Source organism: Notolepis coatsorum (assembly GCF_963971535.1).
Source record: "Notolepis coatsorum genome assembly, chromosome: 1".
Taxonomy (NCBI): Eukaryota; Metazoa; Chordata; class Actinopteri; order Aulopiformes; family Paralepididae; genus Notolepis; species Notolepis coatsorum.
This window is the reverse complement of record NC_140165.1, coordinates 273,436,144-273,508,232: the sequence shown is the minus strand read 5'-3', so window position 1 is coordinate 273,508,232 and position 72,089 is coordinate 273,436,144. Positions and strand designations below refer to the sequence as shown.

The window sequence follows — 72,089 nt, the reverse complement described above, 5'->3', positions numbered from 1 at the left end:
CTATTTGTATTAAGATGAAATATGTGAAGTCCATTTTTGCTGGTAATCAGATTGACGTCGTCACTGATTGATTGATTGATTGAAAACTTTATTAACAGATTGCAGAATGGGTACAGTACAGTACAGCTCAATACATACAATTGTTAAGGGGATGCAGACCAGAGAAAGACTTTCATCTTGTTTACATCAGGGTCCCCCATTTTCAATTAATCGTAACATATGTGACATACATTTGTTTGTTTGTTTGTTTGTTTATTTACACATATAAAAACAGTTACATATATAATACAATATAGTCCACAAGGGATGTGTAGGAGAATTGCCTAAAAACCCTCAAGGGGCTTGCATGTGGCATTCACCAGGAAGCAAAATTACATTATATCAAGATAAATATAAAATATAAAATAAAATCCCCCCCCCCCCCCCCCTCTGAACAAACAAACACACACAAGCAGGCCTACATAGACACCGAAGTAGGCACCCCATGCCATACGATTTCTGGTATAGAGAAAACAATCAATGACAGTAAGAATATATAATAAAACGAAAATACAATAACACAATACATCAAGCCATCAGACTACAGTTTGTAAAGGAAGTCCATATGGGAAATATTAGTGATCTAGGACAGGGGTTCCCAAACTTTTCAGGCCGGGGCCCAGAAAATAAGGCATCAGAGAGCCGCGGCCCAATGCACATCGTCTGGCTTCTTTTTTTTTTTTTTTTTGCCAGGCGACCGATTTTTAAGCCAAATATCACTTCAATCCTATTAAGTTAGTTCAAGTTAGTTATTCATTTATATGTGCTATTTATGAGAGGGCTAACTTGTTGCAAAATAATAATGATAATAATAATAGCCTCATTAAAATACTATTGTTGCTTCGGTTGTTTTCAGCATTTTATGTGCATAATCTGTTATTTGGTTTGAAATGTTCGTTGAAATAAGTAGATTTTTCGTTTTTGTTTATTTATTAAGTTAATATAAAACCATATAGTCACATTTTAGAATACAATAGAAAATAATTTTAGAATACAACTAGAAACACTGTCCTGGCCTGCTTCTAAGTTCAGTGGCCTGACAAAAAAAATAAAAATAAAAAAATAAAAAATAAAAAAATAAAATGTTTTTTTTTTTTTTTTTTTTTTAAATCATCTCGCGGCCCATCCGTGGCTGCTCGCGGCCCACCTTTGGGTCGCGACCCCGACTTTGGGAACCACTGATCTAGGAGATGAGATTTCAGTGCTCTTTTGAATTTCAGAAAAGAAAATTCCAAAATATGTGGAGGCAAAGAGTTCCACAACTTTGACCCTCGGTAGAGCAAACAAAACTGAGATTGGGAAGTGCGGGAAAAGGGTGGTCTAAGCAAACAGGAACTACGTGTGGGGTAATTATGAATTTGGTGATTGTGGGCAAACATGTCATGAAAAAAAGGGGGAAGGGCTCTGTTTAAAGAACTATGCACAAATAAACCAGTCTGAAGATGATTCACTTGATAAACACTGAGGATACCTAACTTATGGAATAGAGGCTGAGAAGAATGACTTCGATGTACACAGCTGATTATTTTTAGAGCTTGTTTCTGCAGACGGTATATGGGCTCAAGTTTGGTCTGATGCGTACTACCCCAAACTAAATTACAGTAATTGATATATGGGTAAACCATAGAGTAATATAACATTGTGGCAACCTCGGTGCTCAGCAAGTGACGTGTTTTTCCAAGAATACCAATACTCTTGGCCATTTTTGTAGTTATGGCTGTTATATGAGGTTTCCATTATAGGGATTCATCAAGCAGAACACCAAGGAATCGTGTAAAACACACCCTAGCTATGGGGATGTCATTGATCACTACTTTAGATGAAGAGTTAAAAATCACAGATTTGAGACCAAAAAAAATGAAATTCGTTTTTTTAATGTTTAGTGATAATTTGTTGCATTTAAACCAAATTGATAGTTTGTTAAGTTCTTCATTTATGACCCTAATGATGGTATCAGGATCTTTATGTGAATAGAATACACACGTGTCATCTGCAAATAAAATTTTCGACAGCCTGTCTGAGACGTTAGGGAGGTCATTGATATATAGCAAAAATAACAGTGGGTGGGGGGGGGGGGGGGGGTTGGGTAGGAGGGGTGGGTGGGGGACACTGTACAACTGTACAAACAACACTGTACATTGGATTATTGACAAGACCATACTTGGTAATTTCCTGTACATTGGAGGGGGTTGTGTTCGGACATTTACAGGGGCCAGTTTCGAGTTGCAGTCTCCCTTAGGTGTTTTTTGAGTGTTTTTGAAAGTGGGTAGTGATTCACATTCCTTTACAGCTTTGGGTAGGGCGTTCCACATTGATGTGGCATAATTGCGAAACGTGTTTAGTCCCTTGTTTGAGCCGAATCTGGGTTTAACATGATTTGTGGAGCTCCCTCTGGTGTTGTGATCGTGGTATTCACTAACCTTTGGGAAGTATTTTGTCATGTACATGGGTACCTTGGTCGTGTAGTGTATCTTGTAGACCAGGCCCATTGCAAGTTGCTGTACTCTGTCGTCTACTCTAAGCCATCCTAGGTTGTCAAAGTGGGCAGGGGTGAGGTGGGTTCTAGGAGTAAGGTCAAGCAGTAGTCTGACCAGTTTGTTTTGAGATGTTTGTAATTTTGTTTTTAGCGCCTTTGAGGTGCTTTGGTACCATGAGGTGCAAGCATAGTCGTAGTACCCTTGAATGAGTGCTCCTGCTAGAGTCTTCAGGGTATTCTTGTTTACCAGTGAGGAGATCCGGTACAAGAATCGAGTTCGTTGGTTGACTTTTTTTATTACATTGGATGCCATTTTGTCACAGGAAAGATTTGCCTCTAGGATGGAACCCAGGTAGGTAATATCTTCTTTCCTTGTGACAATATTGTCACCCACTGTAACTGAGAAGCCGTCGGTCTTGCTGAGTTTGTTATTTGAACCGAAGAGAATGGACTCTGTTTTGCCCATGTGTAATGATAGTTTGTTATCAGCGAGCCATATGCAGATTTTGCCTACACTGTAAAATTTTTCACCCTAAAGTTACAATAAATTACTGGCAATATTTTGCATGACTTTTACAGTAAGATTCACAATAATTTACTGTGAATGGCTTCACAGCAATGTGTTGTAATTTCACAGTAATGGTAGTACAATACATTGTTGTAATTTCACAACTTCATACTGTAAGAAATTACTGTGATATTACAATAAATTACTGGCAATATTTTGCATGACTTTTACAGTAAGATTCACAATAATTTACTGTGAATGGCTTCACAGCAATGTGTTGTAATTTCACAGTAATGGTAGTACAATACATTGTTGTAATTTCACAACTTCTAACAGTAAGAAATTACTGTGATATCACATTATTTTGTTGTATATATATTACAACAATGTATTGTGACTTCACAACATCAAATTGTAAGAAATTACTGTAATATCACATTATTTTGTTGTATATATATTACAACAATGTATTGTGACTTCACAACATCAAATTGTAAGAAATTACTGTAATATCACATTATTTTGTTGTATATATATTACAACAATGTATTGTGACTTCACAACATCAAATTGTAAGAAATTACTGTAATATCACATTATTTTGTTGTATATATATTACAACAATGTATTGTGACTTCACAACATCAAATTGTAAGAAATTACTGTAATATCACATTATTTTGTTGTATATATATTACAACAATGTATTGTGTATTTACAATAGCCTACATGTATTTTTGTAGTCCAGCTCCAGTACACTTCCTGAAGGTCACACTTTGGTTTCCTGTTGTGTTTAATCACGTCATCCTATTGTATCTTGACATGAAACTATTGTATGAGCTTCCTCCAGAAGTATACTGGAGCTGGGGACTATAGAGTTATGCATGTCTATCATTGTAAATTGACTGTTATTTTGCCAAATTATATAATATAATAATTATTATTTTTCAATTATTTTGTTGGCAAGTCTTTTGCATTACTTTTCAGACTTGCCAACAAAATAATTGAATAATAATAATTATTATATTATATAATTTGGCAAAATAACAGTCAATTTACAATGGTATGCATAACTGTATAGTCCCCAGCTCCAGTATACTTCTGGAGGAAGCTCATACAATAGTTTCCTGTCAAATACTATTGGATGACGTGATTAATCATGACAGAAAACCAAAGTGTGAGCTTCTGCCAGGAAGTATACTGCGCTGGACTTCAAAAATGCACGTAGGCTATTGTACATTAAAAACAACAGTCCAAACGCACAAATGAGGTAAGCCAGCATTTATTGTCAAAAGACATAGAATTATTACAAATAATTACACGAGGTAAGCCGGCATTTATTGTCAAAAGACAGAATTATTACAAATAATTACATGAGGTAAGCCAGCATTTATTGTCAAAAGACAGAATTATTACAAATAATTACACGAGGTAAGCCGGCATTTATTGTCAAAAGACAGAATTATTACAAGTAATTATATACAAAGAATTATATTCTTATTCTTGAAATGGTAAATGGCTGTTTTCTTTTTTACAATTTGTGCACATTTTACCCATAGGAAAATCCTGCTCGTTGTACAAGTATCGCAGAGAAAATTCAAAGGTACTCAGTTGCACAAGAGTTTCGGACAGAGAAACGCAATGGTTTGAAAGCTCGGCGTTGCTAATAAACATTTTAAATATTATTTTATAAACTGTTGGTCAACACTGCTCAAAACGGCTTTAGCTGACTGATGCGCCTTGCACATCGAGCGTTTCGCCAGTTCTTCAGAGTTAATTATGGGATTTTATTGTCAAAAGACAGAATTATATTACAAAGAATTATATTCTTATTCTTGAAATGTTAAATGGCTGTTTTCTTTCTTCTTTTATATACAATTTGTGCACATTTTACCCATAGGAAAATCCCATATTAACTCTGAAGAACTGGTCCTCTGCGAAACGCTCGTTGTACAAGTATTGCAGAGAAAATTCAAAGGTACTCACAGTTGCACGAGAGTTTCGAACAGAGAAATGCAATGGTTTGAAAGCTCGACGTTGCTAATAAACATTTTAAATATAATTTTATAAACTGCTGGTCAACACTGCTCAAAACGGCAAAACTAAGACAAAGTAATCATATTCGTAAGTAAAATGGTAAATGGCTGCTTTTTTTTCTTCTTTTTTTACATATTTGTGCACATTTTACCCATAGGAAAATCCCATATTAACTGTGAAGAACTGGTCCTCTGCGAAACGCTTGTTGTACAAGTATTGCAGAGAAAATTCAAAGGTACTCACAGTTGCATGAGGGTTTCGGACAGAGAAACGCAATGGTTTGAAAGCTCGGCATTGCTAATAAACATTTTAAATATTATTTTATAAACTTCTGGTCAACACTGCTCAAAACGGCTTTAGCTGACTGATGCACCTTGTACGACGAGCATTTCGCCAGTTCTTCAGAGTTAATTATGGGATTTTATTGTCAAAAGACAGAATTATTACAAAGAATTATATTCTTATTCTTGAAATGGTAAATGGCTGTTTTCTTTTTTACAATTTGTGCACATTTTACCCATAGGAAAATCCCGCTCGTTGTACAAGTATCGCAGAGAAAATTCAAAGGTACTCACAGTTGCATGAGGGTTTCAGACAGAGAAACGCAATGGTTTGAAAGCTCGGCATTGCTAATAAACATTTTAAATATTATTTTATAAACTTCTGGTCAACACTGCTCAAAACGGCTTTAGCTGACTGATGCACCTTGTACGACAAGCGTTTCGCCAGTTCTTCAGAGTTAATTATGGGATTTTATTGTCAAAAGACAGAATTATTACAAAGAATTATATTCTTATTCTTGAAATGGTAAATGGCTGTTTTCTTTTTTACAATTTGTGCACATTTTACCCATAGGAAAATCCCGCTCGTTGTACAAGTATCGCAGAGAAAATTCAAAGGTACTCACAGTTGCATGAGGGTTTCAGACAGAGAAACGCAATGGTTTGAAAGCTCGGCATTGCTAATAAACATTTTAAATATTATTTTATAAACTTCTGGTCAACACTGCTCAAAACGGCTTTAGCTGACTGATGCACCTTGTACGACGAGCGTTTCGCCAGTTCTTCAGAGTTAATTATGGGATTTTATTGTCAAAAGACAGAATTATTACAAAGAATTATATTCTTATTCTTGAAATGGTAAATGGCTGTTTTCTTTTTTACAATTTGTGCACATTTTACCCATAGGAAAATCCCGCTCGTTGTACAAGTATCGCAGAGAAAATTCAAAGGTACTCACAGTTGCATGAGGGTTTCAGACAGAGAAACGCAATGGTTTGAAAGCTCGGCATTGCTAATAAACATTTTAAATATTATTTTATAAACTTCTGGTCAACACTGCTCAAAACGGCTTTAGCTGACTGATGCACCTTGTACGACAAGCGTTTCGCCAGTTCTTCAGAGTTAATTATGGGATTTTATTGTCAAAAGACAGAATTATTACAAAGAATTATATTCTTATTCTTGAAATGGTAAATGGCTGTTTTCTTTTTTACAATTTGTGCACATTTTACCCATAGGAAAATCCCGCTCGTTGTACAAGTATCGCAGAGAAAATTCAAAGGTACTCACAGTTGCATGAGGGTTTCAGACAGAGAAACGCAATGGTTTGAAAGCTCGGCATTGCTAATAAACATTTTAAATATTATTTTATAAACTTCTGGTCAACACTGCTCAAAACGGCTTTAGCTGACTGATGCACCTTGTACGACGAGCGTTTCGCCAGTTCTTCAGAGTTAATTATGGGATTTTATTGTCAAAAGACAGAATTATTACAAAGAATTATATTCTTATTCTTGAAATGGTAAATGGCTGTTTTCTTTTTTACAATTTGTGCACATTTTACCCATAGGAAAATCCCGCTCGTTGTACAAGTATCGCAGAGAAAATTCAAAGGTACTCACAGTTGCATGAGGGTTTCAGACAGAGAAACGCAATGGTTTGAAAGCTCGGCATTGCTAATAAACATTTTAAATATTATTTTATAAACTTCTGGTCAACACTGCTCAAAACGGCTTTAGCTGACTGATGCACCTTGTATGACGAGCGTTTCGCCAGTTCTTCAGAGTTAATTATGGGATTTTATTGTCAAAAGACAGAATTATTACAAAGAATTATATTACAAAGAATTATATTCTTATTCTTGAAATGGTAAATGCTGTTTTCTTTTTTACAATTTGTGCACATTTGACCCATAGGAAAATCCCATATTAACTCTGAAGAACTGGTCCTCTGCGAAACGCTCGTTGTACAAGTATCACAGAGAAAATTCAAAGGTACACAGTTGCACGAGAGTTTCGTACAGAGAAACGCAATGGTTTGAAAGCTCGGCGTTGCTAATAAACATTTTAAATATTATTTTATAAACTGCTGGTCAACACTGCTCAAAACGGCAAAACTAAGACAAAGTAATAATATTCGTAAGTAAAATGGTAAATGGCTGTTTTTTTTCTTTTTTTTACAATTTGTGCACATTTTACCCATTCACACACCGACGGGAGCATGTAGGGGTTAAGTGTCTTGCTCAAGGACACATCGACACGCTGCCCGGGGAGGAGCGGGAATCTCCGGATTGCCAGACGACTGCTCTACCTCCCGAGCCACTGTCGCCATGAAACTAGTACTTCCAGGTCTTACCCGAAAATGGAACTAATGAATACATTTTATGCACTCACTCAAAAGAACAAAAGAGGCACTCAAAATAACAAAAGAGGCGCAGGGACGACAGGAGCATGACAATTGTCTTTGCAAACCATTCAAAGTCTATGAGCTTCCGAAGAAGGGTGTTCACGTCAGGGGACGACAGGAGAAGGACGATTGTCTATACAGATGCAGACCATTCAAAGTCTATGAGCTTCCGAAGAAGGGTGTTCACGTCAGGGGACGACAGGAGAAGGACAATTGTCTTTGCAAACCATTCAAAGTCTGAGCTTCCGAAGAAGGGTGTTCACGTCAGGGGACGACAGGAGAAGGACAATTGTCTTTGCAGACCAAAGTTTATGAGCTTACTTACGAAGAAGGGTGTTCACGTCAGGGGACGACAGGAGAAGGACGATTGTCTATGCAGATGCAGACCATTCAAAGTCTATGAGCTTACGAAAAAGGGTGGTCACTTGAGGGTTGATGGCGCTTCGCTTCTTTGCCCTGGAGCCTTTCTCCGGGTTGATGCCCAAGAAGAACCTGTTAATAAGCAAAGATACGTTTCAGTTTTAAATAGACTCAGCATTTATCAAGGTGCTCACCTGTGTTTTTTCATGGTACCTCTAACATAATGTTTACTCATCCGAATTTTGAAGCCATACTATAATGTGAATTAAACCATTATGTCAATTTCTTAACAAGATAGCAGCAACATCAAGTGATGGTGTGGTCCCAATTCACATAGTTGGTTCCAGGCTTCATACTCAAAGCATTTAATCTACTTTATGGCCTCTGTAGAAAGGCATGGACTTAATAGCCAGATAGTCTTTGCATGATAAGTCTTACTGATGACATTGATCATGTGTTCAGAGTGTTAAAATACCTTTGGATGAACTCAAGTGTGGATGATCCAACGGAAGGATACTCCAGGTTGAAGACATAGTAGCTGGTGAATAAAGCAGCTACCCCATGCAAAAATAATGGGTGTGGGCCCATCACAACTTCTCCCTCGATGGATAGCATCCATCCAGAAGGCTGCATTGCGTCACCTGAAATGAACAGATACCCCGTCATGCGTTGTTGTGGATAGGTATACATTCCTGCAAGGACATGACACAGAACTAAGGCTGTCTTAAATACTTCAAAGCTTCGTTCGATGGGCATGGGATTTGAATATGAAAATAAAATTCGATTATTAAAAAGAAAAAGAAAAATGCATATATATATATATATATTTTTGCCAAATCAACTCTGCCTCTCTTACAACAAGCAATGCTGTCTCTTATTTAAGATGAGGTCGCACTGACAGATTTGTGTTCATTGTGCTGCTTTTATAAAGCCTCAAATGACGGCTTACAATATTTCATGAAAGCAAAGTGTTTTGTTTGTCTAAGATTTAAAAAGGTTTCAACTTTACAGCACTGACAAAGTTGAACATGAGACATGCCAGCTCAGGATATTATTTATAAGCGTCATATGTGTGCCGTATCACAAACTGCCTTCGGTCAGATTTTCCCCCTCGATGCAAAGGAACACAAGCTCATCCCTGAACATTATTACCTTGAATTATCAAACAGGGGGTGCTTGGGAGTGCTGCAGTATTCACATCAGCAACAGTGGCACAGGTCTGCAACAAAGTAACACACAATAGCAGATTTAACATTATGAAAGGATGAAGATAAGCTAATCCACGCACTACAGCTCACCACACATCAGCTCGGCCCATTTGGAGCAACTTGGGGGTTAAGTGTCTTGCTCAAGGACACTTCCGACATGCGGACAGTCAGAGCCAGGATTCGAACCACCAACCCTACGGTCGATGAACGACCATCTCTACCAACTGAGCTTCAGTCGCCCCTAATGTAATCACTCGCATTTCAAATATTTTAATATTTAAATAAACGTACATCAACTTCGAGCAGTAGTTTCTCCGTAGGCTCCTTGAAGTACACCATAAGGAGCAGGACGATGCAGGCACTGATCTCCGAAACCTCTGGATGATATCTGGCCAGAACATCCCTGATCTTCGGGTTGTCCAGTTTCTGGCAGAACTGCAGGATGGTCCGTCCTCGATGACACAGGGCATCTTTGATCTTTTGAAGGACATCGGTGTCTGTCAGGAGGCCAAAGTGGGAGAAAAGCCCCGTCTGAGAGAAGAGAAAAGGCCATTCTTCTTTGACCGCCACCATCGTTGGTGGAGGCATTTTATTCAAGTAACGCCGCAGGATGACGTAGGTCCTCTCCATCAGAAGTTCTGCTCTCGCTGTCCCACCCATCCCTTCCTCTGTGTACAGACATACAAACCAAGTAACAACAATTAGATTTGATGTTGCCACATCTGGGAAATTGAGTGGCAAACCTTTAATTGTATTACTCATTCTGAATATTAAAGTGGCCTTTTTGCTTAATGTGGGATATTTATTCATGGTGTCAATTCACCAAAAGTAAAGTAGATTGCATGCCTGAGTAGATGTTCCGCAGATCCCTTTTCAAAGCCGCCATGGTTTCCTCTGTCTCCCCGTCCGGTAAGCTTGCTGGGCCCCACCTCACACACCTAGGGATAGGAAGGAATCATAGGCAACCTCTTAGTGGAATACATAAAAAAAGAAAAATTATAATATATATATTTTTTTATCATTCTTTCCAAAAGAAAAAAGGCCTCTAACGCTAATGGCACGCATACCAGAGGCTAACTGCCTACGAAAACAGGCACAGAAGCACTGAAAGAGGATTTCACCCATCTAATGAACACACTAGACTAGACAAATATCAAGATGTATCCATCAGTGGACCAATTGCATGCTTTTGCAGAGGACAAGAAGCCTTCAGACATTAAGCACCCCCCACAGCCCAAATGGAATGATAAAAAAAATATATATATAAATATATATATATATTCTACTTTTTATTTTATTTTTGTCGACTAACTGCACATTTTGGCCAATCATAGTCGACTATCCAAATCCTTAGTCAGGGACAGCCCTAGAAATTATATTAAAAAAAAACTACACATAATTTAAACATTCAATCCAAATAACCTAAGTTAGTCGAGCATTGGCAGTGCCACTTTAACCCCTAATTGCTGCGAGCGTGAATGGAGAGGACACTGGCGCCGTTTGTTTTGCCACCCCTACCCGTATTGGTCAACAGGACCTCTCGTCAGCCTGGACTCTCCTGCCACGCCAGTGGGCCGTCTTTCCTCTCTGCCTCTGCGGCGTCTAGCCAGAGTGTTGTTCCTGCTTTTATACTCCACTCTTGTTTTTACTTGTTGGAGAAGAGAGTGGCATCGGTCTCCAACCATTTCACCTCGCCTGCTAATGTCAGCAAAGGTGTCAGGATGGCTCCTGACAATTGTTCGGACGATACTGAGGCACGTGGTTCTGGTTGGGTTGTGCTCGTGCTCCATCATCTGATCCACCAAAGCGTTCACAAAGGCCCTTCTCTCATCTGGCTTTGGTCTCTGTTCTTTTTCCACTGCACGTTGAATGGCTGTTGACATCCGGTTCCAGTTGACACAAAAGTCTACATGCCATGCGCTGCCAGGCTGTGAAGAGTTTGGAGTGCTTGGGGGGCTGCACAACAGAGATTGCATAGAGGTGTTCGGAGAGGACAGAGTGTTCACAGAGCTCGTTGTTGGGGAACTTGAAGCAATTGGATGTGTTGGGGAACTTGAAGCAATTGGATGGGGAGGGAGCACCTCCATATTAAGGGTTACTAACCCTAGAAGGGACAAAAACAGTTATGCCAATGTTCCAAGGGCATAGTTCCAAGTGTCACGCAAGTCTAAATATGAATTTACCTTTCTTAAGACCATCCATCAGCTTCCGACACTGGATTGGTTTGAGGTGTCGGACCAGATCCACCCTCTCCATTAAGGCCAGATCTTCGACACTCTCCACTCCAAGATCCTCAAGTAGGGTGGTCAGTAAGTCATCAGGGAGGCCCGGTAAATATGACCAAACTGCTTCCTTTATATCTTCCATTACCTAGTCTCATTGATTAGGGTCAATCATGAATCAGTTTGTGCATATTCCCTACTTGTCTGTTTGCAGTGCACTATATGCGGTTAACTGCCAACATGTGCTCGCTATACAATCAACAATACAAAATCAACTATCTTAAGGTTACTTGATATCCTGCTCCACTTACGTCTGTCCTCACGTCTGTCATATCCTCCCTTTCCTGTTTAAACTGCTCCTGGAAAAGAATGGTGGAGCGCAATAAGCATCTGATCGTGCACGTTGTATGCTGGAAGAGGATAGTAGTCCAGTAAATCTTTGTGCTTAATGCACACGTAATCCTCTTGGGCCACTCCTAAGTCACAGTACACACCCATGTCAATCAACTTCACACAAATGTGTTTCTCTGAGACAAAGTGGACAGAGTTTTGGGCAACAATGACCAGCATAATCTTCCCCATGTGAAGTCCTTCATCACTGTTCCCAAACAAGATGAACATCCCCTTTCTGTAGTCTGTGCCTTTGACTGTAACATTGTTACAAGCCACTGCAGACTGAGACTCAAATTGACAACTGGCTACAGATGCCCTGATCTTGTTGTTGTAATCATCCAAATAAAAGGCAGTCCCCTTCTCTACCTGTATAACAGGAGGAAACAAGTTTCCCGCACTCAGGTAGGCCTGGAGGAGTTGGTGTCTCTCTGCTAGTGTTTTGCACAGATTTTTGAAATTGTGCAATTTTCTGGCACACTGTTTGAAAAAAGTGTGTTTGCTTTCAAACCGCAGAGTCCACAGGCGAATAAGTGGGCCAAAGTGGATGATTAGATCTGGATAATGGCCAATATAGTGATGCTTTGGCCTCAGGGGGGCATTGGGGAAGAGCCTTTTCCTGTTGCATATGTACTCCTCTGTGATGACTTTCAGATATGCTACCTGGCCTTCTGTAATGACTGGTGCACAGATAAGCTCAACCATCTCTCTCAGCTGCAAAATGAGCTGCCACACCTCATTGTCACAGGGATCTTTAATCCTGCCACCCACCAAGAGAGGGAGTAATCTAAGGAAACACCAGTTTTGAACTGCATGCCCACTTAGTTTGTCACTGCTGGGAGAGAGGTCTGCTGGTTTGTCCCTACCATCGTTCCCTTCATATCGGAACTTGTTTTTGCACCGATTTAACTGCAGGTAAGTAAAATGATTCTCCTGGACTAAATGGCGAATATATAAAGGAAGGTCATAAGCCATGACTCCCTCAAATAAATCATGGCCTAGACATGGTGGGAGGCCAGGCTGGCAAACATGGAAATGAGAAAGCTGGTTGAAAGGAGAGTCAAACTTGATACCGCATACAGAGTCTGTGGTACTAGTTTCCAGGTCTTGCAAATTACTTGTGTATGATTGGACCGTTCTTGTGGCACCACACAACACTGGATTCTTCACAAAATCCTCTCTCTGTACCTGACAGTAGCGACAAAAATATTTAGATCGACTGAAGTTTTCTAAAAATCCCCCAATAGAATGGGATCCTAAGTTGTCTCCTGCAATGGCAACCAAAGAGCCCTTTAGTACAGTGCCATCAGATATGACTACACCTCTCTCCTCCAGGATTTTGAGGTCCTCAATCAGATGTGCAAAAACCTTTTTTAGCCCAAAATACTTAAAGTCCTGCTCCCTACATAAGAGAACAAGTTGCATTTGATCTATAGAAGATCTATTGTGAGGCAAGATGTCAGTCAGGGTTAGGTAAACAGCTAAGACCTTGTGCTTTTTCTTCCCTGAGCCCAGTGGATTAACAACCTCGAAGGCATCTTGGTACAGTATCAAACCAAGTGAGGAAGGGTCAGCTTTCAACATTGGATTACTTTGAAATCCTTCTCCATCCTTGACATCCTGATAGACAGCATCAGTAGATTGCTGCAAACGTGTCATGTTATACTGTTCTCGTAGAGACTCGTTTTTGAACAGTGTCACCAATGTCTCATGTATAGGTACATACTGAGCAAAGCATTCTTTGTCATTTTCATCATTGCCCAAGAGCAAAGGCACGGGATGAACATGGTTGAAACACTCTTTAAAAGCAGACTTCCTCTTTGTATCTGTACTGAGTCTTCCCTTGTTAAAAAGTGTGAGTAGATCATCTCTGTTCACTTCATCAACCATGCTGCTTATAGTGGCCTGAGGGATTCCAAGTTTCTTCAATTTCTCACTCAGAACGTTAAGTGTATGAGACAGGCCAAGTTCATGAGCAATTTGAAAGTCCTCAATAATGGTTTGTATGGTGCTTGCCGGTAAGAGTAGCTTAGATTGCAATTTCAAATAGAAAAGTGTAAGGTTATGTAAAAAAAGGGTTTCGTCCACAGCTAATGGCACTTCTGGTTCATCATGTTCACCAGCAGCTTCTGAATACGTCTGACTGGGTTCTGGCAATGACTCTGTAGACTTGTCTAGTACCAAGTCATCTAAAACTGAATCCTTGTGTTTCCTGGAAATATGTGAAGCAAAAGTCATTACGTTTGTGAACCTGCAATCACAACCTCTAAATGGACATGGCGATTCCATTCCTCCCTTTATGTGTGTCTTCAAATGCTTGATAAGAGAGGCTAAAGTGTCACACTTAAATGCACAAGCCTCAAGCACACATTTCAAGGATGTGTCAGGTGGTAGAGCTGATCTAGGAGGTCTAGGCGGCTGACCAGCTTGCAGGTAGCACCTATGCAGCCTATATATATGAGATCTCAGTGCTGCGTGTTTTCTGAACCTCTGTGAGCAGTCAGGTATCCCGCACTGATAAAGATAATTGGGGGCGTTACTGTGGAGCTGCGCGTGCTGGACAAAGGTATGCACACTCTCAGACACATGCTGACATCGAATATATTTACAGTGGAACATTGTTGTGCGTGCTATAGTTACCTACCCAATCATTACATCTGCCTCACACTGAACACTGGTTAGCCTGGCTGCCTCACTGAACAAGATGCCACTGAACAGGATACTGTATGTTAAAGACCTCTCTGATGACCTAGAAAAAAGGAAACCAGAGAAAGGAGAGATTACAGTTTGCATGCAGATTATGAACGTATACTATAGGCTAATCTCAGGTGTACTGCACAGGAAACAAATAGTCTATAAACTACGATCTGTGTTGCATATAGGCCTACCTATACAACCAAGAAGCAATCCGTGCATGGATCTGGGGAGACGTCAGTGCAGATTACTGTCCTGTACGCCTTGTCGGCCGGAACGATTCAGGCAGGCAATCAGTTGGCAGGCCCTAGGACAAGGGAGGGAGGCAAGAGGAAAGAAAAAAAACACAGGGAACGACGCATAAATTCATGTCAAACAGTACTGCATGAGGTGATTAATCTCAGGTGTACTGCACAGGAAACAAATATAGTCTATAAACTACGATCTGTGTTGCATATAGGCCTACCTATACAACCAAGAAGCAATCCGTGCATGGATCTGGGGAGACGTCAGTGCAGATTACTGTCCTGTACGCCTTGTCGGCCGGAAAGATTCAGGCATAGGCAATCAGTAGGCAGGCCCTAGGACAGAAAAAAAACACAGGGAACGACGCATAAATTCATGTCAAACAGTACTGCATGAGGTGATTAATCTCAGGTGTACTGCACAGGAAACAAATATAGTCTATAAACTACGATCTGTGTTGCATATAGGCCTACCTATACAACCAAGAAGCAATCCGTGCATGGATCTGGGGAGACGTCAGTGCAGATTACTGTCCTGTACGCCTTGTCGGCCGGAAAGATTCAGGCATAGGCAATCAGTAGGCAGGCCCTAGGACAGAAAAAAAACACAGGGAACGACGCATAAATTCATGTCAAACAGTACTGCATGAGGTGATTAATCTCAGGTGTACTGCACAGGAAACAAATATAGTCTATAAACTACGATCTGTGTTGCATATAGGCCTACCTATACAACCAAGAAGCAATCCGTGCATGGATCTGGGGAGACGTCAGTGCAGATTACTGTCCTGTACGCCTTGTCGGCCGGAAAGATTCAGGCATAGGCAATCAGTAGGCAGGCCCTAGGACAGAAAAAAAACACAGGGAACGACGCATAAATTCATGTCAAACAGTACTGCATGAGGTGATTAATCTCAGGTGTACTGCACAGGAAACAAATAGTCTATAAATTAGTATTGTTTGTCTAGCAGTGTCGAGCTTGAGTGTTATACTCCGAGTACATACTGTAGTATAGACAGCATAGTTGGTGGTAGTATAGACATGGTAGCATAATAGTAAAATTCAGTAACAGTTATTATTAGTTAAAATTCTGATATTGAAGAAGTTTTGGTTGATAAAGTGGGCAGTTTATCCTGTGCTGAAAAGTCTCCATTCCAATAGAGAGAGTATATATTTTAGTGTTTATTTGATTGATTTGGCCTTTTATTTATTACGTTTCCACAGTTATTTCCTCATACTTTATTAACATTTTGTACATAATACAAGTTCATGTTAAAATGATGACACAAAAAGCCAGACCGAGGGCTTGTTTCATAAACAAACTGAACTTTCTTTTGCCTGCCTACTGTATTTGTTTGGTGGAAACCTGATCATAAAGTAAAGTAAAAAAAAAAAAAAAAAAAGTAGTGTGCTATTTTTGTAGTGTAGCTTGCTACATTTATCTGGGGATAGCTTCCATTGTAGTTGAGCTATATTTAATCGAGAGTAACTAGTGTAGCTTACTACATTTTCCAAGTAGCTTGCCCATCACTGGCTAAATGCTGCATGTAGCTAGTTAGCTGAACTGAAGCTATATAGGTAGCCAGGTAGCTAAATGGCTGGCTATACTATAGCTCCAGTTCAGAACAACACTTTTTCACTGGTAGTTTGTGGAAATGAACCAACTTTCCCCTCTTTCACACGGTAAAATTAGTTTGAACAGCCAGGAGCAATATAAAAAAAAAACACAGTGGTCCCGTTGTTTGGTAGGCAACGTTGCATTACCCAACAGAGGTCAGACATAGCTAACAGCTAACATTAGCAGCAGGCACACATAACGTGTAAAAACGCATAACCATGTAAAAAACGAACACAGCACTACTCCGCTGGCGTTTGCAATCGAAATCATAGATACAGAATAATATCCACCATCGACTTTATCATGCACTATATACTCACGTTTTATTGTCGATTAACGATGCAGAGATACAGCACACGCTGATACAACAATGGAGGAAGGTGCAGGTATTCTGGGAGGCAAGGTACAGGTGTAGTGCATTCTGGGAGGCGCCCGCCCAGGAAGCTGGTGTGTGTGCAGGCAGCCTAGACAAGTCTCAACATGTCTCCTAATCATGCATTATATAGTGGCCCCCAATACGCAGGTGCAGAACGGGTACTGATTGATTGATTGATTGATTGATTGATTGATTGATTGATTGATTGATTGAAAACTTTATTAACAGATTGCAGAATGGGTACAATACAGTACAGCTCAATACACACAATTGTTAAGGGGATGCAGACCAGAGAAAGACTTTCGTCTTGTTTACATCAGGGTCCCCCATAACCTTTCAATTCATCAGGACATACATCGTCATCATCATTTATTTATTCGTACATGGAATTACCACAGTCCAACAGTACATATAATTCACCAAATACCATGGCCGAAAGGAACAGGAAGAAGAAAAAATCTTCTACACCTGCCCTTACACACACACAACACACCAATAGACTTATTGTGTAAAACAAACAGAATATGCATTTTGCAAAAATGGAAACATCAACACAACCAAATTAAATCAACATAAATAAACCCATTTTGTGTATCTATCAGCAAACTACATATTTCGGTTCATTCATTTACACACACACACACACATACATGACATACAGACAGTACTGCTACATCTATACATTTATGAAACCGTACATTAGGTGGGGTGGGGGGGGGCTGTACATTGGAGATGGTTGGGTGGGTGGGGTGGGGGGGTTGGGTAGGTTGGGTATAGGAGGGGTGGGTGGACACTGTACAACTGTATACAAGCACATTGGAATATTGACAAAACCATGTTTGGTAATTTACTGTACATTGGAGGGGGTTGGGTTAGGACATTTACAGGGGCCAGTTTCGAATTGCAGTCTCCCGTATAGGTGTTCTTTGAGAGTGGTTTTGAAAGTGGGTAGTGATTCACATTCCTTTACAGCTTTGGGTAGGGCGTTCCACATTGATCTGGCATAATTGCGAAACATGTTTAGTCCCTGATTGAGCCGAATCTGGGTACCAGGCCCATTGCATGTTGATGTACTCTGTCGTCTCTAAGCCATCCTAGGTTGTCAAAGTGGGCAGGGGTGAGGTGGGTTCTAGGAGTAAGGTCAAGCATGTAGTCTGACCAGTTTGTTTTGAGATGTTTGTGTAGCAGGGTGGATTATCCCTATGAGCGTTCACCAGGTAGGGGGAACGCAGCATGCAGATCTGAGTCCAACTGAATCCCTGACTTTAGTGCAGGAGTAGAGTGGAGCTTTAGCAGAGTGGTGGATGGGGCCTATAGGATTTACTAACCTAGGGGTAGTGAGCTGGTCCTTCTTGCCCTCCAGGGCGACTCGCAGTAATTCCCCACACACCCACACTTCTCCTAATACTACCCGCACCCTCCCACACCTGGTGGCAGTAGTGATAGATGATATACTTTCTCCCCAAAGCAGTACCTTTCCTTGCTGATGAGCAGAGACCTGTCCCAATGATATAGGCTCCCCTGTTAGGGAAGTTTAGGCTGCAGAGGACTATGATGGTCCAGTTCTACACTGCCATCATCCAGTCCATCCTCACCCTCTCCATCATCACCTGGTTCCCTGCAGCCACGGTCAGGGACAAGGCTGCAGCGGGTGATACGATCAGCGGAGAGTGTGATCGGCTGCCCCCTTCCCTCCCTCAAGTCCCTACATTCCTCCAGGGCCTTGAGGAGGGCGAGGAAGATCATGGCAGACCCCGCCCACCCGGGTCACGACCTCTTCACCATGCTTTTCACCCTAGCAACCACCTAGAAACACCCTAGCAACCACATATAACACCCTAGCAACCACCTAGAAACACCCTAGCAACCACTTATAACACCCTAGCAACCACCTAGAAACACCCTAGCAACCACATATAACACCCTAGCAACCACCTAGAAACACCCTAGCAACCACTTATAACACCCTAGCAACCACCTAGAAACACCCTAGCAACCACATATAACACCCTAGCAACCACCTAGAAACAACCTAGCAACCATATATAACACCCTAGCAACCACCTAGAAACACCCTAGCAACCACTTATAACACCCTAGCAACCACCTAGAAACACCCTAGCAACCACTTATAACACCATAGCAACCACCTAGAAACACCCTAGCAACCACTTATAACACCCTAGCAACCACCTAGAAACACCCTAGCAACCACTTATAACACCCTAGCAACCACCTAGAAACACCCTAGCAACCACCCATAACACCCTAGCAACCACCTAGAAACACCCTAGCAACCACCTAGAAACACCCTAGCAACCACTTATAACACCCTAGCAACCACCTAGAAACACCCTAGCAACCACCCATAACACCCTAGCAACCACCTAGAAACACCCTAGCAACCACTTATAACACCCTAGCAACCATAGAAACACCCTAGCAACCACTTATAACACCCTAGCAACCACCTAGAAACAACCTAGCAACCATATATAACACCCTAGCAACCACCTAGAAACACCCTAGCAACCACTTATAACACCCTAGCAACCATAGAAACACCCTAGCAACCACTTATAACACCCTAGCAACCACCTAGAAACAACCTAGCAACCATATATAACACCCTAGCAACCACCTAGAAACACCCTAGCAACCACTTATAACACCCTAGCAACCACCTAGAAACACCCTAGCAACCACTTATAACACCATAGCAACCACCTAGAAACACCCTAGCAACCACTTATAACACCCTAGCAATTACCTAGAAACACCCTAGCAACCACTTATAACACCCTAGCAACACCCTAGCAACCACCCATAACACCCTAGCAACCACCTAGAAACACCCTAGCAACCACCTAGAAACACCCTAGCAACCACTTATAACACCCTAGCAACCACCTAGAAACACCCTAGCAACCACCCATAACACCCTAGCAACCACCTAGAAACACCCTAGCAACCACTTATAACACCCTAGCAACCATAGAAACACCCTAGCAACCACTTATAACACCCTAGCAACCACCTAGAAACAACCTAGCAACCATATATAACACCCTAGCAACCACCTAGAAACACCCTAGCAACCACTTATAACACCCTAGCAACCACCTAGAAACACCCTAGCAACCACTTATAACACCCTAGCAACCACCTAGAAACACCCTAGCAACCATATATAACACCCTAGCAACCACCTAGAAACACCCTAGCAACCACTTATAACACCCTAGCAACCACCTAGAAACACCCTAGCAACCACTTATAACACCCTAGCAACCACCTAGAAACACCCTAGCAACCACCTAGAAACACCCTAGCAACCACTTATAACACCCTAGCAACCATAGAAACACCCTAGCAACCACTTATAACACCCTAGCAACCACCTAGAAACACCCTAGCAACCACCCATAACACCCTAGCAACCACCTAGAAACACCCTAGCAACCACCTAGAAACACCCTAGCAACCACTTATAACACCCTAGCAACCATAGAAACACCCTAGCAACCACCTAGAAACACCCTAGCAACCAGCTATAACACCCTAGCAACCACCTAGAAACACCCTAGCAACCACTTATAACACCCTAGCAACCATAGAAACACCCTAGCAACCACTTATAACACCCTAGCAACCACCTAGAAACACCCTAGCAACCACCCATAACACCCTAGCAACCACCTAGAAACACCCTAGCAACCACCTAGAAACACCCTAGCAACCACTTATAACACCCTAGCAACCACCTAGAAACACCCTAGCAACCACCCATAACACCCTAGCAACCACCTAGAAACACCCTAGCAACCACCTAGAAACACCCTAGCAACCACTTATAACACCTTAGCAACCATAGAAACACCCTAGCAACCACCTAGAAACACCCTAGCAACCAGCTATAACACCCTAGCAACCACCTAGAAACACCCTAGCAACCACTTATAACACCCTAGCAACCATAGAAACACCCTAGCAACCACTTATAACACCCTAGCAACCACCTAGAAACACCCTAGCAACCACCCATAACAGCAACCACCTAGAAACACCCTAGCAACCACTTATAACACCTTATTGTGAAATAAGAATAATATAATGTGATATGTTGATATGCTATTGTGAGATTACAACATCTGATGTGATATGACAGAGAAAGACTTTTGTCTTGTTTTTTTTAATAAAATTACAATATATTATTGTGAAATAATAAATAAATTATGTGAAATATTCATATGCTACTGTGAGATAAAAAAATGTGATGTGATATTACAGAGGATTTTGATTGCAATATTTTATTGTGAAATAATAAATAAATTATGTGAAATATTCATATGCTACTGTGAGATTACAACATCTGATGTGATATTACAGAGGATTTTGATTGCGGTATCTTATTGTGAAATAAGAATAATATAATGTGATATGTTGATATGCTATTGTGAGATTACAACATCTGATGTGATATTACAGAGAAAGACTTTCGTCTTGTTTTGTATAAAATTACAATATTTGATTGTGAAATAAGAATAATATAATGTGATAAATTGATATGCTATTGTGAGATTACAACATCTGATGTGATATTACAGAGAAACACTTTCATCTTGTTTTGTATAAAATTACAATATTTTATTGTGAAATAAGAATAATATAATGTGATAAATTGATATGCTATTGTGAGATTACAACATCTGATGTGATATTACAGAGAAAGACTTTCATCTTGTTTTGTATAAAATTACAATATTTTATTGTGAAATAAGAATAATATAATGTGATAAATTGATATGCTATTGTGAGATTACAACATCTGATGTGATATTACAGAGAAACACTTTCGTCTTGTTTTGTATGAAATTACAATATCTTATTGTGAAATAAGAATAATATAATGTGATATGTTGATATGCTACTGTGAGATTACAACATCTGATGTGATATTACAGAGGATTTTGATTGCAATATTTTATTGTGAAATAATAAATAAATTATGTGAAATATTCATATGCTACTGTGAGATTACAACATCTGATGTGATATTACAGAGGATTTTGATTGCGGTATCTTATTGTGAAATAAGAATAATATAATGTGATATGTTGATATGCTATTGTGAGATTACAACATCTGATGTGATATTACAGAGAAAGACTTTCGTCTTGTTTTGTATAAAATTACAATATTTGATTGTGAAATAAGAATAATATAATGTGATAAATTGATATGCTATTGTGAGATTACAACATCTGATGTGATATTACAGAGAAACACTTTCGTCTTGTTTTGTATAAAATTGCAATATCTTATTGTGAAATAAGAATAATATAATGTGATATGTTGATATGCTACTGTGAGATTACAACATCTGATGTGATATTACAGAGGATTTTGATTGCAATATTTTATTGTGAAATAATAAATAAATTATGTGAAATATTCATATGCTACTGTGATATTACAACATCTGATGTGATATTACAGAGGATTTTGATTGCGGTATCTTATTGTGAAATAAGAATAATATAATGTGATATGTTGGTATGCTATTGTGAGATTACAACATCTGATGTGATATTACAGAGGATTTTGATTGCGGTATTTTATTGTGAAATAAGAATAATATAATGTGAAATCAAAAGATACTGTCTTTTTTACATGTATTTGTTGGGATATTACAGGAGGCCTTAATTACAATATGTTACTGTAAGATAATACTGTTAAATGTTGTGAAATGCTGGTTACTTTTTACAGTGTAGTTCTGAGCTGAGGGTTTTTTCAACCTGTAACTTGTTCTTGTCAGAGACCAGCAGTTGAGGTAACTCTGTTCATTTGTGTCCTGTCCTGTGGTCGGGGGTGGGGGGGGGGTGTTGTTGCTGTTTGTGCCGTGGGTGGGGAGGGGGGGGAGGGGGTGATTCTTTGTCCTTTGCTGGAGTCTGTATTCCTCTGTGTGAAAGCCCGCGATGTAGGGGGGGGGGGGGGCTGGTTGTCTACAGATGTGTCTGATTGTACTCCATTGTGGGGGAGGGGGGGTGCCTTTTGTCCTGGCCCCGGTAGACTAGCTGGCATGGCGGGGCCAGCCAAGCTAACCGTTGGGCTGCTAACCGTTGCGCTGCTCTCCCTCTAGCCTCTCGCCAAGTCTGCTGGGGCTTCTGTGAGGGTGTGTCGCTGCTTGCTGGTCGGCTGGTGCAACTGCTGGCTGTTGCGTGGATGCTGTTGATCTCGACGGCCGGCGCCGGTGTGAGGAGCGATGCCTCGCTGTTTTGTCCCTGCGACGTGCTGGGCGCCTCGGTTGTGAACCCCGGTTCCTTCCCTCTCGCTGTGGCCTCTCGTGGGTTCTTTTGCAGAGGTGGCAGAGGAGGAATGTTGCCGTTGATCATGTCGCTGGCTGCTGCTTCTTGGGTCAGCAGACTTAACTGTAGTCTCTGGTTCCGTGTCATTACGGGACCAGGGTTCTGATGTATGTCACCCGACATGAGCAGATATAATAAAAACATTGATCTCTTATTACACTTGCCTGTCGGGGGTAATTTCTTTCGTTCCGGATTTGCAGTAAGTACTGTGTGGATGGTCGTGGCTCCGAAGGCTGGATGTTTCCTCTCCATGCCCGTTATCAAGTAGAAGTCGCAATGGGACTGCTGATTTGCGTTTTCGCTACCCTCCACTTCTGTCTGGAGTTGCTGCTTGAGTTGTGAATTCAGGTATAAATCCATAATCCACAGGAGGGAAAGTAGAAAATGCGCAAAGTACTTTTTTGTTGTTGATCTGTTGCGTTGGTTACGAGAGCTGCATAAAATGCGACCGTCCATGTTGAAGCCGGATGTACAAGCTATTAACTTACGATCAACATTAACTAAAGCTTGCTACATAAAATACCAATATTGACTAAATCCATGAGTGGTCTGCTAATGCGTTAAAATGTACAAAGTAGTAAAAGTAAAGTAAACTTACAAGCGAGTGCCGCTCGGCAACAATGAAAATGCATGGCGTTGAGCTGAGACTTGAACTACGGACCACCCCTGAGGCGCTTTACTTCCGCATTCCACGATAACAACGAAGGTGGGTCGGAGTGGCGGAACTCTTAATTAAAGGGCTCTGGTTAGCACCATCCAGGCATCAACGTGAGCTCCCGGGACGGTAGCTAGTTAGTTAGCACCATCCAGGCATCAACGTGAGCTCCCGGTACGGTAGCTAGTTAGCACCATCCAGGCATCAACGTGAGCTCCCGGTACGGTAGCTAGTTAGTTAATAACGTTATATAGTTAGTGTTACACGTTCAATATAACATCAGCATATTATTTACCCGAACACAGCAAGTAAGCAAGGCATTATTCCGTTCATAGCTCCGTTGCTCATTCCGTACCCAACTACCCATTCTGCAATCTGTTAATAAAGTTTTCAACCAGACAAATGTATAGAAAGGCTTTGTTTTATTATAACATTTATTGCAGTAAAATCATTATGTCTCATTTGGTCATGCTGTGGAGCGCTGGTCGGCAGGCCGGGCAGCTAAGGTATTAGCTACGTTAAGTTTGTTGTGATGCAGTAGCGGCCGCTGCCGCTGGTGCCTTGTAGGTTGCAGTTCTCGTTAATAGGTCGAGTTGAAAATGTAATGCTCTGAGATGCTCTGGAGCAATCTCTCTCTGTCTCTCGGATCAATCAAATCAAATAATTAACACATGTATGTTGTCATTTTAAACGACTCACCATTCATTCATTATGCATCAGCAGCAACACAAACACGCACAGCTCTCTCTCTCGCTCTCGCTCTCTCTCTCTCTCGCTCTCTCACTCTCTCTCAGATGATGTCAGATCCATTCAATAATAAACACATTTGTAAAGCTCGTTATTTTAAACAAGTTACCATTCATTGTCTGAGTGGTTATGTCCCACATGCAGCGAAATTAGAGAGAGAGAGAGAGCGAGAGAGAGAGAGAGAGAGCGAGAGAGAGAGAGCATTTTACTAGTAAAGTTACATTTTCAACAAGATTGCTGCTATTTAAACACTTCATGGAAACGGGGTAACGTTAACCTTATGTCGACTGTAGTATTGTATGACCTCGACATAACGTTTAAACGTTAACGTTACTCCGTTTCCATGCAGTAATTATAAAAGTGGCCGGCTAACGGAGCTAACAGCTAGCAGTAGCTGTAACGTTACAACGTTATGCGACATCAGTAGACAACGTATCATGTATTAAACTAGAGTTAAGATCGCTAATCTACCTTGTTGTTGGCTTGTTGTTGTTGATAAAGTATATCCACTCCATGGCATTGTCCATCCAGCCTGTGTTGATGTCCATCCATTGTCCATACATGTCCCTCCACACTGCATCCATATTATAGCTTGCAAGCTGTGTGAGTGAAGAGCTGTGTCTTTGTCCATTTCCGCCTCGAACAGCCTGCAAACTACCTGGCGTTCTATCGCCATGCTCTAAGACAAACTCTAACCTTAACCAACTTTGAAAGAGTGCCTAAGCTCAGTGTAGTTGCTGTTGTTGTTGACGAGTCGACTGAACTGCTGTTGCATTCTCTCTGTAAGCCAACCCGAGAAATGCGGCTATGGAAAAAAACTGGCATCGCGTCGGCCAATCAGAGAGCGTCTCCACGAAATGCGGCTATGGAAAATTCTTCACGGAAGTTCACGCGGCTGCCTAGACCGCTTCAAATCGCGCTCGGATTCCAACATAATAGTCATATTTCAACGCACAACGCCGTATGCACTGATTGGCTGTGATGGAGACAGGGATCAAACTGTGACGCGCACGCAGAGCGCTATCGCTTCTTGCCCGGGCGAGAAATACGAAAAAATAAAAAAAAACGTCACTTCCTGCCCATGAAAACGATGTTTTTTTAATTTAGATAATAACGTTATATTGTGCATTGGAAATACAAACATACTTAAAATGAGTAAATATTATTAATTTTAAACATGTTTATATTATTTATAGGGCTATAAAACAAAAAAACTAAAAACTTATTTGTCTTGTTCTCTCATATAACCAGGGTAGGAGCTGAGGGGGGGCGGCGCCCAAGCGCCCCTAGTGGTAGAGCCGCCACTGTTGTGATGTGCTCTCGAGTGAGTCGCAAGCAGATCAATGGCGGCATGACCGAAAGTAGAAAATGAATAAACGCTTGCCGATTGGTCGTAAGAACAGCAGGAGGTGGGTGCTAGTGGTGTGGCGTAATTGGCCGAATCGACTGTCAATCAAAATGGTTCCATTGCATTGGTTGAAAGCTCTGGTTGAGAGAATAGTATCCCGCTGCAGGCCGCCAGACGATACTGGGAGAGAGATAGTGATACCATAAACATATTTCTTGATGTTTCCTTTTTTTAAGTAAGTAAAGAGGCCTACAAATACAAACATACACATACAAATATACAGTAGTTTCATAAAAAAAAAAAAAAAAAAAAATAAAAAAAAATTACAAATACTTATATACAAATATAGTATACAAATATCGGTATCGGCCGATAGTGTTAGTTGAACAATCGGTATCGGTGGCCAATTTTCATATCGGTGCATCCCTTCCCCCCCCACCCCACCTACCCAACCTCCTCCTATGTACAGTTTCTACGTCGAATGTATAGTCTCTTTTTTATACTCTTTGTATCACAAACAGTACTGTATTTGTAAATCTGGTATGTCATAGATGTAGCAGTACTGTCTATCTGTATGTCGTATGTCATATATGTTATGATGAATTGAAAATGGGGGACCCTGATGTAAACAAGATGAAAGTCTTTCTCTGGTCTGCATCCCCTTAACAATTGTGTGTATTGAGCTCTACTGTATTGTACCCATTCTGCAATCTGTTAATAAAGTTTTCAATCAATCAATCACTGACTACCTAGGATGGCTTAGAGTAGACGACAGAGTACACCAACTTGCAATGGGCCTGGTCTACAAGATACATTACACCACTCAGGTACCCATGTACATGTTGAAATACTTCCCAAAGGTAGGGCGGCTAGGTGGTGTAGTGGGCAAGGCGCTCACCACCAATGCAGGAGACGCTGGTTTCGAGCCCAGCTCTCCGCATTGCTATCAGCTTGGCTGGTCGTTCATACTAACACAATTGGCAGTGTTAGGGGTGGGAAAGCTGATGGGTTGGGATCGGACGTTGTGGACAGCGACTCCTACAGGTCGGTTGGTGCGCCTGCGCTGCAGAATCAGGAAGCAACGGGGGCGGCGTGTCCCTCCCACGCAGACCCCCGCCGCTGAGAGATTGCGATGTGCACGTGAAAAGATGCGACGGCTGCTTCCTCGAGTACCGGAGGGGACACGTGATGTAAGGCTTCGTCCACATTGCAGCCGGCTTGGGAGGCATGGCCTAACAGCGTTCGAGACAGGGGAGGGTAGAATTGGACGATACGAAATTGGGATGGGAGAAAAATTGAAAATGGGAGAAAAAAGTAGATAAAAAAAAGAAATACTTCCCAAAGGTCAGTGAATACCACCCCCACAACACCAGAGGGAGTTCCACAAATCATGTGCAAGATTCGCCACAAACTAAACGAACTTCGACTAAACACGTTTAGCAATTATGCCACAACAATGTGGAACGCCCTACCCACAGCCGTAAGAAAATGTGAATCCCTACCCACATTCAAAACCGCTCTCAAAGAGCACCTACGGGAGGCTGCAATTCGAAACTGGCCACTGTAAATGTCCAAACCCCCACCCCCTCCTAATGGACAGTCTCCTCCCCACCGTATGTATATATTTTCTCCCACCCACCCCCTCCTAATGTACAGTCTCCTCCCCATCATATGTATATATTTTATGTCAGGATCTCTGGGTAACAGTACTGTATTTTTGCATATCGTATATGTCACAAATGTAACCGTACTATATACCTGTATCACTGTATGTCATAAATGTCACTATGAATTGAAAATGGGGCACCCTGATGTAAACAAGACAAATGTCATTCTCTGGTCTGCATCCCATTCTGCAATCTGTTAAATAAAGTTTTCATTCAACATGCAGCTTTCATCTTCAGAACATGCAGTTTATCTTCAGAACATGCAGCTTTTATCTTCAGAACATGCAGCTTGTATCTTCAGAACATGCAGCTTTCATCTTCAGAACATGCAGCTTCAGAACATGCAGCTTTCATCTTCAGAACATGCAGTTTCAGAACATGCAGCTTCAGAACATGCAGCTTTCAGCTTCAGAACATGCGGCTTTCATCTTCAGAACATGCAGCTTTCAGCTTCAGAACATGCAGCATTCAGCTTCAGAACATGCAGTCTATTTTAGTCAAGCTACACCCCTTTTGGGAGAAAACTAATTTGGGGATAAACAATCCCAATATTCAGGGATTAGATGGTGTTTGTTTATAAACTTCAACTTTAGACCAAAAGGCAGATATAAATCACGCCGAAGACCATTGGTAGTCCCACTATATACCTGTATGTCATGTATGTCCCTATGTCATAAATATCATGTATGTTGGGTATGTCATAAATGTCACTATGAATTGAAAATGGGGGACCCTGATGTAAACAAGACAAACGTCTTTCTCTGGTCTGCATCCCCTTAACAATTGTGTGTACTGTATTGTACCCATTCTGTAATCTGTTAAATAAAGTTTTCATTCATTCATTCAACATCCAGCTTTCATCTTCAGAACATGCAGTTTTCATCTTCAGAACATGCAGCTTCAGAACATGCAGCTTTCATCTTCAGAACATGCAGCTTCAGAACATGCAGCTTTCAGCTTCAGAACACGCAGCTTTCAGCTCAGAACACGCAGCTTTCAGCTTCAGAACATGCAGCTTTCATCTTCAGAACATGCAGCTTTCTGCTTCAGAACACGCAGCTTTCAGCTTCAGAACACTCAGCTTCAGAACATGCAGCTTTCATCCTCAGAACATGCAGCTTTCTGCTTCAGAACACGCAGCTTTCAGCTTCAGAACGTGCAGCTTTCATCCTCAGAACATGCAGCTTTCAGCTTCAGAACATGCAGTCTATTCAAGCTACACCCCTTTTGGGAGAAAACAAATTTGGGGATAAACAATCCCAATATTCAGGGATTAGATGGTGTTTGTTTATAAACTTCAACTTTAGGCCATAAGGCAGATATAAATCACGCCGAAGACCATCGTCGTCCCAAAAGTTTCAAGTTTAAAAATAGTCATTACCTCTTAGATTTATGTCACTTGGAGAGTTGTTGTATTAATATGTACAGTGATACAGGTATAAAGACACTATGGTATAAGTCATACTGGCCAGAAGTGTAACTGGTACGAGTAGGTAAGGGATATGTACAGATATAGTATCTACAGATAATAAGTTAAAAAAAATAATAATAATAATTTAAAGGATTACATGTATTTATGTACAGAGAGATGTGGATACATATACGGTAAGAATAAATATATATGTACATGCTATCATACAGAGTTATGTGTTATATGCAGGTGTATAAGTAGGTATATAGAAGGATTGTATGCAGGTATATTCAGACAGATATGGATATAAATATAGTGATATTCATAATCATAGCGGTAAGCAATGTATTATAATTGCAGTTATTAACACGCTCATAATGACCCTCAGAGTTTCCAACGCCACGGTCTATATGACAGGCGTTGTACTCTTAAACAGTACTGTCTATCTGTATGTCATATATGTTATGATGAATTGAAAATGGCGGACCCTGATGTAAACAAGACAAAAGTCTTTCTCTGGTCTGCATCCCCTTAACAATTGTGTGTATTGAGCCGTACTGTATTGTACCCATTCTGCAATCTGTTAATAAAATCTTCAATCAATCAATCAATGACGAGACTAAATAGCCGTGATGCGGCACTGTAATCCACTGTGTCCGTAGGGCAGCTCATTTTGACCGTGTCCCATGTTGTGTCTTAGGGTCGGGACCCATATGGCTGGACGACATGGAGTGTGACGGAACAGAGAGTACTCTGTCCAGTTTTCCTTTCAAAGGCTGGGCGTTAACTGACTGCACACACCAGGAGGATGCATGTATTGAAAATCTTTGACACTCTGAAAGTAGGCCTTATTCTTGACAGCAATGTTTACATGCTATTCTAGATAAACTAATGGACAAGTGTCTTTAGTTTCCCCACAATGTGACATAAAAGTGTCAAATTCAAACAAAATAGACTGGTAGTTCTACCAATCATTATATCCAACAGTACTGTTTCATAATGGTTTAGTTCCTCCCTTACAAAAAAAGGATCATGGTAGTATGATGGTAATTTCACAATGGTACCAGTCATTGTATAATATAGCTTAGCACAATTGAAAGGAAGCGGATACGGACCAGTTAGCTGTTGGTCAGAAACTCCTCTCCCAGAGTTTTAAACTAGGCTAGCTGGACCGTATCTGCTTCCATTAATTTGTGCTAAGCTACAGTAGGTTAGTTTGCAGCCGGATAGCTTTCTTCTGAACGCACAGAGAGGAAATTGGTATCTATCTTCTGGGGAAATCTGTAAGCACATTTCCCAAAATGTTGGCATGTCCCTTTAGTTTAAACCATAACACCATGGTACCTCCAAAAAAGTTGGAAATACTATGATCCTTTTTTGTAAGGTCTTATAGCGTAAGATATTATTGGCATTGATTTTTCCCAGGTGGCAATTTCCATCCAAGCTGAAGGTAAATATCTGTGTTGCCTCAAAGAGTTGCTCATTTATCTTTTCCTTTATTCAGTAAATACACAGGGAGAAAATCCGATCTGGTTCAATAATTATTTGCAAACAATTCATTGTGTAACCTGTAACTGTAATTGTAGTATTTGTATAATTTTTGTATTTGCTATCAAAAAAGGAGGCTGGGTAACAAGGAAAAGGAAAGAAAGGAGTTTAATTTGTTGAATAATACAATTACATTATACTGAATTAACTATGTATTACTAACAATAACCATAAGAAGAGTATGCATGTGAGATTTGCCACATTGGACAAGGTTTAGGCAGTTTGAAAGTGAATTTAGTATATAATTATTTGACCAATTAACTGACACTATCTGGTAGGCAGGTTAAAATCTAAACTAATAATTATTTAAAAAAATACTATTTGACCCAGCTTGTCTTCTTAATAATAATAATAATAATAATAATAATAATAATAATAATAATAATAATAATAATAATAATAATAATAATAATAATAATAATAATAATAATAATAGATTGAATTTGTAATGCACTTTTTGTTCGCTGGGATCCCAAAGTGCTACACTACAGGGTTAAAACAAACATAGTTAAAAAATAAAATTGTTATTAGTAAAACAAATAAAATAAAATACAGAATAAAAATAAGATAAAAATAGAACATAAAAACATAGTATAAACAGACATTTTAAAAACAACAGCACAAGAAAATAAAAATAAAACGCTAACAGTCAAAGGCCTTTTTGAACAGGTAGGTTTTCAGGCCTGCTTTAAAAGAGTCCAGGCTCTGTGGTGCCCTCAGCTGGATAGGGAGGCTGTTCCACAGGCGTGGTGCAGCCATGCAGAAGGCTCGGTCACCCATGGTGCAGAGCCGGGTATTGGGGACCTGAAGGAGCAGGCTACCTGCGGATCTGAGGGTGCGGGTGGAGGATTGTGGAGTGATGAGTTCCTGAAGGTAGAGGGGTGCGTGTCCGTTTATGCAGTTATGGGTGAGCATCAGGATTTTGTAATTGATCCGGGATGAGACAGGAAGCCAGTGTTGTGAGTGGAGGATGGGGGTTATGTGATCGTGTTTACAGAATCTCATCAGGATCCTGGCAGCGCTGTTCTGAATGTATTGCAGCTTTTGGATGCTCTTGCCAGGAATCCCAATGAAGAGTCCGTTACAGTAGTCCAGTCTTGAGGAGATAAAGGCATGGACAAGCTTCTCTGCATCTGACAGGGTTAGAGTGGGACGGAGTTTTGATATATTTTTTTAGGTGATAGAATTAGGTCTTGCAGAGGTGTTTTATGTGGATGTTGAAGGTCAGGTGGGGGTCAAATCGAACCCCCAGATTTGTGACTGAGGGTGAGGGGGATTACCTGGCCGTCAAAGGTGAGATGTGATATGGATGAAGACTGAACCTGGTGAGGGGTGCCAATTAGAAGTGCCTCGGTTTTTTTGCTGTTTAGTTGGAGGAAGTTGCTGTTCATCCATGCCTTTATCTCCCCAAGACAGGTGGTGAGGCATGGCAGAGCTGCAGAGGGGTTTGGGGCCGTTTTTATGTAGAGTTGTGTGTCATCGGCATAACAGTGGAAGGACATTCCATGTCTGCCGATGACACGACAGAGGGGGAGCATGTAGGTGATGAATAGGATGGGACCAAGAACCGACCCCTGCGGAACACCACAGGTGACATCGAGCAGCCTGGACTTGTGTCCTCCCAGTGAGACATATTCAGTCCTGCCTAGGAGGTAGGACTGGAACCACTGTAGTGCATGGTCCGACAGTCCAACAGTGTTGTGGAGGCGCTCCAGGAGGATGGTGTGGTCCACATTGTCAAACGCCGCTGTCAGATCGAGGAGGATGAAGAGTGATGGTGATCCTGCGTCAGCGGTCATTAGAAGGTCATTCGTTCTTATCAAATATTACTTTACATTTCATCCCAATCATCCCTATCGCTGACTGCGTCGAGTCTCTATAAAGCTTGCATCCGAGATCTACTGATATTATCCACTTAATCACATTATTAGGCCTACTGTATGTAATCACCTCGTCCCTCCAGGCACGAATGTGAGCATCAGTGATACTACTTGCTGGACCACAGCGTAGGTCTGTCCGAGGAGCTAGGCCAGCTGTTTGACGATGGCGACGGATGCTACTTCCTCATCCTGATCCAGAGCCCCGCGGGGAACAGACAGGCAGATCTATCCCTTTATATCAAGCTTACATAATTCCTATTTAGTTAGTTCAAGAACAAAAAAGTAAATGTGTTGACCAGTTTGACTAGTGATTATTGTTCAACCATCAGGAATATGATTGACGTTTTATATTTCACTTGTGTCTATCAAAAATGTAATTACTGTAGGTCTATTTGTTTTTCATAATTAGTCAGCAGGGTTGCCTGGTGGTGAGACAGACCATGACTGTCAGAGTGACCTTGAGCAAGGCACCCCTACCTGCTGCAAACGGTCAAATGTATTTGACCAGATATGAAAAGAAATGTATTCCTAATTACACTGAGTAATATGGTGAATCATGAATCACTTTAACAATCACTTGGTATTAAAATCATGTCTGATTTTTGTTTTATTGCACGGCGTCACTGGTACTGAAGGATTCATTTCAGATGTAATTATTTTGTATGCTATCTCACAATAGCAAACTTTACACATTGCGTTACATTACACTCCTCTCACAGTTTGAGTCTGTGCTCATCAAGGAGCCACTAGCATCTGATCAGAGCTATCTTCTATGCACAGTCCGGTGTGACAGATGACATGTAATCAGTACAATAATCTGATTACAAAACATGGTAACATCCATTACAGTTAAATAATAAATACACAATAGCCACATTACATAGTTCATGCTTTGGTGTGTGGTGGCTGAATCTAGCTATACATCTGTCTATCTAACCATGCAATTGGATTAGTAAAAAAGACTGAAGGGGGAGTTAAATTATGATAATATTTAGTATTCAAATTGCAGCCTTTAGAAAATTGTTCATTTAACTGAATATATGGTTTTGCGAGGCAAACTAATCAGTAGTATAATAATCAGATTATTCTAGCTGAGTTTGAGTATGCACTATGCTACTGGTTATAATTTGAAGCTGTTCATCTGTAATGAATTACACTTTGTAATGGATTACACTTGTCCACCCTGTTTTTGTGCTTCTTGCCTCAACAGGCATCAATGATAAATGTTTTTAAATTCAAATGTAATGTTAGAAACACACCAAAGCAAAAACATGTAAACTTGTCAGTCTATTGAGTTACCCAGTATTAATAAAACCACATAATGGTGGTATAAAGTTCCACATAATTAGAGCCTACACTGCTATGTCGCTGCTTGTTACAACTTACTGTTACAGCCTTTTCCAAACACAATAAGTTAGTACATCATAACTCAGAGTTCCCCCAGATTACGATTGATTAAAGTCCATCCACAGGTAACCATTCACAGTGTAATCATTTAGACCCAGGTAAATCACATCACAGACCCCTCTGCGTCCTTGCGAGGCGATCAGATAGGCTCCGACCTCCGTCCGTACTGACTGTGGGTGTATGTAGTCCTGTTGATGGTGCTCAGAGGGTGCTGCACCTCCTGCTCGGGGTAATCCCTCTCCTCCGCCCCGGGCCGCTCCTCCACAGTGGGACATCTGGTCGTCAGAAACCCGCCTGCGGCCACCGTCAAAGCAAAAGAGACCCAGCCCAGGTACAGAGCGGGTCCCCAGTCCCTCTGCAGCGCCACGGCTCCCTCCAGTGGCTGGGTGGTGTGATGACACGTCCAGGCAGTGGGGACCAACACGAGGACCCCGGACAGGATGAAGAGCACCCCGGACACCACCTTCACCTGTCCACGCCCGGGGAACCACACCACTCCCACCACACCGATCGCTGATGCGCAGGCCCCGGCGCCCACTGACGCCGTGACAAGGGCCCTCCAGGTGCGGAGGTTTCCGGAGAGGGACATGAGAGCCTGGTAGAAGGAGCAGCGCAGGCTGCCGTCCTGAGCCAAGTCCCAGTGGTCCCACTCCAGCCACACCCCGTCCCAGTAGGCGGGCAGGGTGGCCGTGGTGTTGTTGACCGTCCCGCTCACCTTCCACAGGGCCAGACAGCGCGTGAGAGCGGCACACAGCCACCCGGTGAACGCCAGGCCCAACGCCGCCACCTCCAGCCAGCGCTGCATGTCTCTCCAACCGGCCTGGCTGGCTGCTCTCCCAACACTCATCTGCACAGCAGCGGCAGCAGCAGCAGTGAAGCCCGGCTGCCTGGAACCAGAAACAGCTGCCGGCAACGCAGAGAGGGGAGGGGTGTTGTTTTAACTCTGTCTTTTGTGTGTGTTGTGGGAGAGAGATTCCATGTGTGTGTGTCTGTGTTCGTGTGCTTGTGTTACTCTACTTGTGAGGACCAGCTTGGGGTTCTGGACATAAAAAGTAGCAGAATGTATGGGGAATGTGAGGACATTTTGCCCGGACTTTCATTTTGAAAAGTGGATATTTTCTAGAGTTAGGGTTAGGCATGTAGTGGCGAGGGTTGTGGCAGGGTGAGGGCTAGTTTTATGAATGTAGACAGTGGCAGAATTAGAAGAATGTGCATGTGCACATGGGTGTGTCTGAGAGAGAGACCGTGCATGAGCGTGTTTCCCTGTGTGTGTCTGTTCGGCCCCTCGGCTGGAAGGGGAACCGGTTCTTGGGGGTTGGTGGGAAGAAGGAGGGCGTGGCGTTGCCGCAGGGAGGAGGGAATTCCCTCTGTTTGCTCTGCCATGGTTTCATAACAGCCTCCTCTTCACCTCTCTCCCCCCGGTTTCTATCAAGACACCAAAACAAAGATCCCTCTGTGTGGCCTTTCTTCCTATAAACTGCTGGCTCATGCTTCTCTCGTGAGCTCAATTTGAGAAAAGAGCCACAAGAAGCTCCTGCCATACAAAGTATCACTGAGCTCTTGTCGCTGAAAGTCAACATACAGCAGTGTGTCGAAAAACTCAACTCAGATCCTGTTCAGACTTTCATTGCTTCTTTGTGAGACTTCTGGGGAACAAAATAACTCGCTGTCCATTTGGAAGTGAACATCTAGAATCTTGTGCTGGTGTTATTCCAAAGACATGTTTTCAGAGTAATTGTAGTAGGGCACCTGGGCCCAAAGACCCAAATGTAAATAGTGTTTATACTTGATATAAAATGGCTGGAGCTTTAACATAATATTGCAGTTTTAGGACCCCATCACAATGTCCCTGGTCCCTCTGTGGCGTGGTATATAATTGTGTTACTATTTTTTCCCCAACATTATGCAAAATGTGCTTACCGTCTTCTAATAGTTAGGCTAGCTGATCCGTAGCCTATCCGCTTTGTTTTAAACTGGGATAGCTTTCAGCTGGATAGCTCTTTACTGAACACACAGAGAGGAAATTGGTATCTACTGTATCTTCTTGTCTGACTCTGGAGAAGACGGTAAGCACATTTCCCATAATGTACTACTGTCAAACACACACACACATAGGCCTACACAGTTATGCATGAAGACTTGTACACACAGACATTAATTAGCATTACCACAGATTAAGTGAAGTTCATGTGATCACATGCATCAGTTTATAGTTCTGAATCACACATGATTAGCCCTGTGTACTTGTCTGTGGGTGTGATCAGAAGTCTCTTTTATCTTAGTTTATTCCAAGAGAATGCATTCGGGTTAACACATCTTGCGCCATTCACGTCGTACGACGGGTTTCAAGTTCATGCGAATTCTGCCAATAACGGCGTACGACGCGTTTCAAGTTCATATTTCATATTTTCGTCATGGTATTCATATTTCACTCACGGAGCCTTGTCATATGCTGCGGGAGCCATCACAACTCTGCAACGCTTCAATACTGCCACCTGGTGGCTGATCGGCGAGTTGCAACCGGAAGTGGATCTCTTGGGATACCGGTGCGTCTTCCTATTCCGTCCGGCCACTCGTTTATCGTCCCTGGACTCAAGACACACACCGTGGATATGAATCTTTGCCATAACTCAATAATCCACATGATTTGGGCGTATATTAGTATTATACAAACCGGAACTGGATCGCATTGATCCACATCACATAACTGGGATCTGTTTGCTCCACTCTCATCGCTCAACGCTACGAGGAAGCTGCCGTGAGTTTCAGCGTTTTTATTTATCATTTTCGATACAAACTGCTCTGATCTATATATCACCCATACTACATAAATCATTTAACGTCGGTCACGGAATTATAAACGACCCCCCCCCCTCCCTCCGTTCACCCGCGGATGATCAGTCATAACGCTTAGGACCATGTACAGTTGAAATTTTTAATATAACGTTGATCGTATCAAACGGCATTTGATAATCTAATATATGCATTTATGTCTATATCTCACGTTCTAGGAAATGCTGCAGAAAACGATAAAAACATATTTATACTAGACGGTATTTTCGTATGAATGTGTTCCTACATCCTGAACGATAGCTAATTGATGTTGAATGGGCCATAGTAATGTCAATTTAGCAATACAATTTAAAAAGTTATAGCCCTGCAAAGAAGGTGAACATCTCCATAGACTTACAGTACTGGCAGAGAATGGTTTAGGATGATCAAAGTGGTGGCAGAGAATTAAAAACAAGACAGTGTACAGTGAAATGAAGAAGAGTAGAAGCTTTAAAGGAAGAATGGGTCAGCATTTGTGTGAGTAGTATTATGGAAAAATATTGTTCACCCTCTTACATTCCTTGTGCAATATTTGTACAGAGAGCATGTTTTGTCTGGAACAACTCGAATGACCAACTCTCTCATAACAAAATATTAGGGACTCAGGTACTGCTACAGTAGCTAGATGCAGCTTATCGGTATTCATCCCACACTGTTATCTTACGAGAACTGCCTGACTTTTTTTCTGTATGCAAAACCTTGATTTATTTTACTATAATGCTGAAAGTAATCTTGCCCCAGTTATTTTCTCTGTGCTTCGTGGAGAAGTACAAAAATGGAAACATATAGCAATTACAAAATAGGTCACACACACACACACACACACATTGTATACTTGTATGCCGTGACAAATAAAACTCTTGACTTGACTCTTGACTTGACTTGACACATACATCTGAACGTTGGTTAAAAAAAGTATTTATCCATCAATGTGCTAGCTTTTTGTTGGCGTGTTCCTTTAAAGATGTTCTTACTCTTGAGTCTTCACAGTAACACCCAGGCTCAGGGGAGTCTGATTCTGAGAGTTCCCCAACTTTTGCCATTTCAACATAATGATGCAACCAGCTTGTGGCCCATAGAAAACTATTTATTTCTTAATTCCAGGTCTTAACTTCTGGTCACCAATCAAAAACAACACCGATTTGTTTTTAGGATTTCAAAATAATGATGCAACCAGCTCAAGGAATGAGGATTTGTTTTCTGAACAGAAAAAAAACCAATCTGATACCGTGTGATGTAAAAAAATATATAAAAAAAATAATATATATACTGTATATATACAGTATATTACAAATAGCACTCTTTGCTATTTGGAATATTGGTTAATAATAACAATACATTTCATGTAGCACTGTTCAATAGGATAAAAATACATTCACATTCAACAAAGAACAACAATACTTACAAAAATGTCTTTATTTATTAATTTGGATGGATAGCCATTTGAATTGAGATGAAGAACCATTCAAGTTTATTTTTAAATGTTTTCAACAATAAACATAATTTGTATTGCAAACATACTCAACACAAATCCCTGGAGTGTGACTGGTATAAACCACTTGAAAGTACTACATTAAACTATGGATGTACACAATAAACACTATTAAAGTAGTACATTAAACTATGAATGTACACAATAAACACTATTAAAGTACTACATTAACACTTTCAGCGCCAGGGGTCGCTATGCGCGTTGGGCCATTGTGTGCCAGCGCTCTGTTCAATGGGGATAAATTCCGGTGTTTGCAGTGCTAAACCTATATTAAATATTATAGCTATGGATCTAATAACAACGTCGATTGTCAGTGAGTTTCTTCCGGTCAACATGCAAAAAACAGATAATTTTTTCATCCATACATTTCCGTTTTATACTGTGGTGAATATGAGTATAGTTTTAGAGTGATCCTGTGTAATCCCAGGAAACTCCGCCAAACGGCGCTTTACTGCATTTCATTATAAATCGTGCCATTTCTCGCCTGATTATTGAATCAATCTGAAATCAACGCTAGATTATCTGTATTATGTTTCATCATGCATGCACGAAAGGGTGGGGGGGAGGTAGTTTTTCTATGCTTCGATCGCCACCAACAGCATACATTACACAGTACATTACAGACACACGCTGCGATTGCAGGGGGAAATTATCGGATCAACGCAAGATTGATAACATATAGTCCTTACCTTGTCTAGGATGTACTGCAAAAAGAATAATCCAATTATCTGATCGCCATTCCAAATACTGATTGAGATTGTGAATGGATATAGCGAATAAAAGAAATAACGATTAAAACCCGACTTTTCTCGGGTTTCGCGCTCAAGCGATGGCGACTTAACCCGACTTATCTCGGGTCTGGCGTCCATTGTGTTAAACTTTGAATGTACACAATAAACACTATTAACAGATTGAGCGCCATCTATTATCCTCATCCTGTAGTCAATGGGCCAGCTTTCCATTGCCTATTTTCACTGTGCGTCACTATGTTTGCAGAGCTATATCTATATTCTATATTATAGCTATGGAGACAATACTATGGTCATTTGACAGTCACTATCTCCCGTCGAACATGCAGAAAAATACTTAATTTTTCCATGTATACGTTTGTGCGTTATCTCGTGGTGAATATTGCATAGTTTCAGAGTGATCCGGGCTAATTCCTGAAAAGCTGAGTTATACTTTAGCTAAAGTCGTTGGCGTTTCTCGCCTGGACACGCTACTATTTTCAAATCAAATGTGACCAACTTCTGGTCACCAATCAAAAACAACACCGATTTGTTTTTAGGATTTCAAAATAATGATGCAACCAGCTCAAGGAATGAGGATTTGTTTTCTGAACAGAAAAAAAACCAATCTGATACCGTGTGATGTAAAAAAATATATAAAAAAAATAATATATATACTGTATATATACAGTATATTACAAATAGCACTCTTTGCTATTTGGAATATTGGTTAATAATAACAATACATTTCATGTAGCACTGTTCAATAGGATAAAAATACATTCACATTCAACAAAGAACAACAATACTTACAAAAATGTCTTTATTTATTAATTTGGATGGATAGCCATTTGAATTGAGATGAAGAACCATTCAAGTTTATTTTTAAATGTTTTCAACAATAAACATAATTTGTATTGCAAACATACTCAACACAAATCCCTGGAGTGTGACTGGTATAAACCACTTGAAAGTACTACATTAAACTATGGATGTACACAATAAACACTATTAAAGTAGTACATTAAACTATGAATGTACACAATAAACACTATTAAAGTACTACATTAACACTTTCAGCGCCAGGGGTCGCTATGCGCGTTGGGCCATTGTGTGCCAGCGCTCTGTTCAATGGGGATAAATTCCGGTGTTTGCAGTGCTAAACCTATATTAAATATTATAGCTATGGATCTAATAACAACGTCGATTGTCAGTGAGTTTCTTCCGGTCAACATGCAAAAAACAGATAATTTTTTCATCCATACATTTCCGTTTTATACTGTGGTGAATATGAGTATAGTTTTAGAGTGATCCTGTGTAATCCCAGGAAACTCCGCCAAACGGCGCTTTACTGCATTTCATTATAAATCGTGCCATTTCTCGCCTGATTATTGAATCAATCTGAAATCAACGCTAGATTATCTGTATTATGTTTCATCATGCATGCACGAAAGGGTGGGGGGGAGGTAGTTTTTCTATGCTTCGATCGCCACCAACAGCATACATTACACAGTACATTACAGACACACGCTGCGATTGCAGGGGGAAATTATCGGATCAACGCAAGATTGATAACATATAGTCCTTACCTTGTCTAGGATGTACTGCAAAAAGAATAATCCAATTATCTGATCGCCATTCCAAATACTGATTGAGATTGTGAATGGATATAGCGAATAAAAGAAATAACGATTAAAACCCGACTTTTCTCGGGTTTCGCGCTCAAGCGATGGCGACTTAACCCGACTTATCTCGGGTCTGGCGTCCATTGTGTTAAACTTTGAATGTACACAATAAACACTATTAACAGATTGAGCGCCAGCTATTATCCTCATCCTGTAGTCAATGGGCCAGCTTTCCATTGCCTATTTTCACTGTGCGTCACTATGTTTGCAGAGCTATATCTATATTCTATATTATAGCTATGGAGACAATACTATGGTCATTTGACAGTCACTATCTCCCGTCGAACATGCAAAAAATACTTAATTTTTCCATGTATACGTTTGTGCGTTATCTCGTGGTGAATATTGCATAGTTTCAGAGTGATCCGGGCTAATTCCTGAAAAGCTGAGTTATACTTTAGCTAAAGTCGTTGGCGTTTCTCGCCTGGACACGCTACTATTTTCAAATCAAATGTATATAATATGTATTATCGTTTTTTGATGCTCTGATCGCCAGTAAAGGCATTCGTTTTGAACACCACACACGCTGATCAGCTGGATCGATATGAAATCATTGTGGGATCAAGGTGGAATTGACGTCAGATAGTTCTTACCTTTGATCGGGGTTAATCCAAAAAGAATATTCCAATAGACCTGTCTCAAACCCTGCCCCTTTTCTTGATCCTCCAATCACAGCTGTCGCTTACCTCTGACTTCCTCGTACAAACTTTGCAACAAATTGCAACAGTAGCAAACTCAACTGATTTTGTATCCTCATTATGTCCTTAGTGAGGGAAAAAAAGTCCCAAGGAATCCCATCGTGGGAAAGTTTTGAAAACGACCTATATATATTCATATCGAAAAATGCCTGTTATAACATAGTGGTGAAAATTTTACTTTTAGATATCACTATAAAAACTCACAAGCTGATTACACACACAAAAACTTTGTTTGTACGAGGAAGTCAGAGGTAAGCGACAGCTGTGATTGGAGGATCAAGAAAAGAGGGCAGGGTTTTGAGACAGGTCCATTGTCTGATCGCAATTTCCAGTATTGATGTCCATCTGGTCCCTGACATGAAGTGGCACAAGATATGCCTCAAATGTGCTGAACGCGTTTCGAAGGGATCGGATGAACCGCTAGACTTGGCTTGGTCTAAATTCTCCGCCCGGAGGAAATTAGATGTGACACACAGTGTGAAATAAGGTTTCAAAGGGTGGACGATACTGCCACCTAGCAGGATGCGGCCGGTATTGCACTCTAGCGATCTCAGAATGATTTCCTCTGGTAAGACCGAGGTCTGTGAACCTGTAATGAATGAAAAAAGGATCTAAAAACGAGTTTACTCGTCTTTGGCACTCAACGCATGGCGGCCAAAAACGAGTTAACTCGTCTTTTTGCGCCCAATGTAGTCCAGTCATTATATGAAAAAACCTAGGACAAATTGCAACAGTAGCAAACTCAACGGATTTTGTATCCTCATTATGTCCTTAGTGAGGGAAAAAAAGTCCCAAGGAATCCCATCGTGGGAAAGTTTTGAAAACGACCTATATATATTCATATCGAAAAATGCCTGTTATAACATAGTGGTGAAAATTTTACTTTTAGATATCACTATAAAAACTCACAAGCTGATTACACACACAAAGACAAGAAAAAAAGTCAATCACAACTTCATTGAATTATTCTGTTTACTCATGCAAATCACACATTATCTTATTTGATATGCACCAATTAGCATACACGCCAGAACTAATCAAAACATTTGATAAAGAAATTTTTTTCTTCTTGGAATATTAGTAGATAGGCTCTGTGGAGCTCAGTCCACGAGGATGGGGCTCAAGGGTTTATGTCCGTGGGGATAGGTCCATGGAGATGGGGTTTTTTATAATAAGCGGAAATTACATATTTGTACAGCATGCAAAACACTACATGATTCTTGCACAAAACTACATGGGCTTAACATAAATTTGGTATGTCTGTATAGGGGAGGCTTGGTACCCATGTAACCCATTCCATTAACATATATTGAGGTAGAAGGCCAAGGGACCATTTGAAAAATGGTGATGGCCATATTTCCCTCCCCAAAAAATCGTCTTAACTTTGAATAATTAGGTATGTAGCCCCCTTTCCAATGAGGTAACATGACATGGTTGGTCTCATTGGAAACCCGAGGTTGTCTAGAATCAAATGGTATCTTTACTTTTGAGCTACCTCAAAATTTGAACGCGTCACAATCTCTGAAAGACAGTGTCGTCAGTGATCCTGCCAGCAATCAAGTACATTGAAAAAAAACACATTTCCTATGATGGGATTCCTTGGGACTTTTTTTCTCTCACTAAAGACATATTGAGGATACAAAATCAGTTGAGTTTGCTAATGTTGCAATTTGTCCTAGGTTTAGCCTAATTCTGGCCTATAATGACTGGACTATAGGGGTAACAAAACATTGAAAAAAAACACATTTCCCATGATGGGATTCCTTGGGACCTTTTTTCTCTCACTAAAGACATATTGAGGATACAAAATCAGTTGAGTTTGCTAATGTTGCAATTTGTCCTAGGTTTAGCCTAATTCTGGCCTATAATGACTGGACTAATGTGTTAAAGTACTACTACAATACATTAGACTATGAATGTACACAACATCTAAATACAATTCAAATACTACATTAAACTATGAATGTACATAACATCTAAACATGATTAAAGTACTACATTAAACTATGAATGTACACAACATCTAAAAACAATTTTAAAACATTGACTTACTATATGGCTTTGATATTCATGATATCATTATTATGATTTTCATACCATATAACACAATTCCCCATTGCAAAATTTCAGAATGTCCCGCCTCCCTTAGTGTTGCCATGTCACAGTTGAATTGGTGGATCACTATGTCAATCACATGTCAAATACCTGTCCCGAACTTTACCCTCAAACCACTCTCTGCTACCCCGCTCTCCCTCACACGTAGTTCTTGATGGCGTAGCCGCTGTGGGCAGGCGTCCTGGCCCGTGTGTACCCGCTGGAGGAGTACCTGACCCTCTCCGGAGGGCAGCTGGTGCACAGCATGGCCCCTCCGCAGAACAACAGGCCGGAGGTCACCCACCCTACGTAGATGGCTGCCCCCAGCTCCTTCTTCAGGACCTCGGGCACGCGCGGGTTGTGGAAGTCCCGGATGATGTGGTTGGCCGTCCAGGACACGGCAACCACAGTGGTGAGGCCTGCCAGGACGAAGGTGACCCCGGAGCCCAGCACCACCCGGGCTTTGACCCGTGGGTGGCTCAGGCAGTTGGTGCAGCGAGCACCCAGGAGGAAGACGAGGAAGCCAAGGCAGCCCAGCACCAGGCTGATGCAGACGAGGCCGCGGGACGCCTGGAGGTCAGGCGACAGGTCCAGCAGGGCGTCGTAGATCTTACACTGCATCTGACCGGTGTACTCGCTGACGCAGGTCATCCAGAGGCCCTCCCAGAACACCTGCATGACCACCAGGTGGGTCCCGATGAACGCCGTCACCTTCCACATGGGCAGCGCGCAGATCAGGATGGCTCCGGCCATGCCCAGCATAGACAGGCTGATGCCGAGCTCCTCCAGGGCCATGGGGGCGCTGTGCTTCTGCTGCTCACTCTATCAGACCTTTGGGGGGGAAACAGAGATAGGAAAGGAAAGGAAATCGTAGTTTATAATATAATTAATGGAGCACGCCAACATTAGGGGAAATGCAGAGGAAATGGTCAACGGTAAATGGTGCATTTATATAAGTTAGCGCTTTTTATCCAAAGTGCTTTAAATTTTGTTCCTCACATTTTACCAGTGGCGGTTGGAATGCCCCACGGGCCCCGAGGCGAGATTGACAGCTCGGCCCCCCCCCCCCCCCCGATATTTATTGTATTATTATAAAAAAAAAATAAAAAAAAAAAAAAAATCCAACATGAAACAAAACATATCACAATACAATAATAATACGTCAAATGTATATACTCTCTTTTCTGGACTCTTTTCGTATCACAAACAGTACTGTATTTGCAAATCTGGTATGTCATGTATAGATGTAGCACTACTGTCTATCTGTATGTCATTATGTTATAATGAATTGAAAATGGGGGACCCTGATGTAAACAAGACGAAAGTGTTTCTCTGGTCTGCATCCCCTTAACAATTGTATGTATTGAGCTGTACTGTATTGTACCCATTCTGCAATCTGTTAAATAAAGTTTTCATTCATTCACCATGACATGTTTAGGTATTTGGCCAGATCCAGCTTGTCTGTGATGAGAGTGTTTTCTGTCTTTATGATTGACTATCATCATTAGATATTTCAGTTTAGTTATTACAGTAGCTGGCTAACAGTACGTTAGTTGACTAATACCAGAGTCAGAATTGGGTAATATGCCGACTACTGGCAGTGATGCGACCTATGTTACCACATAACTTTTGTCATCTCTGGTACTATGCAGTGCACTATGCAAAACGGCAAAGAGATAGGTAACGTTCGTTAAGTGCCAAATTACCATCATCATGATACACCCTCACATAATTCACAAAGTGTTCACGTGCGCCACCCATGTGGTAACCTAGAAATACCATAGATTGTGGCTAGGTGGTAACGTATATGTTTTCTATGATCACTATGAATTGAAAATGGGGGAACCTGATGTAAACAAGACAAACGTCTTTCTCTGGTCTGCATCCCCTTAACGAGCCGTACTGTATTGTACCCATTCTGCAATCTGTTAAATAAAGTTTTCATTCATTCATTCATTCATTCACATTACGTTAGTTAGCATCCAAGCTAGCGTGATAACGTTAGTAGTACTAGTTAGCTTACCTGCAATAATGTTGTCATCGTCCTGGACAGATAAGACTTGTTAAATCATAATATATCCACACTTTGTGCTGGTCCTCGGTAAATGTCCCCTTTAGCTGCTCGGCGTCGTCGGATTTTAATACACCATGGTAGCGGTGGTGATGTGGGGGACCCTGATGTAAACAAGACGAAAGTCTTTCTCTGGTCTGCATCCCCTTAACAATTGTATGTATTGAGCTGTACTGTACTGTACCCATTCTGCAATCTGTTAATAAAGTTTTCATTCATTCATTCATTCATGTTTCAGGTGACTTATTATGTTGAACATAGCTTGCGATATGTTTCTCTGATGTCGCGTTCACGTTACGTGGGAAGAAGCGGAAGAACCAGAGGACATCTCGTTGCTACAACTAGGAAGCCTTCACGCATTGACTCGATCAAAACGCCCACATCCATACTTCCGCAATTCGTGACGCGAAGTGGGAGATATCGGGGTCTATAAAAAATCCCATATGTCCTAGTAGGAATTACAACTAGGAGGCTGACGTGAATGGTTTTTCCCAGTCGGAAGCTGATTCTTCCGATTCTTCCCACGTAACGTGAACGCGACATCAGAGAAAAATATCACCTCCGCGCTGCTTGTGAGATTTACGTGGCTACGTCACAGCCAAGGAAAGGGAGCGCTGGATTTGTGCAAAACGCCCTGTTCCTAAACCACACGCTATCAGTCGTACTCGTACCACAGTACTGGCAAAACGGGAGGAGCCTAGAATCAAAACAAACGCACAAGTCCCAGTTGCCGTTACCACCAGTTGTGTTCGATCCAGTCCCACACGCGAACGGCAACTCCATTCAGTCCCGGGCCTGGGCCCGGGGCCGGAGGGGGGGCCCGGGGCCCGGGCCCCCCCTCCCGCCAGACGGTGGGCGGGCCCTAAGGCAGCTGCCTCCCCAGCCGCGCCTATAGCTCCGCCCCTGCATTTTACCCATTCACTCACCGACGGCGGAGGCAATGCAAGGTGCTAACCTGCTCATCAGGAGCAATTAGGGGTTAAGTGTCTTGCTCAAGGACACTTCAACACGCTGCCCGGGAGGAGCGAGAATCAAACCAACAACCTCCAGATTACCAGAGGACTGCTCTACCTCCTGACCACTGTCGCCCCTATAAGATAGATACCAATTTTAGTAGAAAGCTATCCAGCTGCAAGCTAGCCTAGCTTAGCACAAATTAATGGAAGCAGACCAGTGTCGAGATTGTAAACTTTGAAACCCCGATCGGTAATACGATTAAAAAAGAAGTAAAGAATGAAACACTTTTGAGGTAGTTTATTATAAAAAATTAATGAACAAGGTACTAGTTCTGCAACACAGTTTATTTGACCGGCCGGCCAAAATCCAAATAAAAAGTGAGGAGATCTGCCTCTGTGTCCCAACCTCCTTCTCGTGACATGCTCTTTTTATGGCATATCATCACCTGTATCTGGCCCCATGGATAATCCTAGGCTGTTTAAATGTGTCTTGGGGCAAATGAGGATATTACAGCGTGTGTGAATTTTTATGGAGTAGAAGTGCACTGATACAAATCTGTGAGTGGCCATCTGGCTAGCTTGCACTAGGATGTCCAAGAGAGAGAGAATTTAAGGGAGCGGAGGAAGGAGTGGGATTTGTTTGTCAGGGAGTGAGAGGAGATTGTCTCTGCTATTAATTTATGTAATATACGTGTCATATTTCAACACCAGCTAACCTAGTTGTTGGCCAAAAACACCTTTCCTGGAATGTTAAGCTAGGCTAGTTGTCTGTATTTACTTCCATTTGTGCTAAGCTAGGCTAGCTTGCAGCCGCATAGCTTTCTACTAAATGTAGAGAGAGGAAATTGGTCTCTGTCTTCTTGTCTGACTCTGGAGAAGATTGTAAGCACATTTATATAATGTTGATGTGTTCCTTTGAAAATAATAATCGTTTGATTGATAACATCACTTACATCACGTATCCACAATTCGGGAAATCAGATTACAGAAAGATTACTACAAAGTGAGATATTGACCTTTTGAAAAGTGTAAACCTTTCACAAAATTATGCCTGCCTTGAAAGTAATTTAATTATTATCGAGGTTACTGTACAGATATTGACCATTTTAAAAGTGTAAACCTTTCACAAAATGATGCCTGCCTTGAAAGTAATTTCATTATTATCGAGGTTACTGGCTAGTTTAAGACCGTTCTTTGTAACATGGTTACATTTCAGAGGAAGTAGCCTAATCCTTAGCCCCTTTCATGACTGTGATGCACGCCAACAGGGTTTGGACGAGTGAATCCACAGTCACTTGCTAGTCCATAGCTAACCAACCTAGATTTACCATGAAGAACTGGTTATGCCCGAACTGTTCGTTATACAAGTTAGTATCACAGAGAAATGTCAACGGTACTCACAGTTGCATGAGGGTTTCGGACAGATATACGTGATAGTTTGAAAGCTCGGCATTGCTAATAAACATTTAAAATATTTTTTATAAGCATCACAGAGGCAGCGTTGCATCAAAATGGCTTCTTCTCTTCTTTGCATTTGTGACATGCCTGCGCTGTGATTGCTGGGCGCACCAGGCATGTCACAAATGCAGAAGAAGAGCGCAGGCATGTCACAAATGCAGAAGAAGAGAAGAAGCCATTTTGATGGGTCCTACTAATCACCACAAAGTACCAGAAAATACCCCAAAGTACCCCAAAGTACCCGAAAGTATACCCCAAAATACCCTATAATACCCCAAAGTACCCCAAAGTATACCCTAAAATACCACAAAGTATCACGAAATACCCCAAATAACCTCAAAGTTCCCCAAAGTATACCAATACCTCAATGTACCACAAAATACTGGCTCAGAGGTAGAGCAGGTCAACTAATGATCATATGGTCAATGGTTTGGTCAGTGGTTAGTGGGTATATATTATATTATTGGTAAGGAAATTGCACATCATTCTCATTCCTTATTGCACCTCCCTATTGCACCTCACCACTACAAGGTGGCACCACAAGCTAAGCTACCTCATAATTTTGTACCAGCTGTACATACTGTATATATAGATACACTGAACAATTTTGTTGTTTACACTTGTTTACGTACTTGACTTCTTGACTTTCTATTTTATACTTATTATACGTATTTTATACTATCTTGTTATTATCTAGCACACTCTCAGGAGCACACAGAAAGAAACATTTCATGCAAAGTATTCTGTATTCTGTATGACAACTAATAAAGAAACTTGAACTTGAACTTGGTTTGAATCCCAGCTCCTTCTGTTCACATGCCGAAGTGTCCTTGGGCAAGACACTGAACTCCAAATTGCTCCCATTGAGCAGGCTAGCACCTTGCATAGCATCTGGCTGCCATTGCTCTGTGAGTGCATGTGTGAATTGAAGGAGAGGCAATTATACTCCCATTCTGGCATCCCTGCACTGGCTCCCGGTACACTATAGAATTCACTTCAAAGTCCTCACTTTTACTTTCAGAGCACTCCACGGTCAGGCCCCTATCTACATCACTGAACTCATCCATCCCTACACCAACACCCTCTCACTCAGATCTGCCGATCAGCACCTCCTGGTGGTCCCCAGGTCCAGGCTCAAAACAAGGGGTGATCGAGCCTTCGAGGTGACGGCACCAAGGCTCTGGAATGCTCTCCCCCTGGACCTGCAAACTGCCCCCTCAGAAAACTCTTTTAAAAAACAGCTAAAAACACATATGTTTAGACAGGACATATATAGGCACCCTTTTTGTCCTCACTGTTCCTATCGTTTTTTTTTTATTAGTGACTGATGATTTTATTTAAATTATTTTATTCTATTATTTTATTTGGTTTCACTGTTTTTAACTGCTGTCTGTTGTCATTTATTTCAGATTTTTGTTCTTGTTTTTATATACTAGCTGTAGTGTAAAGCACCCTGTGCATTCGTGCTGTGAAGGGCTATATAAATTAAAGTAATTCATTCATTCAAAGCTCTTTGTGCAGGTAGGAAAGCGCTATATATGTGCAGTCCATTTCCCAAGTACCACATATTTTCAAAACAAATGTTTATTTTAATATATTATAATCTCCAAATGTAATAACATCTGTATTGAACACTGAACAAACAGTATACTTTTTTTATATTTTCTTGGGGTACTTTGGGGTACTTTGGGATATTTGGGGTATTTTGAGGTATATTTTGGGGTGCTTTGGGGTATACTTTGGGGTATTTTGTGGTACTTTGGGGTATTTTGGGGTACTTTGGGGTATTTTCTGGTACTTTGTGGTGATTAGTAGGACCCATTTTGATGCAACGCTGCCTCTGTGATGTTTACACGTTTATAAAAATTATTATTTAGGCAACCTCTACTCCTGTGTTTCAGTCAATCTGCAGTCATTGATTGATTGATTGAATTGATTGATTGATTGATTGATTGAAAACTTTATTAACAGATTGCAGAATGGGTACAGTACAGTACAGCTCAATACATACAATTGTTAAGGGGATGCAGACCAGAGAAAGACTTTCGTCTTGTTTACATCAGGGTCCCCCATTTTCAATTCATCGTAACTGTTATGGTTTGACACCGACCCCAAACGCAAACGGCACAGAGAGAGTTGTTTCAGAGTTAGCCAAAATCAAGGGCTTGTTTATTTACTGAGTAAACAGAAAGAATTTGGTGGAGAACAGAACAAACTGGGAAACAGGCATGTGAGGAATGTTTGCTGCTCTGCAGCTTCTCCCGGGGGGTTACGTCTGTGGAATCTGTCCGTGACGTCTGAGCCGCTCTGCAGAATCCTCCCAGCATATACTCCGGGGTGGTGGCGGATAGGGAGAGAGAGAGTCCGAGTTAGCTCAGTGCACAATTGGAAACTGACAGGTGACAGGTGAAGTGACTTGTCCAAACAGATAAATCCAAGTGACAGAATCTTCGGTGTGAAACACACAGTGAGCAATGTCCAAACAATAAATCCAAGTGACAGAATCTTCGGTGTGAAACACACAGTGAGCAATGTCCAAACAATAATAAATCCAAAGTGAATATCCAAAACAGGCAAAAAGGGTGAGAACAGTCTGAACGAAAAACAGGATCTCTTCAGTGCTTTAACACACACAAAAAACGATTGAATCCACTCTTTGCAAAAACTCACCAGAGCGCTGTGCGTGAAGCGAGCGGATCAAACAGGGCGAGCACTTCGTAACGGGGAAGCAGGTTCTCCAAACGGAATACTCCTCGAGAGTCCTGGGAGGCAAGGCACAGGGAAAGCAGCGACGGAAGGAAAACGGCAATGCAGAGAATATTTCAGAACGATCCAACATCAATAAATGGGGAATCAGGGTATATAAAGCCAAGGGGTGCTTAATGACAAGCTGTGACAGCTGCGGGATGAGATTGACCATTGCTCCAGAAGCGTGTGGCTGGGGGAGCACCAATCAAACGGCATCTACAGGAAGAAGCGTGTGGAGAGGAGAATGCAATTAATTAACCGAAATATCTTAAAGGAACAGAGCAAGTGGGTGGGGAGCGGACCAATCATCACAGTACTTTAAGAAGCCCATGGTGGGGAAAGAACCAAACCTCACAGTACTCCCCCCTCCACGGGAGCCACCCGGCGACCCACTCGGCCCCGGCCTGCCCGGACGGGACCGAAGGAAGCCGGCGATCAGGGGCACTGGAGAGGGGGACAAAGACAGAGGCCCGGAGAGGGGGACCGGAGACGTGGACAGAGGACCGGCGAGGGAGGCCGGAGACGGGGACTGGGACCCGACAGCGGAGGCCGGGCACGGGGACAGAGAACCGGCGAGGGAGGCCGGAGACGGGGACTGGGGCCCGACAGTGGAGGCCAGGCACGGGGACAGAGGACCGGCGAGGGAGGCCGGGGACGGGGACTGGGACCCGACAGCGGAGGCCGGGCACGGGGACAGAGGACCGGCGAGGGAGGCCGGAGAAAAGCCTGGACTCCCGTTCGGCCAGGCTAAGGCGGTTGCGTCCCAGCTGCATGGGTTCCTCCTCGGTCACGGCTCGGGAGGGAACAAACCCACCAGTCACGGAGGGGGCAGGACGGTCAGCACTGTAGAGGCGGCCGCCGGGAAAGGGAGCCCCTGAGCGGAGGTCGATGGCACAGTCGTAAGGCCGGTGAGGCGGAAAGACCTGAGCCCTGGACTCACTGAAAACCTCCTCGAGGTCGTGGTACTCGGGGGGTACGTCTGGGGTACTGAAAACCTCCTCGAGGTCGTGGTCCTCGGGGGGTACGTCTGGGGTACTGAAGACCTCCTCGAGGTCGTGGTACTCGGGGGGTACGTCTGGGGGTCCCCGTCGTGCTCGCTCACGCCTTCCCTCCTGGAGGCGTCCGTCGATGCGAATGGCGAGGCTGAACAGGTCCTCGAGGGACTCAGGTTCTTCCCGGGTCGCGAGCTGGTCCCTGACTGCGTCGCTGAGCCCCCTCATGAAGGTAAGACGAAGTGCTTGGTCGTTCCAACCGCTCTCCACCGCCGCCAGTCTGAACTCCAGCACGTAGTCGGTAACCCCGCCGCTGCCCTGCCGGAAGGTACCCAACCGGGCTCCAGGGTCCAGACCACGGGCTGGATGGTGGAACACCCTGCGGAGCTCAGCCACGAAGTCTGGGTAGGAGAAACAGAAGTCTGCCTCCATTGCCCAGGAGGAAGTGACCCACTGGGCTGCCCGGCCTGAGAGCAAGTTAGTCATATAGGCCACTTGGGCTCCTCTTGAAGTGAAACGACTGGGTTGATGACGAAAAACCAACTCACATTGCATGATGAATGTGGCACAATCCTCGAAGTTGCCGTCGAACAGCCGTGGTTCGGAGAGACGGGGCTCCCGAGGTGCGGGATCGGGAAGCGCGGGGCCTGCCAGGGCTGCGGGTGATGCTCCGGCCGAGGCTCCTGAAGGAAGTGGGGTTGCAAGCAAGGTGTTAATGGTTTCACTCAGTGCTTGTAAGTGGAGGAGAATACTAGACTGCTGGCTAGCCAGAGCCCCCAGGGACCCCTGAATAAGCAGGACCTGCTCTCGGAGTTCCTGTACAGCAGCCGCAGCCGCATCTAGCTGTAGGCTGTGTTCCTTGATTGACTCTAGCTGGACTGCCAACGCTGTGCTGACTCTCTCTGTGTCGGCTGGGGTCGTCATGGTTGGATCGTAATGTTATGGTTTGACACCGACCCCAAACGCAAACGGCACAGAGAGAGTTGTTTCAGAGTTAGCCAAAATCAAGGGCTTGTTTATTTACTGAGTAAACAGAAATAATTTGGTGGAGAACAGAACAAACTGGGAAACAGGCATGTGAGGAATGTTTGCTGCTCTGCAGCTTCTCCCGGGGGGTTACGTCTGTGGAATCTGTCCGTGACGTCTGAGCCGCTCTGCAGAATCCTCCCAGCATATACTCCGGGGTGGTGGCGGATAGGGAGAGAGAGAGTCCGAGTTAGCTCAGTGCACAATTGGAAACTGACAGGTGACAGGTGAAGTGACTTGTCCAAACAGATAAATCCAAGTGACAGAATCTTCGGTGTGAAACACACAGTGAGCAATGTCCAAACAATAAATCCAAGTGACAGAATCTTCGGTGTGAAACACACAGTGAGCAATGTCCAAACAATAATAAATCCAAAGTGAATATCCAAAACAGGCAAAAAGGGTGAGAACAGTCTGAACGAAAAACAGGATCTCTTCAGTGCTTTAACACACACAAAAAACGATTGAATCCAAAAGACTGTCTTGCAAAAACTCACCAGAGCGCTGTGCGTGAAGCGAGCGGATCAAACAGGGCGAGCGCTTCGTAACGGGGAAGCAGGTTCTCCAAACGGAATACTCCTCGAGAGTCCTGGGAGGCAAGGCACAGGGAAAGCAGCGACGGAAGGAAAACGGCAATGCAGAGAATATTTCAGAACGATCCAACATCAATAAATGGGGAATCAGGGTATATAAAGCCAAGGGGTGCTTAATGACAAGCTGTGACAGCTGCGGGATGAGATTGACCATTGCTCCAGAAGCGTGTGGTTGGGGGAGCACCAATCAAACGGCATCTACAGGAAGAAGCGTGTGGAGAGGAGAATGCAATTAATTAACCGAAATATCTTAAAGGAACAGAGCGAGTGGGTGGGGAGCGGACCAATCATCACAGTACTTTAAGAAGCCCGTGGTGGGGAAAGAACCAAACCTCACAGTAACATATATGACATACATGACATACAGATAGACAGTACTGCTACATCTATACATTTATGACATACCAGATTTGCAATTACAGTACTGTTTGTGATACAAAAAGAGTCCAGAAAAAAAAGTATATTCATTTGACGTAGAAACTGTACATTGGATTGGGTAGGTGGGGGTGGGGGGGGGACTGTACATTGGAGGTGGTTGGGTGGGTGGGGGGGGGGGGGGTTGGGTAGGAGTGGGGGGGGGGGGGGGGGTTGGGTAGGAGGGGTGGGTGGGGGACACTGTACAACTGTACAAACAAAACTGTACATTGGATTATTGACAAGACCATACTTGGTAATTTACTGTACATTGGAGGGGGTTGTGTTCGGACATTTACAGGGGCCAGTTTCGAGTTGCAGTCTCCCTTAGGTGGTTTTTTAGAGTGTTTTTGAAAGTGGGTAGTGATTCACATTCCTTTACAGCTTTGGGTAGGGCGTTCCACATTGATGTGACATAATTGCGAAACGTGTTTAGTCCCTTGTTTGAGCCGAATCTGGGTTTAACATGATTTGTGGAGCTCCCTCTGGTGTTGTGATCGTGGTATTCACTGACCTTTGGGAAGTATTTTGACATGTACATGGGTACCTTGGTCGTGTAGTGTATCTTGTAGACCAGGCCCATTGCAAGTTGCTGTACTCTGTCGTCTACTCTAAGCCATCCTAGGTTGTCAAAGTGGGCAGGGGTGAGGTGGGTTCTAGGAGTAAGGTCAAGCAGTAGTCTGACCAGTTTGTTTTGAGATGTTTGTAATTTTGTTTTTAGCGCCTTTGAGGTGCTTTGGTACCATGAGGTGCAAGCATAGTCGTAGTACCCTTGAATGAGTGCTCCTGCTAGAGTCTTCAGGGTATTCTTGTTTACCAGTGAGGAGATCCGGTACAAGAATCGAGTTCGTTGGTTGACTTTTTTTATTACATTGGATGCCATTTTGTCACAGGAAAGATTTGCCTCTAGGATGGAACCCAGGTAGGTAATATCTTCTTTCCTTGTGACAATATTGTCACCCACTGTAACTGAGAAGCCGTCGGTCTTGCTGAGTTTGTTATTTGAACCGAAGAGAATGGACTCTGTTTTGCCCATGTGTAATGATAGTTTGTTATCAGCGAGCCATATGCAGATTTTGCCTAGTTCTGAGCTGAGGGTTTTTTCAACCTGTAACTTGTTCTTGTCAGAGACCAGCAGGGCTGAGTCGTCCGCAAACAGGAACAAGTTGCAGTCACAAGCTGACGACATGTCATTTGCATAAATTAGGAACAGTAGCGGACCTAGTATGCTTCCTTGTGGAACACCACAGCTTACTGTGAGGGGGGGGGATAGGGTACCGTTTACATAACATGAATATCTACTGTAGTTGGCATCGCTATGACGTTTTATCTTATTGTGTGTACTATAGTTTACATCTCCATAACCTTGTCATGGCAAAGCTGTGCATTAAGGTAAAACGCCACTAGATTGCAGTATGACACCAAAGATGGAACTTTGGTAAGAAAAAGAACTGAGGCACAGAAAAAAGAAATAACAAAATGGATGAAACAACAACACACCAAGTCTTGTGTGTTACATTGTTACAAAAGGCCTTGATACAAATTACACCTAATTTTTTTTACCTTTTATTTGGCAGCTTTTAGCTCTATACAGAACTGTTAACAAATGGGGATCAATCTAGCTCCAAAAGGCACTGAAAGGTACTGTAGTAAAAATTAAATAAAATAAAAAAAGATTCCCCTGTGCAAACGGGCAGCTTTTGGTGTTGTAGGGATATTTTGCGTTTAGAGGTTATAAATTAAATAAATAAACCAGAATCTAATCAAAATAATGTAGGCAAGATCTATTGAATTATTCAATATGTAAAACACATGTATTTGGTGTTTTCAAAATAGATAAATAGTTCCTCATACTGGTGATATGTGAACAGTCACAAACAAAACCATAATCACATGTTAAGAAAAAGAAAAGCAAAACAACGCTGTCGACAATATTGGGACTTTTCTGCAATAATATGAACTATTAATACCCAGTGTAATTAAGACTTTAGAACACTCAGTCACCAAAATGTCATTGGCTTACACTCATTTACAAAACCTTCCTTGGTCTGACCCCTCCTTATTTGATACACCTGGTAAAATTGTTATCTACTCCCTATAACACCAGAGCTATAACAATTGTCTGTTCTGCTTCATGTCTTACATACATTTACATTTTATTTGGTGTGTATCTGTGATGTATGTATTGTCTGTGTCCAATTGTCTTATCTGGATTGTTCCCCTCAAAAACTACACTGTAAAATCTCATATTCAGTTGACTCAATTAAAAAAGACAACACAGCAAGCTTAGTTGGAAAAATAATAATAAAATAATTTCAGATTTCTTCCCTTTTATTTAAGTTTTTTTTTATTACAGTGTACCAGATTCTTTTCCTAGGTGATGATTAATTAAATCCAGTCTAGATTTGATGGAAAATATGAGAAATACGAGACACTTTAGCCTCACCTCACCTCAACCCCTTCCTGTGACTGGATGTCACAACTCCCCCCAACACACACACACACACGCACGTGTACACACACTTGCACGCACACAAACACTTGCACGCATGCACAGAGCCACACACACACACACACAGGGTTGTAGCTCCAGATTCTGGGCCCCATGAAAGAATGTATTTGTAGGCCCCCAGTGAATGCGAGCGCGCGTTATTTTTGGCAATTTTTTTATTGATGAAAACGCATAATATGGTTTTTACCTATACATTCGGATCAGCAGTTCAGCACCTGCACTGTTGGTGGGTGAGCCTAGTAAAGGATGTCGCATTGCGTTCATCTTCAATGAATGGACCAATGCAATAGTCTACCAAAGCCCCCCCTCTCTCTCTATATATCTCACACACACACACACACACACACACACACACACACACACACACACACACACACACACACACACACACACACACACACACACACACACACACACACACACACACACACACACACACACACACACACACACACACACACACACACACACACACACACTTCAGAAACAAACATAGTATCAATGAGAGCATCAATAATACACCTGAGTGATGTCTAGTAAAAAAAAAAAAAAAATGCTGGGCCCTTGGAATCATCCTAAGCTACCCCCCCCCCCCCAGCTACGCCCCTGCACACACACACACACACACACACACACACACACACACACACACACACACACACACACACACACACACACACACACACACACACACACACACACACACACACACACACACACACACACACACACACACACACATACCAGTCCTCTTCTCTAGTGTTTTTGGACATCATAATTATATGACCAAGAACAACACATCAGACACAGAAGGCTGCATTCATGCTGGCATGACATGGAGCTAATCAGTAAAGTGCCTGTATGGAGCTCTGGTGACAAGTTATGCACAAATAACAATGTGTATGTATCAAAGTCATGCCTCCAAGTATAGCCCCTTTCGTGACTGCTGATGCATCAGCTGTCACGAAAGGGGCTAGCCTCCAAGATGAATTAACTGTTAAAAGAAAGTGGAGTGGAGGGGATTTTCACAAGGGGGCGCCAGAGGAGAGAATGAGGAATTCAGGGTGCAATGTCAACTCTCAGACCTATGACACAGTATCACCATAGAACGAACCGAGACGAGGAAGTTGAGGAACTCTCTAGCTACTTCCATCACCAGCTCTGGGAAAATAAACAGACAAGGGACTCTACGAGATGAATAGAGTGAGACGTAAAATTATTTATACCAGTAAAAGTAGAGGACGCTTTAGCAACAGATTTGCCATGTTTAGGGTCTTAGAAACATATTGACTTTGAACTCGGAATGTCATTCAGCTGATCTTTTTCAAAAGGGATCCATCTTTGTTATATTTTGGGGGCATACTGATGACTTATTTCACCTTTTCTTGACGATTTACAAAAAACAAGGGTCAAATCAAATTAGTTTAGCAAAATTTGTTTCACTAATGATGTGAATGACATCATTGTGTTGAGTTTTCAGTGAGGACATCGGCAGTCGGCACGCCTTCCATTAATTTTCCCACCTGTCTGACTCACCTGTACAGCACGACGGCAACAACAACAACAGGATGTAGACTCACTACTGAGCAATAAACACACTGTATATATATATATAGTTTTCTTTATATATATATATATATATATATATATCAAGTTTCAAGTTCAAGTTTCTTTAATAGTTGTCATACAGAAGTACAGAATACTTTCATACAAAATGCTTCTTACTGTTACGCTCCAGAGACTGTGCTAGACAAGATAGTATCAAATAACATAGTATAGCATGTAATTTAGAAGAAGAAAATGAGGTCACAGTGTTCGGTATAGACATATGTACAATGTTCTGAGTTACCATATAATATACAATACTATGCAGTGTACTAATGTACAGTACTATATAGTGCAAAGCAGAAATGGGATGAGGTACAATTTAGGTACAATTTACAGTAAGGTGTACGAGTTGTAGTGCAATCCTTCATCAATAAATATAAAGTGTGGGGAATGGGTGCTACAGTGTGTTTGTTTAAAGTGGGTGTGTGCTATAAAGTGTGTGGAGTGGGTGCTACAGTGTGTTTGTTTAAAGTGAGTGTGTGCGTGTGGATGTGTGTGCTATGTGCGTTTGGTGGTTGTTGTTGTGTAGTGTTCATTGTTCGTTTAGCAGCCTGATGGCCTGGGGATAGAAGCTTCTTCTGAGTCTTTCTGTGCTCGCCTTGAGACTCCGGTATCGCTTGCCTGACCGCAGCAGTTCAAAGAGGCAGTTGTTCGGGTGACTGGAGTCTTTAATGATTCTCTTAGCCTTGCCCTTGCAACGCTTGTTGTAAATGCACCATCCCGCCAGGACCTTGACCTCTTCCAGGTAGGCCCTCTCGTCGTTGGCAGAGATCAGGCCCACCACCACTGTGTCGTCAGCAAATTTGATGATTGTATTGCTACTCCGCTGAGCCACACAGTCGTGTGTGTACAGGGAGTAGAGGAGGGGACTCAGAACACAGCCCTGGGGGGCCCCTATGTTGAGGGTGATGGATGAGGAGGTGCAGTGTCATAGTTCAAGCCCAGGTCCCTGAGCTTGGCTATGAGTATGGAGGGGACTATGGTATTGAATGCCGAGCTGTAGTCGATGAATAGCATTCTCACATAGTTCCCCTGCCTCTTGTCCAGGTGTGATGCTGCTGTGTGCAGCACATGGGCTATGGCGTCCTCCGTGGACCTGTTGGGGCAGTATGCAAATTGCAGGGGGTCCATGTTGATGGGGAGGGAGGAGCAGATGTAGCCCTTTACTAGCTTCTCAAAGCACTTCATGGCTATGGAGGTGAGAGCTACAGGGCGGTAGTCGTTGAGGCAAGCAGGCTTGGATTTTTTGGGTACAGGGATAATAGTGGACTTCTTCAGGCAGGTGGGGATGACAGCCTGTTCTAAGGACAGGTTAAATATGTCAGTGAATACTGGGGCCAGTTGGTCGGCACAGACTTTTAGGACGCGGCCGGGGATGCCGTCCGGACCTGCTGCCTTCCTGATATTCACTTTTTTAAAGGTCCGCCTCACCTCATGCTCTGTTACCCTGAACACTGCGTCTCCATCAGCAGCCGACCCCCCCCCCCCCCCCCCATTGCTGTGGCTTGTGAGCTGGTGTTGTTATTACCAGCATCAAACCTCGCATAGAAGGTATTGAGGTCATTTGCTAAGGAGATGTCACTGTTCAGTTTGAGGGAGGCGCCTTTGTAGTCTGTCATCGTTTTGAGCCCCTGCCACATAGCTCTAGAGTCAGCTTGTTCAAACTGGAGTTAAATTTTATCCCTGTAGCGCCATTTGGCCTCTGACACTGTCCTCCTTACGTTGTATCGCGCCACCTTGTGGTCATTCATGTTGCCTGCCACTAGGGCGTCGTTGTATGCTTTGGTGCGCTCTCTCAGAGCTTCACGGACGGATTTGTCTACCCAGGGTTTTTGATTTGGGTAAACTCTCATTTTGGTAGTGGGGATTGTTTCTTCCACCAAAGTACAAACATAGTCCAGCACTGTCTCCGTGTAGACATGAATGTTATCTGTGTCGCGGAACACGCTCCAGTCTGTGCAGTCAAACGCAGCGTGGAGCGTCTCCTCTGACGTCAAATCCCATTTCTGCACCTCTCGCGAGACTACAGGAGTACTTTTGATTCTCTGTTTGTACATTGGTGAAAGAAAAATGGACGCGTGATATATATATATATATATATATATATATATATATATATATATACTGTATATATATATAGTTTTCTTTTTTATATATATATATATATATATATATATATATATATATATATATATATATATATATATATATATATATATATATATATATATATATATAATTTATATATTTTGAACAGGGCAATGTGCTATCTACACTCAAAGCTTATTTAATTGATTATTTTAGACTCATAATATATACAGTACATATAATCTGACAGTGTAATGATGAATTGATTTTCGATTTTTGAATGGGAATTCTCATACTGTGGACTCTAATGTGAGACATCTGTGATAATGGATTAATTAACAGTGGTGTCAGATGACTAATCTTTGGCATTTTAAAAGGTGGCTCAACTCTTTCCACATTTCCTGTGAGAACAACGTAACTTGACTCTCTTCTCCTCCCTGATGTCCATTCCGATAACATGAGACATAAGAAAGCAGCACTAAGCAGTAAGCCTCCAGTAGACAGTGAACTAACTCCAGCAATGCACACTTACTTCACACATTATTCATAGTTGTTTATGGCTGTCATCTTGTCTCGTCTCTGTATGTCATCTTGTCAGGTATACTGGCTATACTAGCATGTGTTTGTGTATGTGTGGCAACTGAATTCCCCTTCAGGGACTAGTGAAGTAGACTATAAACATTCCATTCCATACATTTACTTCAGATTATCTCTTTGATTTTAGTCTCTCTTGAGTCTCTCATCTTATTATCTAAAGATGGTAAGTTAGAGTGTAGTGTTCACTCATAGTTAAAGACAGTAGTGGTTGAGTCCTTTATTATCTAAAGATGGTAAGTTAGAGTGTTGTGTTCACTCATAGTTCAAGACAGTAGAAGCTGAGTACTTTTTTATCTAAAGATGGTCAGTTAGAGTGTTGGGTTCATTCATAGTTAAAGACAGTAGAGGCTGAGTACTTTATTATCTAAAGATGGTAAGTTAGAGTGTTGTGTTCACTCATAGTTCAAGACAGTAGAGGAGTACCATTGATTTGGATTGATTTGAAAACTGCACATGTTGGGTCGTCCAAAACATTTAAAAACAAACATATATTATTATTCAGGGTTCAATTGTGGGCGTCTACATACCCGCGTCTGTACTAGCGTATGTACCAATCAACGATAGCAAATACACACTTTTCAAAAACTCACAACCTATAGTAACAGCCTATATGACAGTTTTGAAGCATTGAGATGAGTAAATTGAGGGCAATATTAACTTCATTTTACACTTCAGACATGAATATCATTACTTCCTCCTTTTAATCTCTTGTTCTACATTTTCTTTTGCGCCACCTATGACCCTTTTAATGCAACCAATGGTGGACTATTCTTTAGACGCAACACGTGTCAAACAAAACGGGAGGTCGATATGCCTCAAAGCCACTAAGTCCTCAGGTTTGAAGGGTGAACAGTGATCCCTGACGTTATTTCCTGTTAAACAGGTTCTCACAGTGATCCGTTTGAATCACAAAGTGAGCATTTGTTTCGCTCAAACAAACTATGGAAGGAAACTCACACTTCAATTACAGGTCATTTATTACAATTATTTGTGAACATAGTACAAAAATATTTATATAAACAACAATTATAGAAAACATCTACTCTATAGCCTACACCACACTCATAAAAGGTTTGCTACTGATTACAAATAGGCAACATTGATATTTACACAATCTTAAACAAACAGTGACTTAAAGTACACACATTCCAGGCATGATTCCCTGGGGTAAAAGACATTTGAAATAAAAAAGCTGAAGTGCATATTTCCTGTATACTTCCTCTCTGGAAGTATTTTTTCCTTCATAATTCACAGCCCCTATTCTTCACGCCATAAAACACCTGTCAAGTTGATTTCGACCTGTCCCTTTTAAAGCTCTCAGATGTAAGTCTTCGTTGGGGTAGAGGATCGGACTGAGTCCAGCTTGCTGCAAACTCCGGTTGACCTACCCAACAGGTAATTCACCGAAGGAGCTTTGCCCTCCTTGTGGGGACAGTTGGCGCATAGCAGCCCCCCTCCCATGACCAGCAGTATCCCGGCGCCCCAGCCGATGTACAGAGCGGCACCGAGCTCTCTCCTCTGAGAGTCCACCAGGACGGGGTTGTAGAAGTCCCTGACGATGATGCTGGCGGTCCACGACACGGGGATGAGGCACATGATCCCGCTGACGATCAGCACGGCCCCGGCAGCCACCGTGGCCTTGGCCTTGGCCTGCTCCTCCGCAATGAAGTTGGTGCACTTCCCGGCGGCGAAGGCCATGAGGAGGCCGGCGACGCCTGTGACGATGGACACCACCACCAAGGCCCTCGCCGCCTGAAGGTCTGAGCCCAGGGCCAGCATGGAGTCGTAGACCTTGCACTGCATCTGCCCCGTGCTCTGGACCACGCAGCTCATCCAGATGCCCTCCCAGATGGTCTGGGACGTCACAATGTTGTTGCCGATGAAGGCGGTGACCCGCCACATGGGTGCGCCGCACACAACGATGGCCCCGATCCATCCGAACAGGGCCAGGGCGCTCCCCAGCATCTGCGTGCCCATGGAACCCATCGCAAAAGCCGTGTCACCTTCTTCGTCTCTTCTCCGACTGCTCTGTGAGAGAATATTGGATGTCGATCAGGCGTTTGTGTGCGTCTGAGGCAGGAGAAGAAAGGGAGGGTGTGCTATGCCCGGACACTTTAGAGGCCTCGCCAGACAATACCAGCCGCACAGGATTCTTTGTGCACAGTGGACAATAACAGTGGGGGTTTCAATTATTATCCTGTCTGTAGATTTGGAATCGTCTTACAAGAGCTTTTATTCACGCGCCCAATGAGGAACGAGGATGTAGTTTGCTACTGAAAATAAACTGGGTTGCAAATGTAAGCACCTTGAGGGTACTGTACTGCCTTGGGTTTGTTTGTTTGTTTGTTTGTTTGTTTGTTTATTTGTTTGTTTGTTTGTTTGGCATACCGTCAGACCGTGCAAGGCATGGACATACAGTAATGCCTAATTTATACTCAGACGTCAAAGTGGTTGCGAAAGTTTGCGGACAGCGCAGAGTTGTGATTGGATGCCGCCCTGGAGTGGGCTGGGCCACTCCACGTTCCTCTGACGTACTTCCATATTTACAATTTAACATCTTGGGAGCTTGGTCGGAGCATTCCATGATCGATCGTGATTAACTACATTACAAACACGGACTAGATCGAAGAAAGTATAGCAATTTGTACAACACAACACAATGCAGTACAGCCACCTAGTGGTTTGGCAGTGTGCAGCAACCCACGCATTGAACTACGTATGGAAGTATGGAAGTCTATCTCCCACAAGCTAAATATCGACGACAGCTGATGTTGAAGCTTATCTCTGCCTTACGGGTGTGAAGAGTCCTGGATGTGCAGAGAGAACCTATTAAGAACAAAAGCCTGTAAAGAGACTGAGTTTGTCCAACCCATCCCAGCTTTACTGATCACACTCGCAAGGAAAATAACGGTGCTTGGGCTTTGCAAAGGCTACAGAGGTGGAACATAGCAGTACTACCACCACATGCATTTGAAGCACATATTTGATTAACCAAACACCCCTCCCCCATTTTGTAGTTTGCATTTGGCAGGTGTTTTTCATGGACAACGAGAATCCTTTTATTTAGATTAGATTCACTTTATTGTCATTACACAGTACAAGACAGTGCAACAATATTGTGTACGTCCAACCAGGACATCCAAACAGTCAGTTGTATATAAGACACATAAATAAATAAAACTGTACAGTAAAGTGCAATGGTTAGCACAATGCGCAATGGTGAGAATAAAAAATTATAATTTTATAATTAAAATAATCATTAAAATAAAGTCTACATAAGCTATGACTATATACACAGGTATACAGTGAGGTGCAGTGGGCTAAGTAGAGTTTTGATTCAGAAGTCTGACAGCTGAGGGGAAGAAACTATTCGTGGTCCTGTTGGTTCTGCCTGGGAGGCTGCGGTAGCATGCCCCAGAGCGAGTACCCTGCAGGCGGGTGAACAGTCCATGGTTGGGGTGATAAGCGTCTTTGATGATGTTCCGCGCTCTCCGTGAGCACCGCTTCTCATAGATTGATAAGATGGGGGGAGTGGGGTCTTGGTGATGCGTTGGGCTATTTTCACTACCCTCTGCAGTGATTTCCGGTCCTTAACGGTACAGTTGCCGTACCAGACTGAGATGCAGGTGGTGAGGATGTTCTCAATCGTACAGTGATAAAAGTTCGCTAGCACGGGAGGGGGTAGGTGGAGTTTGGCCAACTTCCTCAGGAAAAAGAGGCGCTTGTGGGCCTTCTTGACCAGGGTCGAGGTGTTGGTGGTCCAGGACAGGTCCTCAGAGATGTGGACCCCCAGGAATATTTTAGTTTTTGTTTTTTTTATCTATTTTTTCTCCCCCCTTTTTTCCATATTTTTCTCCCATCCCAATTTAGTCGTTATGCCAATTCCCTTCCTGGTCGTTGCGCGTATTTTCCCCCCACTTGCCGACCTAGGGAGGGTTGAAGACTATCACATGTCTCCTCCAATACATGTGGAGTCAGCCAGCCGCTTCTTATCACCTGACAGCGAGGACTCTCACTGGGGGAGTGTAACGCGTGGGAGGATCACACTACCTCCCCCAGATCTTTTTCCCTGCTGAACAGGCGCCCCGACCGAACAGTAGGAGTCGCTGTTTTACAATGACCAGGACACATACCCCACCGGCTTCCCACCCGCTAACACTGCCAATTGTGTTAGTATGGATGACCGACGAAGCCGGAGGTACCACTGACAGCTGGATTCCATACCAGAGTCTCTGCGGTGGTAGGCAGGCGATTAGTCCGCTGCACTACCCAGCCGCCCATGGACTCCCAGGAATTTGATACAGACCCGCTCAACCTCCTCTCCATTGATGTGGACGGGGCTGTGCATGCCTGTTTTATTTTTCCTGAAGTCCACCACTATTTCCTTTGTTTTTTTGGTGTTGAGGGCCAGGTTGTTATTAGCACACCACAGAGCTAGGTACTGGACCTCCTCTCTGTACGCCGACTCGTCATTACTATATAATCATTATTATTATTCTACTTATTGGTCTCACACATTTTCCACTGAGCTTTAAAAGGACACGCCGACATTATGGGAAATGCTCTTAGTACCGTCTTCTCCAGAGTCAGACAAGAAGATAGATACAAATTTAGTTTCTGTGCGTTCAGTAGAAAGCTATCTGGCTGCAAACTAGCCTAGCTTAGCACAAATTAATGGAAGCGGATACGGATCAGACAGTTATGAAATGGATTCAATCGTATGTGACATCAAATCCCCTCAGATGGGGGACTCTGGGACAATATTTTAACAAATGGTGGTCGCTGACCTACAGTATTACGTGTCTATTTGGAGGTCCCTGACCGAGTATACGTGTCTATTTGGAGGTCCCTAACCTACAGTATTACGTGTCTATTTGGGGGTCCTTGACAGGAAACAGTTTGAGAACCACTGGTCTAGACACCCCAGTCTAAATAAACACTAATGCCACCTCACACTTCTAGTGTTGACAAATTTGACTAAAACATCAAATTTGTATGTAGGTTTATTTTATTTTATTTTGTTTTACAATGTGGCTTCAGTGCGGTTTTAGTCATTTTCCCCTCTAAAGTCTCAATTACAATTACAATTACAATTACAAAGTCTCCTTTATCCAAAGCGACTTACAGATTGTGAACAACATGTCACCAGGAGTTACGGTAGCTAAGATAATGACTTATTATTTCGTTATCTCGATATAACAAAGTCTGTTTTCTCGTGATAACAACTTATTACTTCATTATCTCGATATAACAAAGTCTGTTTTCTCGTGATAACGGATTCATTTATTTCAGTAAGTTGTTCAGTACAGCAACAAACAGCCAGTTGAAGTTCTTGAAGGCTGAAATCAGGACGGCATGATCACATGAACCAGCTCGCAATCATCTCAGAGTTCTGCAGTTCTGTTATATCGATATAATGAAATAAATGAATCCGTTTTCATGAGATAATGATCTTCGTTATATTGAGATAATTAAATAAATGAATCCATTATCACGAGAAAACGGACTTTGTTATAAAGAGATTTTCATTTAATTTAATACAACTTTTATTTATTCATACATTGAATTGTAACAGTGTCTTCAGTACATATTGTTCACTTAATAGGATCTACTACAATGATATGATATGAAATAATAAGTTGTTATCACGAGAAAACGGCAATAAAATAATAAATAAAGACATGGCCGCCCTCGGCTTCCGTTTTCATTTATATTACAGATTTCTAAAATGTGTTTTCACACCTAGTTTTTGTTCCTGTGTTAGTTTTAGTGAACAATAATAATCTCTCTTTACACACAAGACGACAGAAGCTTCCCACAGCATTTGAAAGATGCATTGTCCTCAAACCAGTTCTGGGACATTCTCTTTGAATTGGCAGCGGCCAGCTGACAGAGGCGATACTAGAGAGTTGAGCAGTTTCAACTCAGATGTGTTTATACTCATTAAAGGGGCACTTCACCAAAAAACTGATTTATTTTGCACACAATCTCACGCATATCCAACATTTTTACAGTTTTGCACACATTCATTTAGTTATTGAGAGTAAATTAGTTTCAATATGGCCACCAGTGATGTCATTGGTGACATTGAATCCTTGTGTTGTGTTAATTACAGCTCAATGAAATAATAAGGTAGCAGTCCCTATAAGACAAGATATTGCTACATCATTTCATATAGAGAGTAATTAATTAACACAAGTATTCGATCAGTCCTTGATGACATCACTGGTGGCCATATTCAAACTCATTTACTCTCAATAACTGTCAAACTAAATTAATTTGTGCAAAACTGTTTAGAGTTTTTGGATGTGCGTGAGATTATGTGCAAAATAAATTAGCATTGTTTTTTGGTGAATTCCCCCTTTAAAGTGTTGCTTTTCATTGGAGATACTGACATTTACACATTCCTTTTACACTGGTTGGGCCTTTTCCATGTTGCTGCTATTTTATTTGTGAACTGAAACGTTGTAGTGAAAGAAACACTGGAAACCGGTTCAACCGGTCTCTCTCTCTCTTGCTCTCTCTGACTGTATAGACTTTTGTTTTTGTTTGTCACCCTGCTCACTCACACACACACACACACACACACACACACACACACACACACACACACACACACACACACACACACACACACACACACACACACACACACACACACACACACACACACACACACACACACACACACACACACACACACACACACACAGTGACACACATTCTCTCTCTCTCTCTCTCTCTCTCTCTCTCTCTCTCTCTCTCTCTCTCTCTCTCTCTCTCTCTTCTCTCTCTTTCTCTCTCTCTCTCTCTCTCTCTCTCTCTCTCTCTCTCTCTCTCTCTCTCACACACACACACACTTATCTCTCTGTACCCAAAAAACCCACTATCGCCCTGTAGCTCTCTCTCTCTGCTCTCTCTCTACTCGTTATCTATCTACTCTCTCTCTGTCTCTCTCTCCCTCTATCTCTCACTTCTCTCTCTGCTCTCTCTCTACTCTTTATCTATCTACTCTCGCTCTCTCTCTCACACACACACACACACACGCGCGCACGCACGCACGCACGCACGCACGCACGCACGCACATACACACACACACACACACACACACACACACACACACACACACACACACACACACACACACTTCTCTCTCTGTACCCAAAAAACCCACTATCGCCCTGTAGCTCTCACCTCCATAGCCATGAAGTGCTTTGAGAAGAGAGTGAAGGGCTACATCTGTCCCTCCCTCCCCAACACCCTGAACCCCCTGCAATTTGCATACTGCCCCAACAGGTCCACGGAGGACGCCATAGCCCATGTGCTGCACACGGCAGCATCACACCTAGACAAGAGGCAGGGGAACTATTTGAGAATGCTGTTCATTGACTACAGCTCAGTATTCAACACCATAGTCTCCTCCAAGCTTGACGTCAAGCTCAGAGACCTGGGCCTAAACTACAACCTCTACCAGTGGGTCTTGGACTTCCTGACAGGAAGACCCAAAGTGGCGAGAGCAGGAAACTGCACCTCATCATCCATCACTCTCAACACAGGTGCCCCCCAGGGCATGCATGCCTGCAAGCTGCAAAGCATTACAGCAACACAATCATCAAGTTTGCTGACGGCACAGCTGTGGCTGCCAGGAGAACAGCCTCTCCCTGAACATCAGCAAAACCAAAGAGATGATTGTGGATTTTAGCAAGTCTGGGGCAAGGAACTACAGCCCCCTCAGCATCTATGGGGAACCGGTCGAGAGAGTGAACAATTTAGTAGTACCTCGGAGTCCACATATCCGAGGACTTGACATGGAACACACACAGACAGTGTAGTGATTAGTGAAGAAGGCGCGGCAGCTCCTCTACTTCCTTAGGAAGATCAAAGTGAGTCAGAAGATCTTAAAAAACCTCTACTCATGCACAATAGAGAGCGTCCTGACTGGTAACATCACCTCCTGGTTTGGGAATAGCACAACCGCAGCAGACTGCAGAGAGTGGCTCGATCAGCCGAACGCACCATCGGAGGTGGGCTTCCCACTCTCCAGGACATTTTCACCAGGCGTTGCAGGGCCAAGGCTGAGAGAATAGTCAAAGACTCTAGCCACCCAAACAACTGCCTCTTTGCACTGCTGTGGCCAGACAAGCGCTACAGGAGTCTCATGGCCAGTACAGAGAGACTCAAAAGGAGCTTCTATCCCCAGGCCATCAGGATGCTCATTGTGGACTCTATGCAACATTCTACATTAATTTCACACACATCCACATACTCACCTTAAACATTCACCTTTACTGTAACACCTTACTTACACTTTAGACACTTTAAACACTTTTTAACACTACACCATATTTTATCTATATATTACTAAATGTTTTGCACTACCTCTCTACCTCATTTTTGCATTTTGTTTTGCACTTTGTACTTTAGTTTTGTATATTGTATATTTTGTATAGTGTTTGGTATTTATTCTTTAACTTTTTTTTACTGCATGAAGTACAATTTCAGGAGAGTCATACACAACCAAGCATTTCACTATAATAATAATATTAATAATAATAATAATAATTGATTCAATTTATATAGTGCCTTTCAGGGAAACCCATAGGTGCTTAACAGAAGAGGGGGACAAACTAAGAGAAGGAAATCAGAGGGACATATACCTCTATCATATAAAGATGGAGACAAACTAAGAGAAGGAAATCAGAGGGACATAATACCTCTATCATATAAAGAGGGAGACAAACTAAGAGAAGGAAATCAGAGGGACATAATACCTCTATCATATAAAGAGGGAGACAAACTAAGAGAAGAAAATCAGAGGGACATAATACCTCTATCATATAAAGAGGGAGACAAACTAAGAGAAGGAAATCAGAGGGACATATACCTCTATCATATAAAGAGGGAGACAAACTAAGAGAAGGAAATCAGAGGGACATAATACCTCTATCATATAAAGAGGGAGACAAACTAAGTCAAGAGAAGGAAATCAGAGGGACATAATACCTCTATCATATAAAGATGGAGACAAACTAATAGAAGGAAATCAGAGGGACATAATACCTCTATCAAGATTCAAGATTCAAGATTCAAGAGTTTTAATTGTCACGGCATACAGGTATACAATGAAATGCGGCTGGTCTTGCCCGCGACGATGTGCAATACAGTGGTACAACATATAATAGAATCCAATAAAATACAGTGGTACAACATATTAATAGAATCCAATAAACAGTGCAATAAACAGGTACATGGTGTGCCATCTCGGTATCTGTACATTAGTATTTACAGAGCATATGGAACATGCTAGTTAGCTTTAGTAGTGCAATACACTGTTCCTGATGTTATACTATTTTAAGTGGCCTTTCCTCTGGCCATAAGTGTGCGTGTGTGCGGCATGAGTGTTAAAGTGGCTGCTAGTGTGTGAGCGTGCTCAGCGTGCGTGTCGTGTATGTACTTGTGTGTGGATAGTTCAGTTTCTGTGTCTCTCGATGTTCATTGTTCAAGGCTCTGATGGCCTGGGGGAAGAAGCTTAGCCTAAGCCTCTCCGTCTTAGTCTCTAGAATTCGCAGGCGTCTGCCTGACCTCAGCAGCTGGAACAGGCTGTTATTGGGGTGGTGGGGGTCTTTCATTATCCTGCAGGCTCTGGATTTGCACCTCTTGTTGTATAGAGCCTGCAGGGGAGGTAGCGCAATACCCGTGGTACGCTCGGCTGAGCGCACCACACTCTGTAGGGCCTTCTTGTCCTGTGCCGTGCTGTTCCCATACCAGGCAGTGATGTTTCCGGTCAAGATGCTCTCTACAGCTCCTGAGTAGAAGGACTGAAGTATCTTCCCCGATACTCTGAACTTCCTTAACTGTCTCAGGTGGTAGAGGCGCTGCTTCGCTTTCTTTACTACTGTGCCTATGTGTGTTGACCATGTCAGGTCCTCTGAGATGTGGACCCCCAGGTACTTGAAGCTGCTCACCCTGTCCACGGTAGCCCCGTTAATCCTCAGTGGTGTGTGTGTCTCCCGCTGTCCTCTCCTATAATCCACGATCAGCTCCTTGGTTTTACCAATGTTCAGGAGCAGGCTGTTGTCCTGGCACCAACGTTCCAGTACCTCAACCTCCTCCCGGTAGGCCTTCTCGTCGTTGTCCGAGATCAGCCCCACCACCACCGTGTCGTCGGCGAACTTCACAATGGAGTTGGAGCTGAACTTGGCCACACAGTCGTGTGTGTAGAGTGAGTACAGCAGGGGGCTTAGAACACAGCCCTGGGGGACCCGATGCTCAGGGTGATGGTGTTGGAGGTCTGACCCCCCACCCTGACCGCCTGGGGTCTTTCACTCAGAAAGTCCAGTACCCAGGCGCTCAGGGCGGAGCTCAGGCCTAGCTCGATCAGCTTGTCCACCAGTCTGGTGGGGACTATGGTGTTGAACGCTGAGCTGTAGTCAATGAACAACAGTCTCACATAGCCCCCCTTCTGACGGTCAAGGTGGGAGAGAGTGCTGTGCAGTACCTGGGAGACCGCGTCATCAGTGGACCTGTTTGTCCTGTATGCAAATTGCATAGGGTCCATATCACTGGGGAGAGAGGCACAAATGTGGTCCTTGACCAGCCTCTCGAAACATTTCATGACCACAGAGGTGAGTGCCACCGGTCTGTAATCATTTGGACATGTTGGGGAGGGTTTCTTCGGTACAGGGATGATGGTAGACATCTTGAAGCAGGCAGGGACTACTGACTCCGCCAGGGATTGATTAAATATGGCGGTGAACACCGGGGCAAGCTGGTTTGCACAGGACTTAAGTATGCGTCCTGTTATACCATCTGGGCCTGCAGCCTTCCTGGTGTTCACCTGCATAAATGCTCTTCTCACACTGTGTTCCGACAACGAGAGAGCGCCCCCGCCCCCCCGCGGTTGCCCCCCCCCCTCCACAACAGCCGGTGCGCCAGTGACGTCACTAGCCAGAGGGCTAGTGGCGACACTGTCTACACCGAACCGAGCGTAGAAGGAGTTGAGTTTGTCCGCTAGAGAGGCGTCGTCGCTCCCCATTGCGGGGGCGCTGACTTTGTAGTCAGTTATTGTCTTCAGTCCCCTCCACAAGCCTCTTGTGTCGTTTTGTGCCATTTGTGTCTCCAGTTTCTCAGCATATGTCCTCTTAGCAAGTTTAACAGCCTTGCGCAGAGTGTAGACTGAAGCCTTGTATTCTTCCATATTTCCTGACTCTCTGCCCAGGTTATAAGCCGTGGTGCGTGAGTTTAGGGCTGTTCTTATAGTGCTGTCCACCCAAGGTTTCTGGTTTGGGAAAACCCGCGCCGTCTTTGTGGGGACAATGCCGTCTGCCACTGTTGTTATGTAGCTTACAACGGTATCAGCATACTCGCTGACGTCACTGGCGCTTCCTTCTATCATATAAAGAGGGAGACAAACTAAGAGAAGGAAATCAGTAAGAAGCATTTTGTACAAAAGTATTCTGTACTTCTGTATGACAACTATTAAAGAAACTTGAAACTTGAGGGACATAATACCTCTATCATATAAAGAGGGAGACAAACTAAGAGAAGGAAATCAGAGGGACATATACCTCTATCATATAAAGAGGGAGACAAACTAAGAGAAGGA

The 72,089-nt window shown here is 42.6% G+C and overlaps 2 protein-coding genes across 3 annotated transcripts; both read right to left on the bottom strand.

Annotated features, from left to right (window-relative positions):
* Positions 1 to 30,827: 30,827 nt before the first annotated feature.
* On the bottom strand, positions 30,828 to 34,723 carry LOC311245971 (claudin-4-like). The gene has a single exon (XM_084336005.1). The coding sequence runs from the start codon at positions 34,694 to 34,696 to the stop codon at positions 34,031 to 34,033; it is 666 nt and encodes a 221-aa protein (XP_084192131.1). The 5' UTR covers positions 34,697 to 34,723; the 3' UTR covers positions 30,828 to 34,030.
* Positions 34,724 to 43,579: 8,856 nt separating this feature from the next.
* cldnj (claudin j) lies at positions 43,580 to 62,576 on the bottom strand (the record flags this gene model as incomplete). Of its 2 annotated transcripts, none has more annotated exons than XM_084328435.1 (2): positions 62,377 to 62,576; positions 43,580 to 44,221 (listed from the first exon to the last, which is right to left on the bottom strand). In XM_084328435.1, exons 1-2 carry the CDS (start codon positions 62,467 to 62,469, stop codon positions 43,580 to 43,582), a joined length of 735 nt encoding a protein of 244 aa, XP_084184561.1. In that variant the 5' UTR covers positions 62,470 to 62,576. The 2 variants fall into 2 exon arrangements, with proteins under 2 accessions (XP_084184561.1, XP_084184562.1); XM_084328436.1 differs by lacking the exon at positions 62,377 to 62,576 and adding an exon at positions 47,849 to 47,969 and having other exon boundaries at positions 43,580 to 44,251.
* Positions 62,577 to 72,089: the final 9,513 nt, after the last annotated feature.

Bases quoted from the DNA above. Each gene is read 5' to 3' on its own strand.
- LOC311245971 (XM_084336005.1), bottom strand. From the start codon at position 34,696: ATGCAGCGCTGGCTGGAGGTGGCGGCGTTGGGCCTGGCGTTCACCGGG.